Source organism: Callospermophilus lateralis, chromosome 4 (assembly GCF_048772815.1).
Source record: "Callospermophilus lateralis isolate mCalLat2 chromosome 4, mCalLat2.hap1, whole genome shotgun sequence".
Classification (NCBI taxonomy): Eukaryota; Metazoa; Chordata; class Mammalia; order Rodentia; family Sciuridae; genus Callospermophilus; species Callospermophilus lateralis.
In genome coordinates, this window is record NC_135308.1 from 158048055 (window position 1) to 158101899 (window position 53845).

The window sequence follows — 53845 nt, forward strand, 5'->3', positions numbered from 1 at the left end:
ACTCCTAGGCCTCGAAGCGTTTGAGTGGCTTGTTGTAATGGCCAATGTTTTGGCCATTCCTGACTAGATATGATGCTAAGGTCTGCACCTGTGTCCAGTAGCCCATTAAAGTCGTATCCTTGAATATTTAGTTTTAGCATGGGGCGAGAATCTAAATTTAAAGACAGCATAGCCCAATCTACACCTGTGGAGCCCAATCCCCTGGTACCTCTTTCTACAGTACGACTAGAAAATTTATCATGTAGGCTGGGTATTATTAGTAACTGTGCTATTCTATCCCCTGGTGAGATAACTGATATGCCTCTTGGAGAACTAGCTATAATTTTTATTTCACCTTCATAATCGGGATCAATTACCCCGGGACTTATCATAAGTCCTTTTAGTGTGGAAGAACTGCGTCCCAATAATAAGCCTACCGTTCCTTGGGGAAGAGGTCCTTTTACTCCTGTGGGAATAATTTGAATTCCCATCTCTGGAGTTAGTACTGCTCTTGCGGAGGCGCAGATGTCCAGCCCTGCGCTCCCTCTAGTTTGTCTGATGAGGGATTTAATGGATAATGTGTCCTGGGCACTACCTTGATGGTGCTGTTGGGTTCCTCCATTGCCCCGTATATTTGTGGTTTTGGGCCCCGGAGCATTGGGCCCTCCAGTCCGTTTTTTGGCAATGGAGCCTGATGCCTTTCTCCACGATATCGTGGGTAAACACTTGATCCTTGTCCGTTTTTTGATAACGGAGTGCCCTCTATGGTAGTTTGAGAACGGCATTCATTAGCCCAATGTCTCCCTCTACGGCATCGTGGGCAAATACCTGGTATTCTATTTCTTTGATACCTAGCTTTGTTAAACCCTCCTCCTATGGGACAATTCCTTTTAAAATGTCCTGTCTGATCACAATTGTAGCATGTTTTTGGCCTGGCATCTAAAGCCTGTTGTACTGCTGCTAAGACTTGTCCTTGTTCATTAATGTCTCTACATAATTTAATATATGTGTTTAAATCTTCATGTTTCCATGGTCTAATGACCTCTCTGCAGCAACGATTTGCTTGGTCATAAGCCAGTTGTTTTATAAATGGCATTGCTTGTTCTACATCTCCAAATATCCTAGAAGCTGTCTGAATAAGCCTATCTACAAATTCAGCGTAAGGTTCGTTAGTTCCTTGTATTACCTTAGATAACTGTCCTTGTAAATCTCCATGCCCCTGTAAAGTTTTCCATGCCCTAACTGCATCTGCAGCAATTTGTGCGTATACACCAGGATCATATTCAATTTGTTGCCGTTGACCCTCATAAGGTCCCTTTCCTAACAACATCTCCAGATTTCTTTGAGGGTAACCGGCTGCTGTATTTCGCCTAGCTGTCTCCATGCAGAATTCCTCATTGGCAACCTTCCATAACAAATATTGTCCTCCATTTAGCACAGATCGACACATGTTAGCCCAATCTGCTGGTGTCATGTCTAAGTTGGTAATAGATTCAACCATGCTTATGGTGAAGGGTGCTTGCGGGCCATAGGTTGTTACAGCCTCTTTTAATTGCTTTACTGTTTTGAAATCTAGAGCGCGATGAATTCGTTGCCCTCCTGCCTGCTCAAGTACAGGGCATGCTAGTCTTTGGGATCTTGCCTTAGGATTTTGTGCATTAACTACAGGAATTGAGGGCCGCTCAGCTCTTACGCCCTCTGGTGATAGAACGGAGTTAGTAGCAGCCTCCTGTTGTAACTCCCCAACTGATGGTCGTTTTTCCTCTAAGCTTTCTTTCTTCAAATTTTCCTCTGTCTGACTAGCTGGAGAGACCTTCTCTTTTGCTTGACCTGACATGTTTTCTACCACAGTTTGGACCTCTAACAATTTACTTAACAGTTTTTCGGTTTGTTTTTTACTAGTTTCTAATCTACTATAAAGGTAACGCAACCCAGTTAGGTAGCATAAAACAAACCCGAAACAGAATGAAACAAAAACGGAGCAAAGAATAGTTGTATCAATTTTCTCTTTCTCCGGGCCAAACAACTTCAAGCCTTGAGCCAACCATTTTTCCCAGTTTGCCTGAGAAAATTCTAGGGATAGGCAGCTTGAAACAAAAACAAAATAAATCAAAAGAAGAACACATTGTTTTTTGAAATGGTCACCCATTCTGTCGCCTTCCCTCAGGGGCGAGCAATTTTACTCACCTCCAAGCTTCAGGCGCTCCCCGTACAGGGCCACCAGTTGCCGCTGTCTGGCTGGGCACAAGATCACGAGCCACTCAAACAGGAACAAACTTTATTTGAAAGAACCGCCAATAACACGTCCGCCCGGGAAGCTTCCCGATCCACCCACGCGGCGTTCTGCCGGTTCCTTCCCGGAACTCTAGCGCCAGCGCCTCCCCGGAATTCCCTCCTACTGCACTTTCCCAACCAATGGGAACTCTCCAGGAGTCCCGCAGCAGGAGTCCGGTATCCATATGAATGTAATTTTTAACATAATCATATCATCTCAATGGCTAGCTGGCATCACCTTTCAATCAAAAATGCCATGCATCATATTAATTGGCTGTGGCTCCCAGCACTTTCTCACCTACTGCTTAGGATGAGTGGCCAAGGCCAGCCAGCATTAGATCTTGGGTTAATCCTTCTTTTCACCTACCAGTAAAATTCTAAGGTTTTTCTGATGTTTGAAACAAAAACTTAAGACATTAAAATTGGTGCATTTTGGATGACATTTTGGATTGGGGCTTTCCACAGCTGACGACAGTAGGGGAAAAAAATCTGAAGGAAACTACCTTAACAGACCCTAGATCTTGGCATAGCTGTTCACTAGAAGAGAGAGAGAGAGAGAGAGAGAGAGAGAGTGTGTGTGTGTGTGTGTGTGTGTACGCGTGCATGCTTTTTGGCTTATCTTTTCGCTACTGGCCTTTGTTTTTGTTTGTATAGTTGCCCTCTCAGCAGAGGCAATGAATGGAAAATTCTCCCTAAGGTCAGCGTTTTATTTATTTATTTATTTCAGTGGTACTGGGGATTGAACCCAGGGACGCTCTGTCACTAAATTGCATCCCCAGTCCTTTATTTATTTATTTATTTTTAAATGAGACAGGGGCTCCTTAAATTAATTGCCAAGGCTGGCCTCGAACTTGCAATTTGCTTTAACAGACCTTAGATCTTGACATAACTGTTCACCAGAAATGAAATGTGGCAGGTGTTTTGGCTTATATTTTTCTGCTTGCCTTTTTGTTCGTGTAAACTGCTCTCTACGCAGAGGCAGTGAATGCAGAATTTTCCTGAAGGTCTGCGTGTCCTCCCACCACCCCCCACACCCCGCCCTTTGGGTGGTACTAGGAATTGAACCTACAGGCGCTCAACCGCTGAGCCAAATCCCAGGACTTTTTTTTTTTTTCCCCATCTTTGTTTTGAGACAGGGTCCCGCTAAATTGCTGAGGCTGGCCTCGAACTTGCTTCAGTCTCCCGAATCGCTGAAATGATAAGCGAACGCCGCGGTGCCCAGCAAGGTCAGCGTTGAATTAATTGCCTTACTCCGGCTACTACAGTATTACAACTCTTGGGATATACAGCATCGATTCTACTATTAAATTGCCTGGAGCTTGCCAGCACGTCAGAATCCGCGTTCCAGCGACCGCCTCAGTTACTGGATAGAGTGGGAGGCTCGTTTTGCAGTTTACTATCTGTGAGAGGCAGCCGGAGCGCGGGACCTACGGAGGACTGGATTGGGTCTGGTCCCTGTCTATCACTGGAAAGCTCTTTGCTGCGACTGTTTTGCAGTAAGATTTGGGAGCTGAGCCCCGCCTCTGGAAAGCAGGAGTGAAGGGGCGGTGCGCGGGAAATGCTCTTTGAATTTCTCTCCTCATTGGTTGGCTGCCGAATCAGTCATACCCTGTACTGCTTCTGTTGGCGGGAAGGCTCCAGGCAGGTAGTGTGGACACCGTGCTGTTCCCTCCCGGGCGCCTGACGTCCCAGACATTTGTTGTTGGGGTTTTGGTCTCATTAATTATTCATTAGGTACTTGAAAGGGCTGTAGCGATTGGTGGCTGCGAGGCCTGGTCGATTGTGTCTTAGCTAGAGATACGTGTCACTCTCTGCGCCGCGGGAGAGGCTTCGCATAAATTATTCCGATGAGGTGGGGGCGGGGCCACGCATAGATTAGTCAAATAAGCCGGGGAGGGAGGGCAGCCGGCTGCGAATTAGCCTAAGTTATTAAAGATGGCGGCGGAGCGGAGTCGCTCCCCGATGGACTCGCCGGTGCCGGCCTCTATGTTTGCCCCCGAGCCCAGCTCCCCGGGGGCGGCCAGGGCCGCGGCGGCCGCCGCCCGCCTCCACGGCGGCTTCGAGTCGGACTGCAGCGAGGACGGCGAGGCGCTCAACGGTGAGCCGGAGCTGGACCTCACCAGCAAGGTAGGCCCGGGCGGCGGCGGCGGGCGCTGAGGGGACCGTGGAGGGCCGAGCCGTCTCCGAGGCGACGACGGGCAGCCGGCCGTCCAGTCGCGGGGCGGCAGGGACGCGGGGAGGGGCCGGAGCCCGCCACCTGCCGGTCCCTGGGACGTGCGCGGGCCGGGGCCATTCCCGGTCCCTGGAAGCCACCTCGGTTCCCCGGCTGCGCGGACCTGGCCTCCCGCGCTTGGGGCTCCCGCCGAGATGGCAGCCCCCGGCTCCGCCACGTGGAACGCGGTGCCCCGAAGCCCCGACGCCTGAAGCGCTCTGCGCGACGCGGGTCCCCGCGCGGCGCCGCCAACCCCTCTTCTCGCACCTGTGAGGGGACCCCGAACCCAGGGTGGCCCCGTCCCCGGAACGTCCGGGACGCTGAGGGTCCAGGTGGCTCGGGCAGGGGGCGGGTGCGCAGACAGGTAGCCCGGGGGGAGGCAGGGGTGGCCCCCGCTCCCTTCCTGGTCTCGCTCCTTTCCTGGTCTCGGTAGAGGAAACTGAAAGTAGCCGCTCAGGCAGGGAGAGGAATGTCCACTTTCGAGTCCACTCAAAACAAAATGGAAAGATGGGCTTGACCCAGAATCTCGCCATCTGGGAGTGGATCCTCATCTTGTATGAGTGGAATAATGGAGGGCGTTTTAAATAGTGTTTTCTGAGTTGTTGAGAAGATAGGCAGGAATTAAGGGCTCACCATCTGCTTAGCATTGTGGAAAATAAAGTGTTAGATGTGACTGTTGTTTCTAAGGTGCTTAGCATCGCTAAAAGAATGCCAACTTGGGAATCAAACGGGGCTGGCTTCCCTTTCCTGCTCTGCCATTGGAAAGGCTCTGTGACCTTGGGAGAGTTTCTTAACCTCTCCATGTTGTGGCTACCTCATCTTAAGAAAGTACAGATACATTGCACAAATTTAAAGTGTATGTTAAGATGTCTAGTATAGTGTTGGATCCATACTAGAGACTCAGTGACTGTGTCCCATAATTCCCTGTGCAGCTTAAATAGCAGCTGATGGAAGATAGAACACCAACACACTTCCTACCAGTTGTAGGATAGTTACAGTAGAGATTTTTATCAATCCTTGAAAATGTTTGTGACTTTGGCATAGCTTACAGTGGCAAAAGTGCTTGAAACTTGGCCCTAAACTAGAGAAAACTTTCCCTTCAGCCCAAAGAAGCAATTTTTCAACTGCTCCTTCTTCTTCTAGTCTCAGTTGAGCACTTGGAAACCAGCTAGTTTTTGTTTGTTACAGTAGTCCCCTATGGTATCTCTAATGCCATAATGAGGGTGGCCAAGCTCTGGGAGAGATAGAGAGAATGTATCGGGCAGTGTGACCCAGGTACCATTCAGGTTACAATTACAACCTCTGATGAGTCAACTCAGGAAGTTGTAAGATAGGCACCTGACTCAAAACTGGACAAGTTGGGTGTCATTAGACAGTCGAGGTGCTGAAGAAACCTGAAAACACAGTAGGAAGTTGCCAAGAAGATATTACCTTATTTCCTGACCAGCTTATTTAAAGTTCATGGTTAGGGAAGTGTCACTTCATTTCTGAAGTAGCTGGGGAAAGTCTCATGATTTTGAAGTTGAAAAGCTATATGTATGTAAATATTGATGATATTGAAAAGAAAAAAACACAATGTGGAGGAGAAAAGGGTTGGGTTGAATAGATTTGAGTCCTGAAAAGATGACACTAGACATCTGTTTCATTACTACAATTGACTATGAAGATTTGAGGCTCTAAGAGTTTACAAAGGGAGAAACAATTAGTGAACAGTGGTGGCTGAGTTTCCTGCAAGTTTTTTGTTTTTTTTTTTAGAAATGACCAAGTAGAGAAAACTTTGTTATGACCATTTATTGAGCTGTGAACTAGATGCTTTACATGTTATTATATTTGGTCTTTACAGTGGTCTTAAGATACAAGGTAGTATTATTTCTATTTTAGAGATTGAAAAAAACTGAGATTCAGGAGGTTAAATTCTTTGTCCAAGGTCACATAGGAATGGTTTCAGAATGAAGTCTGACATGTCTATTGATGAATGGCCTCCCCAAATAAGAGTTGATACTTTAATGTTACTGACAGAAATTTGCACAGTGGTGGTGCTGATACTCACCTTAGTGGTGGGGGTGTTCTGTTGATGAAAATGAGTATTGTAAGCAATTTTCACTGTTGTTTCCCAAATAATCAAGATATCTAAGATACGACAAGGTGGACAGAATTATTTTGCCATTTTGGGAGTCATTGGCCTCTGGGTGGAGGGCAGTATGAGATCTCTATCCTTGATTTCCAGATGCAAACTGCAGGTAGGAGGCTGGCATCTAGGTGTAGAGCATTGTATCCAGGATGGGCCTGGATACATTATTAAGGGACCCAACTCTCAGTTGGTTGGGTCCTGCCACTCCTGGGGAGCAGAAAGAGACAGGTGCCATGCCCTCTGTACAGTTTCTGATGGTTCCAAGCTGTGGCTCAGAGTCATTGTAGTACATCATCTGGGTCATATAATGCTATCCAAGGAGACAGGGCATGTGGGGAGTGTGTAGCTATTTTCTATTAGGATACTGTGGGGTTCAGTCAGGGTCTTTGGTTAGGCTGTTTGTCGATTGGCTTTGGCTGTGGTGCTCTCTAGCAAGTGTGGTCCTAAGGCTGTTGGTTTCTCTTCTAGCTGGTTCTAGTGAGCCCTACATCAGAGCAGTATGACAGCCTACTTCGGCAGATGTGGGAGAGGATGGACGAGGGATGCGGAGAGACCATATATGTCATTGGGCAGGGATCAGGTGAGCAGTTTTCCTTTCATTTATTTTTCAACAATTATTTAGAGCACATTTTCCCTCTTTGTTAACTGCTCATGTGTCTTGGTTGCATTGATGCTTTAGTAGCTGCAAAACTGTTAGGAGGGCAATTCCCACTTTAGTGGTCACATCGTACTTGGCTCTAAAGATTCCCTTTCCAAGCGTTCTACAGATGCTTCCTTTGTACCTCAGTACTCCCACTTGCATAAGAGAAAATGAAACACAAAGCAAGGAAACTTCTGGTCTAAGGTAGTGGAGCAAGTCATGGTTAGGTCTAGAATTAAGCCTGTCCGGGGCAGCATCAGATCTTCCCCCTCCAAACCCTGTTTGTGGATCCCATTGCTATCCATTTCTTGCTAAGCTGAGAACCTCTGTGATTCTTCTTGATGTCAGTGAGGAAATGCCCAATATTCCCTGCCTTGGCCTAGATCATTGACCATTCATTTCGATAGCTATAATAACAGAGGTCCCTTCTCTCCCCACTAGATCCTGTCAGACAGTAAGCTTGTCTTACTTAATTCATTCTGGTTATTGTCCTTCAACCTGCTTATTCATTGAAACGAGGTCTCTGTTCTAGAGGAAGTCAGCCCCCATTACAGAATTCCAGATTGTATTGTGGGTTTTTATTTTCCTGGTCACTCCCAGTTTATACCCTCAATACAAGGCCTACTTACCTTCATCTTCACTATGACATCTTTCCTGAAATGATAGCTGCTGTTGTTGAGGATTTTGAATTCAACCTGTACCAGCACTTGTCTCTGTTATCTGCAGGATGTCCAGAATGGGCCTAGATACATTATTAAGGGAACAGTTCCCTTGACTCAATGTAGGCTTTGTAAAGGCAGGTGATAATTTTTTTATAGTCTGAGTTTCAGATTGAGATCTCAAAATCATTCTTTAACTATTTGACATATCTATCAAATATCTTCTAAGGCTTGATACTGTTACAAAACTCTTTTGGATACTTAAAATCTGTTCCCTGGGTTGGGGATGTAGCTCAGTGCTAGAGTGCTTGCTTAGCTTGTGCAAGTACCTGGGCTTGATCCCCAGAACTGCAGAGGAAAAAAACCAAAAATCTTGTTCCTGCCCCAAGGAGCAAAGATGGTATGTACACAAAATACCTTTGGTATAAAGCAGTGTTCTGAAATGCTACAAGAGTGACTAAAAGAAAAATTTGATCTTCAAATACCGCAGTGCCTTATTTTGAAACGTCTCTCCTATCTTTTCTTTCCTTTCCATTTTTTACTGCCACCTCCCCAGTTGTGGGTCTTATCACCAAGGAGGCATGGTCAGAAAGATAGGCAACCAACAGGATGCATATCAAGAGATGGAGGGAGTTGGGCAGCGTTGTCTAATTCTATGTAGGCAGCTGATCATGCCAGGTTCAGAAAAGGCCATTTAACTTGGTGACTAAGAAATCATTGATAGCCTTTTGAAAGCTTGTCAGATGCACTACTCAAAGATCACTTCATGCTTATGGAATTTCAGAAACCACACAAAGGTCAATTTGACAAGTATTGGGATTGGTCTTCGAAGACCTAGATTCTTAAGACCCCCTCTTTCCTCTTGTCCTTTAATGTGGACTCTGAATTTCACCAGGCCTTGACAGTTCACAACTAAGTAACCCTCCCATGGCAAAGTGTGAGAAGATGTCAATCATCAGCCTGAGCATCATCCTTGCATCGATCAGTTGGATGCTATTAGATTCATAGTGACTCCTTCCTGCTGGAATTCTTTAGAGGCAGAAGGAGTTAGAACTAGTTAAACAAGTTGAACATCAGAGGACTAAGCCAGATGAATGGCCTCCAGGCGTCGGTCAGCTTCATCATCTCTTCTTGGGTGTTCTAGGTGCTTCACCTGTTTATCACATCCTTCCTCTGTTAAGTGGGGGTAATGACACCTTCCCTACCCAACCTCCAAGAAATTTTATATGGATAGATTAGACATTAAAAAATTCTAATGAAGCTGGGCTTGGGTGACACCTGTAATCCTAATCACTCAGGAGGCCAAGGCACAGGATTGCAAGTTCAAGGCCAGCCTTGGCAATTTAGCAAGACCTTGTGTCAAAATTTAAAAAGGGCTAGGTGGGGTGGCATACACCTGTAATCCCAATGGCTTGGGAGGCTGAGACAGGAGAATCATGAGTTCAAAGCTAGCATTACCAATGACGAGCTGCTAAGTAACTCAGTGAGACCCTGTCTCTAAATAAAATACAAAATAGGGCTGGAGATGTGGCTCAGTGGTAGAGATTCCCCAGGGTTCAATCCAGTATATACCCGCCAAAAAAAAAAAAAAAAGAAAGAAAAAATTTCTAATCGAGTTTGGGTTCTCTTAAAATATGAATAATAATTTTCCTTCTCTTAAAATATGAATAATAATAAAACCTATCACATGGTGAAATAGTGAGGATTAAGTGAGAATAATTATTAGTAGTTACAGTAGTAATATTTTCAAGATCCTATGCTATTGATTTTTTTTTTTTTTAAGCTTGCCCTAAAGGCAATTATTTATTTATTTATTTATTTATTAGTTTTCGGCGGACACAACATCTTTGTTTGTATGTGGTGCTGAGGATCGAACCCGGGCCGCACGCATGCCAGGCAAGCGCGCTACCGCTTGAGCCACATCCCCCGCCCCTATGCTATTGATTGACTATGAGATTTCTTTCAAAAACAACTTTGTGGAGCAGGGTTTGTAGCTCAGTGGTAGAGAACTCTTCTAGCTTGTGCAAGGCCCTAGGTTCGATTGGCATTGTAAGAAACAAACAAAAAAACTTATTTGCTTATCAGATACTAAGTCTGACAAAAGAGCCTTGTGCTGTACTGAGAGTACAAGGGATATAGACGTGTTGTAGGTGTTCGTGGGCAGTCTAGAAAGGCCACACAGAGGAGCTGCCCCTTGAGAATGAGCAGGAATTGTCCAGGTAAAGGGAAGAGTGACAAGTGGGCAAAGGTACCACATGCCCTGAGGCCTGGAGGCACCAGAGACCACTGTTCAGTGGACCAGAAATAATCCAGTGAGGTCGGAGTCGATGGTGTGAGGTCAGGAGGGGAGGCCACACAGGTAGGCAGGGCCCAGTCCTGAGGATTCTTTAATGCCATGCCGAAGAGGTTACTCTCCCAAAAGTCTGGAAAGCACTGCAGCACATTGAGCAGAAGAATACTTACAGGAAAGGTCAATAAGCTGGCAGGACAGAAATCTGATTAGGGTCGGGCATGGCTGAGTAAGTGGCCTTTAGTAATTGGTCCTCTGTGGCTTTTCTCCTTGGCCTTTGTCTCCACTTCAGGGTGGGGAATGTGATGCATGCTGGAGAAGAGTAATGTGACCTACTGAAAGCCCTGATGGACAAGGTGACATTGGTGGTGGTTCCTGGTATAAAGCAGGACCTGAAAGCACTACTATTAATTATATGGAGGCAGGGAAAGCTGGATAGAATTGGAGTCCAGTGAGAATGGCAGAGTTCAGCAGCCTCCCCTTAGTAACACTTGCTCTAAGCCCTTCTCTAACCCAGAAGGGATTCTGGGCTCACTTGCCCATGCATTTAGAAATTCTTTGTCACAGCTGTGCTCTCTTGGTTTATTCGTTTTACATTTTACAGACATTTGAAGACTTGACAAATGTTTGTAAAATGTAAAATGAATACCGCTTGTGGGGCATCAGAGAATGGTTGAGATGTGATCCCCATCCTTAAGATGCATGGGGAGGGGAAGGTGTGTCTTAAGACAGCACTGCACAGGGTAGTACACTGCAAATGCTATAGAGAAGACAGCTGTTTGTGGGGCCTCTGAGCAGACTGGTTCAAATCTTGCAGAAGGAGGTGTACTGATTTAACTCTCTGGGAAAGAAAATCCACGAGCAAAGACATAGAGCTGGACACACGGGAACCCATGAGAACTGGTGACTGGGCTACTTGCACTGGGACAGAGCTTGCAGGGTAGAAGAGGAGGGGGTATAAAATAAGTTGGGGAGGCTCTTAGGGAATTAGGATGAAATGCTGCTGGGTCTGGAAAGCCAGAGATTTTAATCTGGAAGTGACAATCTCAGAGCTGTGGTTTATTTAGCTTAAATGTGTGGGTCTATGCAGGATGGAAGGAAGGAATAGAGTCCCATTTGCTAAGATAAGTTGGAGTCTATTGTGGTGATTTGGGTAAAATAAGGGCTGGAATCAGGCTGGTGGCAGTGGATTGGCCAAAGGGTAAGCAGAGGATGAAAGCCAAGATAAAGAACTTGGATCAACTGGCCTGGACTGATGAGTGTTAAACTTGGCTGACTAGAAGGATGGTATTTTCATCATTAGAACAGGGGAAAAAAAAAAAAAAGAAAGAAAGAACAGGGAAAGCTGGGGTGGGGGATGGGGTGGGGGGGTGATGTTACAGCCTGTAATCCCAGCAACTCGGGAGGCTGAGGCAGGAGGATCACAAGTTCAAGGACAGCCTCAGCCACTTAGCAACTTAGTGAGATCATGTCTCAAAATTTACAAAAATTTAAAAAGGACTTGGGCTGGGGATGTGGCTCAAGCGGTAGCGCGCTCGCCTGGCATGCGTGCGGCCGGGGTTCGATTCTCAGCACCACATAACAAACAAAGATGTTGTGTCCGCCGAAAACTAAAAAATAAATATTAAAAAAAAATAAAAAAATAAAAAAAAAATAAAAAGGACTGGCAGTGTAGTTTACTGGTTAAAACATTCTTGGGTTCAATCTCAGTAGCAAAAAAAAAGAAAAAAAAAGGAGCAAAAATACTTACTTCCTGGGTCTATAGTGAAGACCCCAAGCTTTATGAATGCTGATTATTTTATTGTTATTTTTTAAAGTGTGATATTTGGGCTGGGGTTGTAGCCAGTAATAGAGCACTGGCCTAGCATGTATGAGACACCTGGTTCAATTCTCAGCACCACATTAAAATAAAGATATTATGTCCATCTAAAACTAAAAATATTAAATAAATAAATAATAAAATATGATATTTGCCAGGCATAGTGAGTGGCATATGCCTGTGATTCTTGGGAGACTGATGCAAGAAGATTGCAAGTTTGATGCCAACCTGGGCAATTTAGTGAGACCCTGTCCTCAAAATGAAAGAGTTGTGCATGTAGTTCAGTGGTAGGCCATCCTGGGTTGAAGCCTCAGTCCTGCAAATAAATAAATAAAAGAGGAGGGTAGCTGGAGCTTGAGTTTGGACTTCAGACTTCTAGGAGTTATCTTCCAGACCATTGGAAATGCAGTATGGAGCTCAGGGAAGCAGCAGTGCTAGAAATGAGTGTTTTAAAGTGATGACTGAAGCCATAGAATGAGAAAAGACTGACATTCAGGGGACGGAAGCAGGGGAGAAAGGGTAGGGGGGACATCAAAAGAGGTCAGGGGATTGGCAGGCAGGGAGAGAGGGACATCCTTCCAGAAGGACAGGCAGTGAGTGCTCTAGGTGTCAAGAGAAGGGCATGGGGTATTGAAGAGCTGGAAAGCCATTGAAGACATTTGAAAACTGCAGTTCTTCAGGAAGGGTTGATTCAGAGGAAGTGGGGACAGTCAGCAAGGGTTGACTACTATTTTCAGCTGTTTGGTGGTCAAAGGAAGAATGGGAGATGATAACTCAGGAGATGGACAAGGGTAAGGGAAACGGGTGATTTTCCTTTTCTTAGTTTAGGGGTCAGAAGCTAGTTTGTAGGGGACAAGGGCACAGGGTGGAGGAGGGAAGGAGACAGGAGCATGCTTGGTGCAGCAAGAATTTTTTTCAGTGGTGAAAGAGAAGCTGCCCTACTAAAGGGTTCTCAGCCATGCAACACTTGATGTGTTGGCTCTGCCCTCCCTCCTGACCAACTGAGGCAGTGATGGTGGGAATTAAAACCAACTACAGCTGTTGTCACATAGGTGCTCAGTGACAAGTGGTTGATTGGCCTATCCCTGCTATCTGCCTCCCCTCCTCCCCCTCCTCTGTCTGTTCCAGCTGTTTGCCACACATTTTGCTCAGTTAAAAATCTATATCTACAACGATCCCTAAATCTCTCCCGTTTCCCCATCTTCCTGTCCTCATCACTTGCCTTGATTGTTAGAATTTCTTCCTTACTATGCTCCCCTTTCTGGACCCTCACTTGCTGCCCAGGAGATCTTCTAACCTACCTTGATTTGATCATGTTACTCCCCTGCCTGACCCCCAGGTTCCCTGTGATCTGGTACAAAAGTTTGTGGACGTCTGCTGTATCAGCTTCTTCCTCTCATGTGTTCTGCCATCCTGTGTCCCTGTCCTGTTCCCTAACGTGTAGCAACTTCCTGGTCCCTGAGCGTGCCATGACATACCATGCTCCATGCTTTGCTCCTCTGGCAGAACATCCTTCCTCTTTTCTGTGTGGGCTCATTTCCCAGCCTTGGAGACCCAGCTTGGGGTTGGCACCTGCAGAGCTGCCCTCTGCTTCCTAGGCTGGGCTTGACTTCTCTCTGTCCAGCTCTTCTGCACAGCACTGAAGTATATCACCATTAATTAATTTCCTGTCTGTTTCTCCTGCAGGCCTGTGAGCTCACTAAGGGCACATGTATTCCCAGCACCCAGCAGGGGGCTTGGCATAAATCCTAGGAGAGTCTCAGTGATTGTCTTGAATGAGTTACCTACTGCTCTGCTTGGTGGGAGAGCCCTGGGCACTGTCACACCTTAACTCTTTGTGTGCCTGAGTTTTCTCTGGGGTAGGGTACGTGTCCTCCCAGTGCTTGGCGGGGCCTTTGTTAGGTGTGCTAGACTGGCTAGCTGGTTAGCAGGCTGCTTGGTCAGGACTCCCTCTCCTGCTGATGTCTGGACTCTTGTCTCCAGATGGGTCTGAGTATGGGCTGAGTGAAGCTGACATGGAGGCCTCCTACGCTACCGTGAAGAGCATGGCAGAACAGATAGAAGCTGATGTCATCCTCCTGCGGGAGCGTCAGGAAGCTGGTGGCCGTGTGCGTGATTATCTGGTCCGAAAACGAGTAGGAGACAATGACTTCCTGGAGGTCAGGTGAGGAGGCCTCAATACAGTGCAGAGGTCCACCTTGCAAGACCTTGGGGGCTAGGACTTTGCATAGAACAGTGATGGAGCCTGTGACACTTGATGTGTTGGCTCTGCCCATTCCCTCCTGTCCTTTCCTGAGGCAAGGAAAGAATGCCCAGTGTCATGAGAGCTCTACCTGATTTCTGTACTTCCCATCCCTAAATATTTCCATGTGGGGAGAGTGGGCGGGGCCCAGCCATGCCTCCTGTAGCTGCTCTGTCAGAGATGCTAGAAACCCAAGTTGCAGGGAGAGCATTTTGTGCCTCTGGTAGCTTTGGGGCGCTTCCCAGTGGTAGAAGTTTGGGGAAATAGCTGTTAAGGGAGCCCAGGACCTTCTGAACAACTTTCTACTCCCTGAATATAGCTCATGCCTATCCAGGAACAGGAAAAGCTCTGACCCCTAGGGGCATGGGGCAAGTCTGGGCTCAGGGATCAAGTTTCTGGGCTCTGAGTTTTCTCTTCACTGATTATCGCATGCTGTGTGGGTTTGTGTACACAGGGTAGCAGTCGTGGGCAACGTGGATGCCGGCAAAAGCACACTCCTGGGGGTCCTGACACATGGGGAACTGGACAATGGCCGTGGCTTTGCCCGCCAGAAGCTTTTCCGCCACAAACATGAGATTGAATCTGGTCGCACCAGCAGTGTGGGCAATGACATTCTGGGTTTTGACAGTGAAGGCAATGTGGTGAACAAGCCTGACAGCCACGGTGGCAGCCTGGAGTGGACAAAGATCTGTGAGAAATCCACTAAGGTGATCACGTTCATTGACTTGGCTGGCCATGAGAAGTACCTGAAGACCACTGTGTTTGGCATGACTGGCCACTTGCCTGACTTCTGCATGCTCATGGTAAGTGTGATGTGCTCAGGAGGGGCTTCTGGGGTGCTGGGGGTCATGTGCAAGAGTTTAGAAGGCCTGTTGATTTGGGGCTCTGATGCTGGGTAAGGTTGGTAAGTTTGGCAAGCTCTATAGTCTTTTCAAGGGGTGGACCTTGATCTCCTCTATGTTAGATCAGGAGGGGTCTTCTTAGTTAAGAAATGGTATCATTTGATGTCTCTTATTTTTTAGAGAGGCATAGGGGTCTCCTGAGCTTTCTTGATTGCCTTCAGTAATGTTTTCTTCAGAGCATGGGATACTTTGAGTAGGTGTTCTGGGTGGCTCCCTCAGAGAGGGGAGGCTTAGGCAGGGTAGAGGGGAGTGCCTCACATGAGGAGGCAGAGCAGCAGCCGGGAGGGCCTAAAAGGGAGGAGTGTGTGCCTGACACTGTGCTCGCCGCCCAGTGACAGGCTATCCTGGGCTCCCAGAGAGCTTAGTATGGCATGATTGATTTTTGAGCAACTCATTATGTAGATTCACTGAAAAGGAGAGGGAGCAGAGGACCCTGAGTTGGATCTCTTTACCGTGCTGTGTGTATGTCCCGTGAGCTTCCTCCCTGGATGGGGTGGAGGTGCTGAGGACTGCAACCTGTGCCCAGCTTTGGTCTTCACAGAGGGAGTGGGAGGAATGCGTGTGAGCACACAAGCAAGCAAGATTCCCTTTGGCAAGTCCTTCCAGAGTCCTTCCCCATTCCCAGTTCCTCAGCTGTGTGTGTTAATAAGTGTGGTAAACACAAGCATCTGCTCCTGGCAAGCTTGTTCAAGTTGCCCCACAAACACAGGTTCTCAGGCCAACTCCACAAACTGGAGAGGAGTAGAGAGGTGGAGCATGTTGTGTGAACACTAGTCGGCTCTGTGCCTGAGGTTCTTGGGATCTCAACGTGATTTCAGCTCTCATTTCTTTGAACATTGCAAAGGATCATCACCAACTCTCTTGACTGGGTAAGAAAAGCTGCTAGAGGAAGAGATCCCAGTGGAAGATCCATAGAGCATATTTGAGGCAGCTGCTATTAAGGCGTGTATAAAAACCAGTTTAGAATAAGCACTGGAGCCAGGCCTGGTGGTGAATGCCTGTAATCCCAGCTACACAGGAGTTTGAGGGAGGATTGCAAATTCTCAAGGCCAGCGGGGCCACTTAGCAAGACCTTGACTCAAAAAATAGAAAGGGCTTGGGGTATAGAGCACCCCTAGGTTCAATGCCTACCCTCACACACACACACACACAAAAAAAAAAAAAAAAAAAATTACTAGGACTGGGATGTTACTCAGAGGTAAGTGCAAGACCCTGGGTTTGATGTCTAGCACCACAAAAAAACCCACATTTTTGTTTTTGTTTAAAAATTTTTAAAAAATAGCTTTTTAAAAAACAACATATATATTCTATTAGGGGCTGGGGATGTGGCTCAAGCGTAGCATGCTCGCCTGGCATGCAGAGGGTGCTGGGTTTGATCCTCAGCACCACATAAAAGTAAAGATGTTGTGTCCACCGAAAACTAAAAAATAAATATTAAAAAATTCTCTCTCTCTCTCTCTCTCTCTCTCTCTCTCTCTCAAAAAAAATTCTATTAGTTGTTGATGGACCTTTATTTATTTATATGTGGTGCTGAGAATCGAACCCAGTGCCTCACACATGCTAGGCAAGCGCTTTACCACTGAGCCACAACCCTAGCCCCTTTTTTGTTTTTTGTTTTGTTTTTTGAGAGAGAGAGAGAGAGAGAATTTTAATATTTAGTTTTCGGTGGACACAACATCTTTGTTTGTATGTGGTGCTGAGGATCGAACCCGGGCCGCACGCATGCCAGGCGAGCGCGCTACTGCTTAAGCCACATCCCCAGCCCCCTAGCCCCTCTTTTTAAAATTTTTGATGACCATGTAATAATTGTACAAATTTATGGAGGTATAGTAGTGTGGTGTTTCTTTTTATAGGGGGCCAGGTATCAGGGATTGAACTCAGGGATACTTGACCACTGAGCCACATCCCCAGCCCTATTTTTATTTAGAGACAGGGACTCACTGAGTTGCTTAGTACCTCGCTGTTGCTGAGGCTGGCTTTGAACTTGTGATTCCCCTGTCTCAGCCTCCTGAGCTGCTGGGATTATAGGCGTACGCCAACATGCCCGACGTAGTATGGTATTTCAATACATGTGTAAAATGTGTACCCATGAAATCAGATAATTAGCATTTCCTTCTCCTTACCATTTCCTCCTCTTTTGTGGTGCTAAGGATTAAATGCAGGGCTTTGCAGAGGTGAGGCAAACATTCCACCCCTGAGCTATATCCCCAGCCCTCATCATTTCTTTGTTTGGAGACTTCAACTTCCTCTTTTAATTCTTCATAAAATAAAAATAAGCTTTTCTAACTAAGCTACAGAAAGACAGTGGATGGAGTTATTTTCACCCCAGATGGAATGTTCATGTCTGGCTTTTAGGCCGTGTTTCAAATATTAAAACTTCTATAGAGAACAGTGAAATACTTCATAACAGTTCAATGGCAATGGTTTCTAAGGGGAAAGAAAAACACTTAAAATATATCAATAATAGAGTGATAGAATACTTCCTAATCCAGCTTGAGAAGAACAAAGTCTGAGTTGGATTGCAAAGGGGATGGGACAATCAGGAAGAAGACTTGGAAGTGTCCTGATAAAGGGGAAAGGAACAGTCAGGCCCCGTGCAGCAGTGGGTGGCGACATCCCCTCAAGCAGGGGTATTTTACCAGGGCCTGGTAGAGAGAACACCTGGGAGTGTGCAAAGCACCAAGCAGACACATCATGGCAGCTGCTCTCCTAATTTTGTTTCAGTGAGTAATACGTTTATGTGGTACAAAAGTTAAGGGCACCAAAATGCTTATGGTGACAAGTCTCCAGGTTGGAGGTGCAGCTCAGTGGCAGAGTGCTTGCCCAGTATGTGTGAGGCTGTGAGAGGATGGGAGGAGTCTCTTCCTCCTCTTTCCACTTTCCTACCAGAAGCAACCAGTGTTTCTAGTTCTTTTGTGAACTTGCCAGAGACACTTTATATTTATATCAGCAAATATGTATATATTCTCTCCCTCTAATTTGAAACATTGAGCAAAGTTGAAAGAGCAGTATAATGAATATTATAAACCCACCATTTAGATTCAATAATAATTAATGTGATAGATACATATGGGTACATGTAATTTTTTTTTTCCTTTTTTGAACTTAATCATTTGAAAGTATCTTGAAGACAGTGACTCTTTACCCCAAATACTTGAGCATATAGCTTATAAAAGTATGGGTAATCTACTGTAACTGTAACCAAGAAAAACAGAGGGCTGGAGATGTTAAGCCAGATCCAATTTGAGGACTCTAGACAGTTGTTTCCCCAGACTCCAAGAGTTTTCTGTTTAAGTGTTTACAAGTCTCAGGTTTGGGTTGCCCACAGTTGCCTCCAATCTTGTTTGTATTTATATTACCTCACATGTTCCCCAAATGGCTTACCTTACAGCCGCTTTTTTCAAATATGGATCCAACTCCTTTACCTCTATTTTTTCTCAGTACTGGGGATCAAACCCAGGGCCTGGTGTATGTTAGGCAGGTGTTCTACCACCGAGCTATATCCCCAGCCCTTTTTAGTTTTAGAGACAGGTCTCTCTAAGTTGCCCAGGCTAGCTTCAAACTTGAGATCTTCCCGCCTTAACCTCTTGAGTAACATGTGCCTCTCTGCCTGCAATGCCTCTTTTTCTTTTGCAATGCTGGGGATGAAGCCCAGGGCCTTGCATCTGCAAGGCAAGTGCTGTACCACTGAGACATCCCCATCCTGCTCACCTCTTTTTATGGTGGGATACTGTATACACATTGTTTTCATCTACCTGCTTAGGAACATATCTTGGGGATTAGGCTGGGGTTGTGGCTCAGCTGTAGAGCACTTGCCTAGCGTGTGCCAGGCCCTGGGTTCAGTCCTCAGAACCACATATAAATAAATAAATAAATAAAATAAAAGTATCATGTCCAACTACAACTAAAAAAAATTTTTAAAAAAGAAGATAAAAGTTTCTTCTTTCTTTTGTACATGGCCTAATTTATTTAAACTAACCAGTTTTTATGGTGATTTTGGAAAATGTTTTATTGTTACTGGAAGGAATAGAAATAGCTGTCGTTGCGCAAGCGGCTGTGTGCTGGACCCTTTGTATGTTAAGGCATCTAAAGCTCAAGTGATCTACCAAAGTGGAGGTTGTTTATCCTCTTTATTTTGCAGATGGGGGAAAAAGAGGGCTGGAGATGTTAAGCCAGATCCAATTTGAGGACTCTAGATAGTTGTTTCCCCAGCCTCCAAGAGTTTTCTGTTTAAGTGTTTACAAGTCTCAGGTTTGGGTTGCCCACAGTGCTGAAACAGGGTTGAAGAGATCTGTGCCCAGCCCAGCTTTCACTGATAGCCTTCTTTGAGCCCCCGTGCCCACCCAGGGCATCTTCTGCCTCCCTTGTCCTGATAGTTTCTTTCTGCGTTGGGGCAGGTGGGCAGCAATGCTGGCATTGTGGGAATGACCAAGGAGCATCTGGGCTTGGCATTGGCACTCAATGTACCCGTCTTTGTGGTAGTCACCAAGATTGACATGTGTCCTGCCAACATCCTACAAGGTAAGTGAAGTCTCCTCCAGCTGGTGGTAGCCTCTCTGTTGGAGACTGTCACCAACTGTACCTCTGCTACCAGGACTTCAGCCCAGAATCTGTTTCCTTATATTGTGCTCAGACCTTAACCTGAATTTCTATCAGTCCAGAACCTTTTGCTTATTCCTCCTCTGTTTAGCTCTTGATCTGAGCACAACCTAGATTTTTCCTCTGTTCTTTGTCACTTTTGGTTCCAGTTGCAGAATTCTTTTTTTTTTTTTTTTTTTGTGTGTGTGTGTGTGTGTGTGGTGCTGGGGATTGAACCCATGGCCTTGTGCACGCGAAGCCAGCACTCTACCAACTAAGCTAAATCCCCAACCCCAAAATTCTTAAGGTCCCCAATCTGGCTCCTTTTTTCATAAGACCTTGGCAGCAGGTATTGGGCTCTGCCATCAGTGCTGAATATATATGGAGGAATCTGAACAGAGGGCCTGGTGGCTTTTTACCACCAAAGTGTCCAACCAGGTTTGCAGGATGAGTTCTCTGTGCACCTTTTCCTCACTTACAAATTTTAGAAAGATAAGTAGACTCTGTCTTGTTAGAAAGCCTCTTAATAATGGACTCTGCAGAATTCTGAATGACCAGGAGATCCTTTGGTCAGATGAGATTTTTTTTTCCAGGAAGCAGAACATTCTGGGGAGAACATTGTCTTTCTTGGGGTTTCCTGAATCACTTGTCTGCAGAATGTGGATCTTCTAAGAGACTGGAGAAATCTGCCAGGTTTTTAGACTCAGTCTAGAAGAGACTCCATCTGTGCCCTTTCTACACAAGTAAAAATGTACCCACCCAAAGTTTTGATCCTTCTTTTTGCAACTTCAGGCATGTGGCACTTAACACTGGTTCATCTGTCTGTCTGTCTCCTTGCATCAGTAATGATGGACCTTTCTGCCCTGGAAGCCTGGCCAAAGAGATGGGTATATCCCTTAATTTTGTTCCATTTTACTCTTTAAGAAACCCTGAAGCTATTGCAGCGCCTGCTGAAGTCACCAGGCTGCCGGAAGATCCCTGTGCTGGTGCAGAGCAAGGATGACGTGATTGTTACTGCCTCCAACTTCAGCTCTGAGAGGTAATGGGTGGGGAGTGTGTGTCTGCAGGGCCATAGGGAGCAGCAGGCCTGAAATGGCAGTCTGTCCAGGCATAAGGTCTCATGGACACTTGTTATTCAGAGATGGGAGGAAACAGAAGGTTGCTGTATAGCTCCCATGGCCAGTGTGGCTCAGATTCTGAAATGTTGGCCTCGATGAGGTTGAAATCCCAGCTGAGACTTCATTAAGAACAATATTAGCTTCCCCACAGAATTCTTGTGAGTGTTGGAAGTGATGTATATGTAAGACACTTTAGCTCTGGGTCTGGCTTGGTGTATGATATTTATTCATTTTTGCAATACTGGGGATTAGACCCAGTGTTACTCTACCTCTGAGCTATATCCTACCCCTTTTATTTTTTATTTGAGATGGGATCTTACCAGATTGCCACAGCTGGCCTCAAACTTGTGATCCTCCTGCCTTAGCCTCCCAAGTCTCTAGAATTACAGCTCCAGCCCTCCACTTTTGATGTGGGGTACCAGGGGCTGAACTCAGGGGCACTCGACCACTGAGCCACATCCTCAGCCCTGTTTTGTAATTTACTTAGAGACAGGGTCTCACTGAGTTGCCTAGTGCCTCGCTTTTTGCTGAGGCTGGTTTTGAACTTGCAATCTTATCTCAGCTTCCTGAGCCACTGGGATTACAGGCATATGCCACTGCCTCCAGTGTTCCAGCTCTTTTTTAAAAAATTTTCTTTTGAGACATGTTCTCAATAAGTTGCCCAGGCTGGCCTTGAATTTGTTAGCCTCCTGCCTCAGCATCCTGAGGAGTTGGGATTACGCCTGCCCACCATGCCCAGCTTTCTTTTTTATACTGTTTCTCAAAAGCTCTCTAATCACAGATTGGTTTTTGGCAATTCCTCCTTAATGTATCCTTTCATTCCATAAATATTTATTGGAGCCAGGCACAGTGGTACACATGTCTTTAATCCCATCTACTCGGGAAGCTGAGGTAGGTGGGTCTTAAACAGCTTAGTAAGAATCTGTCTCAAAATAAAAAAAGGGCTGGGGACATAGCTCAATGGTACGGGGCCCCTTGGATTTGATCCCCAGTGCTACAGGGCAAAAAAACAAAACCCTATTTATTAGATGTTTATTCTCAGGCTCTTCATCCAGACATTAAGGATTCAGAGATGGTTGAGCGTGATCCTCAAAGCGTTCAGCTTCTTGGTTGGAGATACTTTCTTGGTAACAGTGAACTTGGTTAACTCAGTCCAGAGCCTTGGGCCTTCTTGGGAGCCATCTGTCTCCTGGCTTGGTCTATATAAAGGACCCTGAGCAGCCTGGGTTTTTTCCTTTTCCTCCAGCCTGGTGCTGTCTTCAGTGTCACCATTTGGCCAGTAGAGGGGGCACATTTCAGGGAACCCAGCTCCACCCCATTCATTTTGTTTTTTTCTAGTCTGTGCAGACACTATTGCAGGAGCTTTGGGGAATATGTAATTCATGATCTCAGGGAGCTTAATTTTCCCTGAATAGGAGATAGCAGCCATTTAGATGACTACGATGGGAAATCAGATGTCATCATGAATGACAGACACCAAAAGCTCTCTCAGAGCCTCGGGAAGTTGAAGAGTGTCTGTCCAGGAAGGGTTTCAAGGAGGAAGTGGTATTTGAAATGAACTCTGGAGGATGTGAAGAGTCTGGTAAATTGATAAGAGGGCAGGAACTCGGGAAGGAGGGTCAGAGTGAGCATATCTGTGGGACCAGGAAGCAGCCAGCTTTAGAAGAAGGGGTGGTCCTATGGTCTGGCTGTAATATAGGATCCTGGGTGAAGTGAATCTGCAGAGGTGGCAACAAGCCTGAGCATGAAGGGCTGTGAGTGCTGGGAGAAGGTGCTTGGCTGTGTCCCCTGTTAAGAGTTAGGGATTTTAAGCAAGCACGTATGCTGGAGGAAGAAGCGGCAGGTGTGAGGTTCCAACATGGGGCCGCAGTGGGCAGGAGGAGATAGGTTTCGGAGACAAAATGAGTCAGAAAAGGCCTTGGGGCAGCAGTGGCTAGGAGTTACTAGACTGAGGGTAGAAGGGTTGAGCCCCTGGAGGCGGATGAGGCAGAGGTGGCCATTAGTCGGCAAGGCAGGAGCTGCCACCTGAGCTCCGTGTCCCTTCTTCCTTCTCCTCCCCCTCCACTTAGGATGTGCCCGATATTCCAGATCTCCAACGTTACAGGTGAGAACCTGGATCTCCTGAAGATGTTCCTCAACCTCCTGTCCCCTCGCACCAGCTACAGGGAGGAGGAGCCTGCTGAGTTCCAGATTGATGACACTTACTCTGTTCCGGTGAGCGGCCTCAGGTGGACTGGGCAGGAGGGTGGCTGGTGGGCATTTCCTCCAGGGGCATCAGGGAATGGTTCTGTGATGGGGATGAACTCACTAGGCTGGGTCTTTCCTTGGCAGGGTGTGGGGACAGTGGTGTCAGGGACAACACTGAGGGGTCTGATTAAGCTGAATGACACGCTGTTGCTGGGCCCAGATCCCCTGGGCAACTTCCTCTCCATTGCTGTCAAGTCGATTCATCGCAAGCGCATGCCTGTCAAGGAGGTGCGGGGGGGCCAGACAGCCTCCTTCGCACTGAAGAAGGTGAGTGTGGGTAGTTCCAAAATCTCCCCATGGGCTGTGTCACAGATAAGCCAGGTGCTTACCTCCCATGTCTGCTCTGCAAGGTGGGGATTACCAACCTTATTTTCATAGATGAAGAAACTGAGGCTCAGACCCCAATGACTTGCCCAAGATACAAACCCAGTAAAATCCAGAACCAGGACTTGATCCCAGATCTGCCTGCCTCTTGGTCCTCCTGGTGCCTGAGCAGGTACCCCAAGCTAATGATGAAGTCAGACAGGAGCGTCCCTAGGCCAGAACCTCTTCCCCTTTTGTGTTCTGACTCCTGGGATTTGGAGTGCGTGCCAGCTCTGGGGTCACCTACTTTTCCCACCAATCAAATTAACCAGAAAGATTGCCCCTTTGCCTTTTCTCTCCAGTGGTCAAGTCATGCTCACTCTCTTCCTTTCACCTAAATGCTTGCTTGCCCTTTCTCCTCACCTTCCTCCCAGGCCGCTAACTGAAATGCCAGCTCCTGCATGGAGCCTTTCTTGACCCGACAGAACGATGCTTAGCTTCCCATATGGCAGTAAGCCTGCCCTGTGCTGTCCCCCCAGAAGGTGGTGAAGGGCAGGGCTGGGTGGGTGAATCTATACTTAGACTCCTGATTCTCTAAGACTGGGTACTAGAACCCGAGACCCCATCATCCCTGAGATCTGTGGTTCTTCCTTTCTTTCAGATCAAGCGCTCATCCATCCGGAAGGGCATGGTGATGGTTTCCCCACGCTTGAATCCCCAAGCCTCCTGGGAATTTGAGGCCGAGATTCTTGTACTTCACCACCCTACCACGATTAGCCCACGCTACCAGGCCATGGGTAGGTGTCTGATGCTCTGCCAGCCTAGGAGGCCCCACTCCAGCTCCCCACAAAGGGTGTTCTGCTGACCCAGGCCCCATTATTCTAGCTCTAACAGGTTTCCATCCTGTCCTAAGAAGCCATTCCCTTAGTCCTACCTTTGAGCCACCTACCTCACTTATCAGGTCCTGCAGAGGCTCACTGAAGTCCCTCCATGGGGACTTTGGGGCTTCCAGGCCTGTCTGTGAGGACCTTATGTTCCTCCCTAAGTGCATGACTGCTGAGTGCTGCTGCTGTGCCCAATGGTGTTACTGAGGTGTTAGGACCACAGAGGCACCAGCAAGGGCCCATCCCTCCAGGCGCTCACAGTCCTAGAATCCCAGGAGCTTGCGTCCCTGGCTTTGCAGGCCTAGGTGGGGGCAGGTGGTCTAACCACAGGGAAGGTGAGAAGAGTGTGGGTGAGGGAGGCGGAGCTGGCCTCTAGCCTGCCCTGGTGCACTCAGCTTCCAGGCATCCGATGCCCTTGACTCAGCCCCACCCTGCATGCTGAGCTCAGGTGTGTCTCATGCCTTCACTTACTGCCTCCCTGGCCTGAGGCCCCAGGGTGCCTCCAACCTGTCCTGACCTCCTGCCTCCCTTGGCAGTGCATTGTGGGAGCATCAGGCAGACAGCCACCATTCTGAGCATGGACAAGGACTGCCTGCGCACTGGGGACAAGGCCACTGTCCACTTCCGTTTCATTAAGACTCCTGAGTACCTACACATAGACCAGCGGCTGGTGTTCCGGGAAGGCCGTACCAAGGCTGTGGGCACCATCACCAAGGTATGCCTGAGGCAGACCTGGCCTGCCACTCCAGCTTAGTGAGCACCACAAGATCCTTTTTTTTTTGGACACAACACTTTGGTTTTTACTTATTTATTTTTATATGGTGCTGAGGATCAAACCCAGGGCCTCACACATGCTACGTGAGCGCTCTACAGCTGATTCACAGCCCCAGCCCCCACAGGATCCCCACAGGAACCCTGGTTGCTCCCATAGGAGGTGTGCCTGGCTTCCCATCCCAAGCTTTAGTGATGACATTGGAGAAGAGGAGCTGGCCTTGGGGCATGATGTTCTCCTGTGGGCAGCAGTGGGCAGAGTATCTCTTGGCCTGGTTGGGGCTATACCTGAGGGACAAGGGCAGCAAGTCCTGTTGGAGTGAGTGCTGAACAGCTCAGGGTACATGGGTGTGCAGTCCCTTGGGGCAGGAGCTGTTCGTGTATCTCAGAGCCCACCTTTTGCCCTCTGCAGACCTTATCCATGGCCATGGACATTTGATGAAGAGTTTGACCCCTGTTTATTCAGAGGAAGAAGTGGTCTCCACAAATCCAAGACCTTGGAATCAGCCACAGACTAGCCCTTCCTCCCAAATGGCCTTCCTCAGGCCCTCCATTTCCTTAAAGGCCTGCTTGCCTCTGGGGCTATCTGAGAGAGTTTGGCAGAGACTATAGCATACATGTAGTACTCTCTGGAACTTAGTAGGCTTCTTCCCTGCTATTTTTGAGATTGAACTTGGGCCACAGGGGAAGCTTCTGTGTTGGGGTGGTAGCTTTTACAATTTCTGATAGGCTGCAAATATTTCCAGCTGATAAGGAATCCACTTGGCCTCTTTGGGAGGCTTGAAGTTAAAACTTGGCCCAGAGCAGACTGACTAGGCTAGATTCCAGCCAAGGAGCTGATTGAGTACTAGGTGGTAAAGAGGTTCAGGAAGTTCTCTTCAGGAATGACAGCTGGTCTGGGAGCTTTCTGGGTGCACAGAGGCAGGAGATGACGTGACAGTCCTGAGGTCATAGTAGTCCATAGTAGAATAAGGATGGGAAGATCTGTCGACTCCACCTCCTGGCATGGTCCTTCTATCATCTGCCTTGTTTGGGACCAGCCAAGCTAGCCAAGCCATGAGAAGTCCCTTAGAATGGAGCAGGGACAGGGACACAGGGCAGGCTGCTAAACCTATGCTGCCTTTCAGCTCTGGCCTCACCCTCATTCCCACGTCTCTCACAGCTCCTCCAGACCACCAACAACTCACCAATGAACTCTAAGCCCCAGCAGATTAAAATGCAGTCAACAAAAAAAGGACCTCTGACCAAACGAGAAGAAGGGGGCCCATCTGGTGGGCTGGCAGTAGGGGCAGCCCTGCCTGGAGATGAGGCTTCCTCTCTAGCCACGGGGCAGCCAGCCGCATCCAGCAGTCTCCAGCCACAGGTGAGCAGGCCTCTTGTGGCCTTGAGCAGGGTGGCAGAAAAGGGTGTGGCTGATTGGGTAGAGGGGGATCACAGGAGAGGCCTTGCATGGAGAGGAGCACTTCCTCAGCTCCTGGCACGTGGGTAACATCAAAGTTGTTTTCCAAACTGAGAGACATGGCTGGCCCACAGAAAGCCAATTTAATTGGTCCTGACTAGCATTTGGTTTTAATGAAATAGAGTGGACCGAGGGCAGGGTTTAGGTTCATTGTAAGAGTGAATATTATTTGTGTGAGTGATGTGTGTGTGCAGCAGTCCAGCAAGTTTGAGGAATGCTGCCTTAGAGGTCCTCCTTTGTCTCTTGCCAGAGTGAGGAGAGGTGGCCTTGGATGTTCTGTGTAGCAGGTGCTGGCACCTGCTTGTGGCTGCCTCTTCAGAAGCTGTGTGTGCCACCAGGATGGGCACCCTTGTGCACCTCTCTAGTGTCTTTCTCCTCTGACCAGCAAAGGAGGCTTCTCTTGGGTCTGTGTGCCCCCCATGCTTTCACACTCCCCGTTCCTCATTGAGCCTCTCTTATTCCTTCTTTTCTGTCCCTGTCCACCTGTCACCACCTCAGCAGTGGTAAATGTCCACTCGTGTTTGACTGTTTCTCTAAATAGCTCCATTTTACAGACAGGAGGTCCTGTGCATGGTCACCTCATAAACTCCTGGCTAGGCTGGGGCTAGGCTCCCTGGCCTGCCTGCTGCCCCTCTGCTGCCCTGCTCCTGAGGGACCAGTGCTTCTCAAATTCTTCTTCTCTCTTTCAGCCCAAGCCCGGCAGTGGGGGTCGGCGACGAGGGGGCCAGCGCCACAAGGTGAAGTCCCAGGGGGCCTGTGTGACTCCTGCCAGCGGCTGCTGAATCTTCCCTGGCTCATTCCTACCACCAGGGGATTCTCACTCTCTGGCCACTGCTCACCAGCTGGGCACAGCAGCTCTGATCGCCACCCGCCCACCCCAGGCCCCAGCCAGAGCCTCCTTGCTGCCCACCCCTGTTTTCCAGGGGTTGTAATTTATAAGCTGAGGAAGGCGGCCAGGCTTCCTGAGGACTGACCGTCTCCTGCCCCTCCCTGCCTCCTTCCTCACTCATGCGTCTTTTGTACATCTGGCCCTTAGTTTTTATTCTTTTTGTTATATCTCTCTCTCAGTGATTGTGTGTGAGTGTGTGTGAGTGTGCGTGTGTGTGTTTTGCAGGAGTGAGGCCCACCAGGGCCCTGTCAGTCTCTCCCCTTTTCTCCTCCGTGGCTGGCCACCAGCCTTCAGGAGCTGGCTACCTGACTAACCATCTGTCCCTCCATCCATGTGTCTGTCTTGGTGAGAGCCTCAGAGCCTTTAGGGAATGGCAGGAGCTCACGGAGCCACCGCAGCCTCAGCACACTGCTCCTCTGGGCACTGGCAGCCTCTCCACCAGACTGACCTCAGGGCAGGGGCTTCTGGGATTTGGTGTCTTCCATTGCCAGAGCAGGGCATCCTCAATCCTGGGGATTTTAACAGGGAGAAAGTAGTGGCTTCCCTTTTCAGTCCCTCTTTTTCCCCCTTAAGCCCTCAAACAGGTAATGACAAAAACTCTTCAGTCATAACTGTGACGTGTGGAAGGAATGGCGACTGGACTGTAGGACTCTCCCCTAACTCTGGCCCTTGCCGTGGATCCAAAGACCTAGTGGCTTCCCCTTGGAGACAATCCTGTGCTTGCCTGGGCTGGCCCGGCTATTCCTGGCTTGTGCCAGTCTGCCCGGTCTGGAGGGTCTCTTGCCCACGAGCCACCTCCTGCTTGGACTTTGGCCTTTGGACACTGGTACAAGGCTGGGTCTGGACCTGCTCAGGATCCCATTTTCTAGCGCCGCCTGTTGTTGGGGAAAGGGGCATTGCTGTGAGTGGGACAAGGACTGGAACTCCTCCGTCCCACCGTGTCTACCCAGAAGGGCAGTTCCTGGAGCACAGCAGTGAAGGGCTTGAGCCCCAGGGTTTGAACCCCAGTTAGGGCACAGGGAGGGCATGTGGGGCAGTGAGAAGGACTGTCAGGCCCAGCACAGAGCATTTAGCCCTTGCGAAGCATTGGGAAGTAAGGCTGCCCAGACCAGACAGTGTCATGGCTCCGTCCTGCCAGGACTGAGCTGTTCTGTAGCCCTTCATTTAGGGTAAGAGGGACAAGGGGTCTTTTCTAGCCAGGGCAGACACCCGGTGGGCTAGGTCCTTCAGCCTTGCCTCTTTCCTGTCCCCAGTCCTCTCCTGTCCTTTCCTCCCTCCTAGCTGTTTCTAGTTACCACTGCCCCATGGCCCTGGACTGACCAGACCAGCATTCACAATAAAAGTTTGTTCCAACTTGACTGTGTCCTGTTCCTTGTCTGGCCCTTGTGTGGAGATGCTGCCACAGGGACACTGTGGATCTGCCTGCTCCTCAGTGCCTGGTGGCAGCCCAGCAGGGCTGGCCACCAAGAACCCTGCTTCCCTCTAGGCAGGTGAGGCTCCTAAGCCAACTCTGTCACACGGGATGTTTCCACCCTTGTTTTGTTTCCTCATCTGCAAGCAGCAGATCTTGCATCAGGGGCTGTGTGGGTTGAGTGCCTGCGTGAGGCCTGGCGCCTTGGGCAGCTGGAGAGAAGCATGGCATTGGGGTGTCTGCTGAGTGGCCAGGACTGCCAGGTGGGTTCACATGCACATGGCCGTGGACATACACGCTACCATCTCTGAGGTAAGCATTGTTAGCTCTGGTTTCCTAGTTGAGGAAACAAGCTGGTGGGGGTGGGCACGGTGGATGTTGAGTACGGCCTGCACCAGCGACTGCCCTGCCGCTCTCCCCACTGGCTGCCTGGCTTGTCCTTGGGCTCTTGCCATCTGTGTGTTGCTGCTTCCCATCAGCTTTGCTGGCTCCGGCCTAGTGCCTTCTTGATGAGGCTCTGGGGTGGGCTGGGCAGGGCAGGGCTCTAGCCATGGCCAAACTTCCTTTTTTTAACCTCTTTGCCCCTATAAGCAGTGGTGGATGCCAAAGCCATTCTGTGTGCTCAGGAGCTCTATCTATGACCCTGGCCCCTGCCTTCACTTGGGAGGGTGGCTCTGGTCCCCAGTCCCACACCTGCCAGCAGGGAGTTAACTGAATTCAGTGTTTACTGTCATTGACAGGTCTCTTCAGGTCTTAGCCTTCCCATGTGTCCCTTTGAAACAGAACACCAGCCCATTTGTAGTTGATGAAGAATAAAGTTGTTGATCCATTGATCTCAAATCAGTGGCCTGACCCTTCTGTACTTGAGCAGGTATTTGTGGGATCTTTACCAGGAGCAAGGTCCTAGGATGGCATGTGGATGGAGATGGCTAGATGACCACTTTGTATATGGGTCCACCTGCTCACTGACTCCCTAGAGGTGAAGCAGCAGGAGCCTATCCCAGCGGGACAGACAGGAAAGGCCTCTTCTGAATGGAGTATTAGTGACAGCTCCTGAAGTAATTTTTTTTTTCTCCTGACAGCCCTTGAGCCCAGAAACACTGGAGAGGATCTTGCCTTGTGTCCCAACCCTCTCACAACTGGGTTTTGATCAAATGCCCTGGGTTTCCAGATTTCAGGAATAGGCCTTCGGGGACACTGATGTGACTAAGAATTCATTGCCCCATTTCCCCAAGAGCAGTTGCCTGTGCGGCAGCCAGAGAAGAGCCAAGTTCTGCTGATCCTGGCATCCTTTTATTTATTTATTTTTGCATAGCCATAAATTAGAATCTGAAGATAAAAAATTAAAAACCAACAGTGCAGCATCTGTGACAGGAGAGCGCAGAACGAGACTTGGTTGTCTCGGGGCAGGGGCAGGGCTGTGCAGGGGCCACTATTTCATCGTCACCTGAGCCTCAGAGCCAAGTCAGGTCCTGCCCCCTCCCCACAGGCCAGGACCAAGCCCCTCTGAGAACCACCCAGTGCCCCACAGAACGGGGCTAGGAATCAAGCCCTTAGCTTTGAAGTTAAAAAACAGACCTTGAAAAATATATACATTATACAGCAGGGCCGTGGGTCTAAAGCCCCTCTCCTCATTGCAGACAGCCCTCCTCCCACCTCACACCCTGAATGGCACTGTTGGGTCATATGGCACTGTCAAGGTCATTACCACTGGACAAGGAGGTCTCCTGTCCCCTCCCTCCGAGGTAACCCCAAATGCTAATGACCCCAAAGGTAGATCTAGGCCCCTGCAGCTGGAGAATGTGGGAAGCTTGCTCTGGGACACAGGCGGGCCCTAGCAGGAACAGGGGGCAGAGCAGGCTTTGCCCTGGCATCAGGAGAGAAAAAGCCGCGGTTGCCCCCAGCACAGGGGACTCCAACAGGCTGGCACAGGCAGCAGCCTTAAGAAGTGCACAGGAGCAGTCCCCGCCAGGGTATAAGGATCCCCGCGGGCCAATCCGTGACACTAGCCTCGTGGGAGCACAGCAGTTGGATACTGAGCAACTCCTCCCCCTGGTCAGTCGGGGCCCACCATCGCCTCCCACCTGCTTTACCCCCACCAGGAGCTCTCTGGGTGGTGGCCCTGCTTCCTGCCTCCCCCCCACCCCCCGGTATGCTATGTATACCCCATGGTGCCAGCCCAGTCTGGAGAAGGAAGGGTGCTGGAAGCACTGGAACCTGCTGGCCACCGTGGGCTGCCCGCTGCTTGGCAAAACCCTGCACATTCTTTGTCATCTCCCCAGGGCCAGGGCTCTTCTTTCTTGCTCCTAGAAGTCAGAGCGCTGATCAAGCTTGTGGGGTTGGAGGTGGGATGCTGCACAGGCACTCCTAGAGTAGGGGTGCATGTGGGAGGGGCAAGCCTCCCAGATGGCTGGCAGCAGGCATGAGAAGTTTCACAGGGCTAGTGAGCAGGCTCCCCGTGCACCCGGAAGCGGTAGATGCAGGTGTACTCCGGATGGCCCCAGTTGGTAAGGATCCGCAGCTCCACCACCTGGTATGTGGCCATTTTAGTAGCCTGGGTAGAGAAGAAGGGTTGATGGTGTCAGAGAGTCCGTTGAGATCTCACTGACAAAGGGTAAGTGGGGGACATGATCACCCTTAGGACCAGAGACCCCTCCCTTCCCATGAGTCTCTGGCTTCTTATGTGCCTGTCTTCAGCCTCCTGGCACAGAGTTTGCAGCCCAAGGGCCAAGGGCCAAGGGCCAAGGGCACCAAGATTCTACACTGGCCATCAACTGACCCATGTGAGCTGCACTAAGCCCTGCCCTCAGACCACATATAAGTGGTCTTGGTGCTGAGAAAGAGCACAGTTCAGTCAAGAGCTGGACGAGCTCTTCTGCAGTTGCTTTGTCACTTTAACAGCAGCTAGAGCTCCCCTCGTGGAGGCCCTGGTGCATGATGGTGTGGGCCTTCTCAAGTGCCTGTCAGCCTGTCCTTTGTGCTTCAAAGCCACAATGTTTGAGGCAGCATTTGCAGCATATCTCGCCTGCCTGATGCCACAGGTGTGGTGCCTTCTGCCTATCCTCTCCCCTGGCCTCTCCTGTACCCTGAGAAACCCAGCCCCTGCAAAGACCCCATCATCATCCCCAAACTGATGACAGCCATCTCACTTCTAGTCCTTCAACAGCAACTGGGAAAACAGTAGGCAAACCCACTCCCCACTCTGCATTAGCCCCTCTGGGTACCAGCTCCTAGACCCTTAATGCTGGTAACCCGTAAATTGTCCCCTGCTCTGCCTCTGCCCCCTGTTCTCCCCCAGCCTGAGCTCTGGGGCCTTCCCACTGCCTCATCCTCACCCCCACACCCTGTGCAGACCTGATCAGTCCTGGCATGTTCCCCACCACCACTTCCTGAATTAGATCCCTGGCCCAGGCTGGCCTTCCTTGGAGTCACTATTTAGACCTTAACAAAAATGCACATCATACTGTTACCTACAGCAATGCCATCCTCACCCACCCCCTGGCCCTGAGGGCCTCTCTGAGGCCATTCTTTCTGCCTCTTACCCCTCTCTCCCCTCTCACAATCCCTCACCCACCTAATTCTTCACTTTTCTTGAATTCACTGGATGGTGTGTTTGAACTCGGGTCCCTGGGAACCATCAGCCCTAAGAAATCAGACTGCTGGGTGGAGGCTGGAGTGTTCCTAAGGGTCCTAGGAGATCTGATGCCCACTTGAGTTTAAGACACCTGTCTGAGCCTAGCTGGCCATGCCCTGCTCTCTCCTAGAATGCCTTCAGTTGTCTTTCCTGGCAACCCAATCTTTCTTTCATAAACTTGCCTCATTAGTGCCCGTTTCAGGAAGCTTCCCAGACGTGCCCTTCCAGAGGGAACCCTCCCCTATGCCATCTACAAAGTTGGTCTTCTCCACTTCTGCTGCCTGATCTGAGGAGGGCAGAACAGGGACTGCATCTCTCTCTGAACTCTGTGCCTGGCAGAGTAAGTGCCAGGGAGACATCTGCTGTACCCACTAGTTCATGGATCTGTACCTGGAAGTAGAAGGTCTGAATGGGCTCCCCATCCTGGTCATAGGTGAATGTGCCCAGAAGCGTCCCCTCCTGCTGCAGATCTTCATCAAACCCCTGCAAGAGGGTGACAGGAGGGAGGGGAGAGGGAGGGAGTGAGAGTGTGACTCCCTCCCACTCTGCAGGTCAGACAGGATCCCCCAGGAGCTGCAAGAGGTCTGGACACTGGAAATGGCTACCACAGGACTTCTCTGTAACCAGCGATGATCACTTAATAGCACATGCAGTGGTTTCTTGGCCTAGCCTGAGATAACTGGGACTGACGTGCTGTCCCTGGCTACACTTCTTCAAAGTCCACTCCCTGCCTCCCAGCCAGTGACCCCGGCTAGCAGATACCCACAGGACACTCCTACAACCCTTCCAGCCCCACACCGGTGGATACTCACGAAGATGGCGAAGTCCTTGGGGGCACTGGAGATGGTGCTATTGGGTGACAGTGCCTTGGGTACATGCTCTAAGGTAACAGCTGTGGGGCGAATGCGTGCAGAGAGGCGGACCACGGCAAAGCCCTGGGGCCCCTGGAAGGCCCAGCAGTTACCAGGGTGCACATCTGGCTGCAGTGGAGAGAAGCTAAATCAGTATGAGGCCCCAAGTCTAATTTGGCTGACTGGAGAAGGGGGCCATGTCCCAACGTGCCCTGAGCCCTGTTGCCTACCTGAAGAATGACACGGGGTGACTGGGAGTGGTACCACAGGGGGATGCCGAAGAGGCTGAGAAGGGCTGTCTTGGTCTCATAGGTCTCAGAGCATCGGGTGCTGATGACACTGGCCCCTGAAACAAGAAAGAAGGACAGGGTGTCTGCAGGGGAAGACCCAGATGACCAGCTCAGGCTGCCAGCCACAGGAGCCCTGGCATGAAGGCTGGAGCCGCCAGGAGAGGCTGCCACTGCCTGTATCCTCACTGAGGACAGGGCAGGTGTCCAGGCCCAGCCTTTGCCCTAGCCCAGACCCAGGGAGCAGCTGAGATACCGCTGCCTGGGCCATCCCTGCCTTGGTGAAGAGTCTGGGTTGGGTGACATGTGCTGATTTGGGGCCCAGCTATTGTGGGTGGGGACCATGACAAGGCACGTGGAGGAGGTGGCGCACACACCTCCTGATTCCAGGGCGTAGTCCACCATCCCAATGCGGTCCTCGCTGTAGCGCTGCAGGGCCTGCTTCACGATCCGGTGCACCTGCTAAAGCACGGCCCAGGACACAGTCACCATGGGAAGGAGATGAGCCTGCCCCGTCCTGCTGCCATAGGCTGGGCACTGTGGACTGACCCTCTAGGCTTGTGCCATGCTGGCACCCAGGCAGGTATGGGTGCCACCTCCACCCACCTCCACTAGGCCCAAGGCAAACGTCAGAGTTTCCTCATGTCACTTAGGTCCTGGAAATGAGGAGCTAGGGTCTGAGACCTCCCAGTCCTCCAGCTCCCAGTGAGAACAACAGCGTGTCTGTGGGGTGCCTGCTCCTCACCTCCTCTGTGACCCCGACCACTCCTTCCTTCTGCAGTGTCAGTCCCAGGGAGGCCACAGCTTCCCGGGCTGATTTGCCCTGCATCTCTGCCACGTGGGAGAGGATCTTGTTCTCCAGCTCCCGCAGCTCCATCTCCATCTCCTCTCTCTGGAGGAGGCCAGCGCGGGTGCCTCCACCTCGGAGAAGGAACTGACTGACCCAGGCAGGGAACTGAGATTCCACCTAGGGACAAAACATGGTGTTACTAAGAGGCTTGCAGGAGTAGCAGAGGCTGCTGTGGCAAAGCCAGGCCAGGCGGGGTGGTAGTTAGCTGGGGAGCAGGGCTGGGCGGGAGGGAGGCCCTTGGAGGAAAGGCTGATGAACCACAATCCCTGGGCATCCAGGAGAAGCAGGCACTCCTGCCAGGCAGGCCCAGGCCTGTGCTGAGTCCAGCTCTGCAGTGGTACCCTGGAGATAACAGGCTGGGACAGGAGGCTCCTGCTGTGTAGACCCCAGGGCAGATGGACTCAGAGCAAAGGGTGCTTGGCAGGGCCCTCAGATGGTTCCAACTCACGTCGTCGCGTGCAGCCTGAATCTTCTGGGGCAGCAGGCCCACTTCATCTGCCACAACGCTCTGCTTCATGGACAGAGCTGCCAGCTCCTGCCTCAGGCTGGCTAACTGGGCCTCCAGCCGCCCCAGCTCCTTCATCGCCTTCTCCTGGAAGGCCTCCTGGGTCATCCTAGTCCCAGAGAGAGGAAGAAAGAGGAACCCTTGGTTGGCTTCTGTCATATAGTGGTGCCCACTAAGCAAGGCCTGCTCTTAGAGAGTGGCTTGTAGGACACAGCCCAGAAGCCAGAGGGTGGCATCCCTGTCCCAGAGCTAATTCAGATCTGATCTCATGACCCACTCTGGTGCAGCCTCTCGCCTCGCCAACTGTGGACGGTGGGCTGTGAGGCGGCAGCCTGCACGAGGCAGAAAGGACGCTGGCTACAGGCAGCCCACACACCTTGGTCCTGCTGCAAAGGCACCTCCCACCATGAGCAGCCCCTACTAAGCACCGCCCCTCAGACAGGCTGCACACAGGGGTCCTGACCTGGGGCTGGGCAGGAGGGGAGCAGATGGCTGGGACTTTACCTTTGCCACTCTGACCTCAGCTGCTGGATGTGAGCCTCCGATTCCTGAGGGACACAAGAAACAGTGAGCTCAGAGAGGAGCGTCGCCTCTACTGGGCACCTACTTGACCATATCTCTGCCCCAGGGTTCCTCACAGCAAAGGTCAAACTGGCCACTTGGCCAGAGTCCTGAGAGTCTCGCCCCACATCTGATGCACCCTCCTATTTCCACGTCCCCATTCCCTCGGCATGGGCACAGCCAGGGACAGCCGTCCTGGTCCTGAGCGTGCTCCCCGTGGAGGGGTGAGTTCCGCTCACACAGGGAAGGCGTGCTTCCCACGCACACCCAGCAGTGTCCCTGCAAGGACCAGGGGTCCCAAGTGTCTCTCAGATCAAAAAGAGCTGTGGAACTGGGTCAGGACCCCAGCAGAGGCCCACGTGCCCTGGCCCACCAACCTGGGAGGCCTGGACAATCTTCTTGAAGAGGTCTTCTGAGTCTTGGTGATGTTCTGCTCTCAGAGTGACCAGTTCTTCCTGTCAGACACGAGGGGAGGACTGAAGATTTGACAGCAGCGCTGGAGGGGCGCTTGCCACTAGGAGGTGTTCTAACCGGGATTCGAACCAGGGCTCTGGTTCCCGGGCTTCGGCTCTTGGCCATAGGCCACCGTGCTTCTCTGAAACAGGCAAGAGTCCCGCCTGATCTCTATGGCACACCACACCTGTGGCGTCAGGCACCGGGCCACGCTCCACATCACACCCCTCACAGCTTGGGGGAAGAGAAGACAGGCATCTGCATTTTTCTCTTTAAAGCAATATTTTAAAATATGTTTTGCTGTCCTGGGAATGGAATCTGGGGCGCCCCCTCACTGAGCTACACCCCCAGCCTTTTGAACTATTTACTTTGAGACAGGGTCTCCCCAGGGGCTGGTGCTCCAGGTGCCTCCACCAGGACAGTTTCTATTTGTGACTGAGGCTTAGACAGAGAAGCTGCCAAGTGGCAGAGCTGGCTGACCCTATCAGTGCTCATTCTCTCACCCTGCAGGGTCCCCTCCACCCCTAACGCCCACGGTCCCGAGTTCCCACCCTTGGGCAGCTCTGCTCCCCACCTGGAGGAGAGTGGCAGTATCCCTGCGGATGTCCTCCTTCAGGGCGGCCTCTCGGCGGCTCACCAGCCCCTCCAGGAGTGCCAGGGCGTCCTCGTGGCTCAGGCCACTGCTGCCCCCCTGGCCAGTGGTACCCTGCCGCAGCTCCAGGCGCTCCAGCCTTATGGCCTCCTTCTGCCAGTTGGAGGAAAATTCAGCAGCAAGAGCTTCCAGGCGCCGCTCCAGGGAGTGCACCTGGGACAGGATGCGCTGCTCCACCTGGTGGGGCAGGGCAGCAACAGAGGTGAGGGACCCAGGAGCACCCCACAAGGACACTTCCTGAACACGCCACTGTGAGCCAGCAGAGAGGGAAGAGAGCCCCAGGAAGACTGTGACTAAGCTCAGGCCGGGACTGTGGCTGGGGTACATGCCAGGGAGAGGCAGGTGTTCCCAGATGGGAAGGCGGGGGTCCCCAGGGCGGGCCCCAGGGAGAGCTGTAAGAATCAGAGCCCAAGGAGGTGCAGGGGGGCAGGGGAGGGGACTGGAGAATAGGGTTGGTCCAAATAAAGGATGGGAAGCTGTAGTAGGTGTCAGTGTGGGTGGGGTGGCCTGAGTGACCTGCTGGGCCCACTGCCCTGTCCCCTCCGCCAGGCAGGTGTGTAGGTGGGAGAGACGAGCACTGAAAGCTCCAGCCACAGCGGTGCTCAGCTCCACCCCTTCCCTAGCTACTAGGGAGTGAGCCCTTCCCTTCTCCTCTTTAGCTGGGTGCCCCACTGGGAAGCTGAAGGCGGAGTAATGGTCATTTGGACCAGAGGGTGGCATTTGATAGTGTGTCACAAATTTTGAGAATATTGTTGACAAAACAAAATCTTTGCAAGAGAGATTATGAAATGCAATCTGTCAAACATCAGTTAAATGGCAAGAGGCTCACAGATGGGTGGAAGGGCTTCTGAGTTTTAGAAGTTCCATCTCACATAGCAGCGTGTTCACAGGCCTCAAAAAACCAATAAAAGCAGAGCTCTCCCTGTCTGCCTGGCCCTGGCTGCCCCATCCGGCCCCATCTGCTGTCTTTATTCAAATATAAGCAAAGGTGAAGCTGTGTTCAAGCTTCACTTCCCCTTTTTGCAGAAAAGGTGATCTTTGATAATTAAAAAGGAAGTCATAGATGACAGAATATGTCATCATTTTATAAATTAATAAATTATGTTGAGGAAAGCAGTGTCCATGGATATATATGATTAAAATGTGATATAAAATAAAGTCAGCGAGGTGTAAGCAAAGTTTAAGTAACTATAGTGGGGATTGTGTTGTTTTGTTTTGGTACTAGAGACTGAACCTGCAGCTCAACTACTGAGCTACATCTCAGCCCTTTTCATTTTGGGACAGGGTCTCACTGAGTTGCCCAGGCTGGCCTTAAACTTGGGATCCTGGGGCTGGGGGTGTAGCTCAGTTGGTAGAGTGTTTGCCTCGCTTGCACAAGGCCCTGGGTTCAATCCCCAGCATCACATAAAAAAAAAAAAAAAAAACAACGACAAGGGCTGGGGATGTGGCTCAAGCGGTAGCGCGCTCGCCTGGCATGCATGCGGCCCGGGTTCGATCCTCAGCACCACATACAAACAAAGATGTTGTGTCCGCTGATAACTAAAAAAAAAATAAATATTAAAATTTTCTCTCTCTCTCTCCCTCTCTCACTCTCTCTTAAAAAAAAACAAACAAAAAAAAAAACTTGGGATCCTCCTGCCTCAGCCTCCTATCACTGGGACTGTGGGCAGGCGCCACAGCAACCAATGGGGACAGAGAATCCTAAGCAACCCATGCTCATACCATGTTCTGGCTGCACATCCTCCTGTCCCCGTTGACTGACTGCAGACTGAGGGCACAGCCTGGGCCTGTCCATCTTCATACACTGGCAATTATAAAACTGGCAACAAACCCTCACTTCTCCCGGGGCCTGCCCTCTACAGCGCACCCTGCCGCTTCTCCCTCGAGAGGTCTTCCTCTTCTGTCTCCTTGAATCTGGACTGTCCCTGAGCTCTGCATCACCAAAAGAATGGAAGTGACAGTGTGTGGCCTCCGGCAGGTCCCTGCAGTCTGGCCAGCATCCTTGGAACCCTGCCCAGCTACTGAGAGAGCAAGCCTGGGACAGCCAGCAAGGTGACCGAAGTGCATCGGGATGGCCTTCCCCGCAAGGGCCGAGGCCAGTCAGTCGCCGGTTGCACACCAGTCTGCTGCCGCTCCTTTGAGCAGGCAACACGGTGGCATTGTATTGAAAAGGAATAAGGCAGGTGGCAATTTGCTGGTCACTTTTCCTTCTGTTTTCTGTCCTTAGGCTGCAACTACATTTTGGACACTTTTGAGTCATACTGGTGTGCAGGCCACCCCACCCTAACACCTGTGCCCCAGACAGCAGGGAAAGGGGGGTCAGAACACAGAGGGGCGTGGGGCGAGGTCAAGTGCAGAGGCAGGTGGGGGAGGTCTGCGCAGCCCTGCACTCACCTGGAACTGTGGGGAAGAGCCTCTGGAGTCCCACACCTCAGGCTGCTTCCTGCTGTCCTTCGCTGCCCACCAGGAAACCACAGCCGGATGGAACGTCTGCAGCCCGTAGGGGTAGAAATACCAAGCACCTGGCACAGGGCGAAGACGGTCACCCAGGCTGGGGCCAGCAGCAAGAGGCGGCCTCACCTTGGGCATGGTGACCTGTGTTACTCGAGGGAGCCCTGCTCTGCTAGAGGCTGCACTTCCTCCTCGAGCCTCAGCATGAGGCTCATCCTCATCTTCGCGGCCTCCTCGGAGGTCCTTCATCTATTCTGTCGATGGCAAAACTCAAAATGGCTCTGGCCAGTTAGGGAGGATCCAGGGTAGAACCCGACAGTGGTTCTGGGCCTGGCCCAACAGCCTCATCACCCAGGAGCCTTCAAACACCCAGCACCTGGCTGCCCCCTCCAGGGGGAGTTAGCTGGCTTTTAGGGCCCTGTGAGGGTGTGTTTGAGAAGCTCCCCAGGTGACCGGGCTGTCAGGCTGGGCACCACGACACTAGGAGGACAGCAGGCATCAGCTGCTCGCACAGCTGCAGCCACAAAAACACTTGCTGACTTTGGGGGTGGTCTCTCTGTGACATGTTGACTCCTGAGTAGTGGGGGCTGGGTGGGGAGTGTAAGCCTGAAGAAGTCAGTGGCTGAGAAGCCTCCGTCCTGGTCACTCCATGCTGGCAGCTCAGTCATCAGCTGCGAGCAGCTGAGAGGAAGCACATGACCTCTGGGCTTGAAGTCCCAGGTGGACATGTGTCACTCAGACATGCGCCTCTCTCCACCTGCATCTCCACGTGACAGGGAGATGGTGTCTGGGGAAAGGTTCTCCAGGTAAAGCGGTACGCAATTACCAAGGACCATGGTTATTTTTAGGGTAATGCCCAGGCCCCACTGGGTATGCACAAGCTGTTCTTGCAACAGGAAGCAAAGAGAAAACATGGTGGGAAAATGTTCTGCCTGATATTAATAAAAGAAATACAAGTTGAATAAATGCTAAACCTATCAAACCAACTCTAAAAAATATTTAGAAGTTGACACAGTCATTAAGAGTGAGTCTCGGGCTGGGGCTGGGGCTCAGTGGTGGAGAGCTCGCCTCAGTGGAGGGCGCTGGGTTCGATCCTCAGCACCACATAAGAATAAAGGTGTTGTTTCCATCCACAACTAAAAAAAAGTGAGTCTCAGATCACATAGGTAAGTCCCGTGAAATCAGGAAACTCGGGTAAAATTGCCCACACAAAATGCAACATGAATGGGACAGTCCCATGGCCAAGACTGGAACCTGCAGAGTCCCAGGTAAGTGACCAAGTGGCTACACCATAGTGTACTGCTTTGTTCTTACCTTCAGGACAGCTAAAGCCCTAGCCTGGTCTTGTGAGAAGGGTCTGCTTGCATGGCTCTGTCCTGCCCCGGACAGGAGGAGCAGTGACTGCTAATAATAAAAGCCCGGGCTCCTGATGCACCCAAGCACAGCTGTCCTGGGTGTGTTCTGCCAAGGGCGATGTTCTCAAGGCACCCTGAACTGCCATGTGGCTGTCCCAATTTAGCGCAAGATCAGTAGACTGGGCCTCTTCCCTTTGCCTGGGACACCCCACGAAGGGGCAGCACAGGTCAGTGGAGGACATGGTAGAGGCCGGGTGAGAAGGGTCTCAGGCCCAGAGCTCTGCCCAGTCCCTGCCTAGCACACTGGCCGCTAGCCCAGCATCTGCCATGCTCTGCCCCGCCCCTCTGGCACTTCCCACCCTGACTCACCATAGGTCAGGCCTGTCAGGAGCAGCAGCAGCAGCAGGAACCAGAGGAAAGTCCTCAGGGAGGAGAAGCGCCTGGGCGGTGGGCAGGCAGACGGAGGGAAGCATGAGGAGCGGGCCTCCGACCCCCAGGCAGCCCCGGAGGCTTTCTGAACCCTGAACTAGGGTTGAGGTGAGCAACCCGAGAGCTTCTCATGGGGTCAGGTCAGACTGGACACCAGCCTTATCCACTGGTCATGAAGTGATGAGGACAATTTTGACTCTAGGAATCTTATGGATGTTACCAACAATAAATAGTGTGGGCTCTGAGACATCTATAAACATTTTTGTAAAGAGAGACCCTGTAAGCAAGCAAATATAGAAAATAATATGTAACTCCCTATACAAAAATATTTTCTTCTAGAACAAGGAACCTTTATTGGTGACATGCACCAATCCTTGGCCCTCTTCTTGGCATTGCTGGCTGCCTGCCCTGACCTGATCATGGACAGAAGGATCCTGATTCTGGTCCGATTTTCTTTCCTCTGCCAAGGGGGACAAGTTCCCAAACCGTGGTCCTGCTGGTCTGGCAACTTGAGGGAGGACCCACAGCATCCTCAGGCACCATCTCTTTGTGGCTTCTGAACACAAGCAGGCAAACCTGTCTGGACTGTCAGAGGCCCCAAAGGGAAGCTGGACTATCTGGGAACCTCATGGCTGAGCTAGCGCCTCAAGGCATCACCAGCACAAGCCTTCTCAGAGACTTACTCGTGCATTTAACAAATACATCAGAATTGGCTGGAGGGGTGGCACTTAGTAGGACGTGTCCAGGATACAAGAATCTGTGTTTTACAGTTTTGTCCCGAAGGAACAAAACCTGCCTCTGCGCACCACCCATTTCTGGCAGTCCTGGGCTCTGGGAGGCACTTCCTGCTCCCAGATGAAAGCTACAGGTAAACTGGGGGATTGCCACGCCCGGGTTAAGATGGGGCATTGCTCCTTCAGTCCCAGGGCATTCTGATTCACTGTCAAGGCTGGAGACTCACTCACCTGGTTAAAACGAAGACATCGAGGAGGGACGCAGCTGTCGTCAGGCGGTACCAGGTGGTGCCAACCCACCAGTAGAGAAGTCCGAAGATCCGGCCTGAAAAAGCAGCTATGGAGCCTAAGACTGAGGCCGTGTGCGGCACTTCACCCTTTCTGTCTGTGGTCCCCTGCCGCCCCCGCACCCCATATTAGTGCACCCTCTTCTGCTTTGCTGCTGCTCCACACCCCCTGTCCCCGGGTCTTTTGGCCCCTAGTAACTATCCTAGAATGACCTGTCTCTGTCAGGCCTGGTGCCCAGCATGAAGTCACTGCTGTGGAGAGCAGGAGGCACTGAGCACACTCAGCCAGCACCCACCTGGAAAAGTGACCACTGTCCAGACAAAGGAGCCAGCCTGAGAGATAGCACTCCTCACCCGAGACCCCGAACTATGCTGGTCTGTGTCCAAGTAGCCTGCAGGGGAACACGGGAGAAAACCAGCTCAGCTCCTGGGCACTTTTTTTTCCCTTTGGTGCCAGGGATTGAACCCAGGGGCACTTAACCACTGAGCCACATCCCCAGCCCTTTTTAAATATTTTATTTAGAGACAGAATCTTGCTAAGTAAGTTGCTCAGGGCCTTGCTAAATTGCTGAGGCTGGCTTTAAACTCACAATTCTCTGGCCCCAGCCTCCTGAGCTTCTGGGATTACAGGAATGCACCATCTTGCCCAGCTCCTGGGTCCTTTTAAGAGCCTCCTCTGGGGATATGGAGCCTGACCATCTACTTGAGCCATCTCCTTCACATCCCCAGAGCGTCACACGGGCCTGCTCACAGTAGGTGGGGAAATGCTTGTGGGAGGAGTGGCATGGGAGGCTTCTGACATTTCTCTCCCACCAGAGCTTTCTGATTGGCGGCCTCTCCTCACCCACAATCCCTCACTCTGTTGTTCAGAACTAGACAAAAGGGACCACTCGTGCATCTAACAAATATTATAAGTACCCACTATGTGCAGGACTCACACTGAACTGCTGAAATGGGCAAAACACAGAGCCGTTGGCCTTGGGTTGCTCACACACCAGTGGGGGTGGGACAAAGTGCATGGCCCAGCGCATGAGGGGCCACCCCAGACAGGTTCAGGGAGTGCTGGGTGCAGGAGGGATGCCCCACACCACACCCTCTCGTGCTGTCAGGGTGTCCCCTGCCCAGCTTCCCTTGGAGGCCCCACCTACCCACAAAATCGTCCTCAGAGGAGTAGCCGGAGGAGGAGCCCAGGAAGTCCTCAGAGACCTTGCTCTCTGCCAGCCCGTTGACTTGGCTGCTCTCGGTGCCTCCGGTGCCTCTCCTCCTCCTCACCCTCAGGTCCCCACCTGGCCAGGGAGGAATGGGCTCTTCTAGGCCTCGCAGTGCCTTAGCACGTTGGGTTGCGCAGAGGGTGCTTCAACAAGAGTGTCCCATGAGGGGACACTAGGGGGGAGCTGGGAGGAAGCAAAGCCCCAGGAGGAAGGTTTGGGACACTCACTCCAGTAGGGCTCACTGTGCAGGTGGTCGTCAAGGAGGGCACTCCTGGCCAGGGAGGCCGCCCGGGGGCTGCCAATGTAGGACTCCCGGACCACGGACTCGCTGTAGTAGGAGGTGTGGGCGTCAGAGGAGGGGCCCAGCTGTGGTGCTGGGGACAGGCGCTTCATGTTGCTGGATTTCCTCTTCATGGTCCTGGGGACAGCCATGAGGGGAAAGCAGGGAGCAGGATGGTGAGCCCAGCCAGGAACTCCAGACGAAGCCACAGCCCTGGGGCCTCCTCTCCCCGGGGTCAGCCTTGTTCCGGGGCAGCCGACTCATGCGGGTGTTGTCTTTTCCTTCCGTCTTTGTCACCTGGTATTTTTTTGGCAGTGGGGGCTAGAACCTGGGCCTACATGTTGGGTAAGCACTCTACCATGGAGCCACCACACTCCCAACCCTAGGTACTGTCTTTGCTCCTGTTCTCTCTAAATTTCACAGGAGACAGGCAAGTGCATCAGTGAGAATGGAGCCAGATCTCTAACTTCAAAGTCAGTTTTTTCCCCCCGAGCTTCTTAATGCAACAGCCCGCCCCAAACCCGACAGGCCCAGCCTGGCCTCCTAGAGCAGCCCAGAGCCTCGGGGCCTGAGTTGCCAGGCAGCTGCTGAGGCCCTGCAGGTGGTGAGACGCGTGGGTGTGGGTGCGAGAAGGATGGCCAGCCTGCCACACCCTTCCAGGGTGGAGGGGTGCTGTAAGCCCTGCCTGCACTTTTGGGGTTTCCGGCCTGACTTATGCTTGAAGCTGCCTCTCCCCACTTCCTGTTACTAGCCAGCGGGGCAGCAGTACCTCTCACATGGGTGGAGAGGGCAGAACCCCTGACCACACGTGGGCATCTGCCACCCTGAAGGTTGCAGCAGGAAGAGCTGCCTGCTCTGGGGGCCGTGCCCTGGACAGGGCCGTGCAGCCCCTTGCGCCCTACCTGAGAGGACCGTCCCTAAACAGGGCACTCCGGCTCCCTGCCACCGAGCTCCCTCCACTGCTGCTGCTGCCATCGTCATCGCCCTGGGAGTAGCGAGTGAGGCGCTGACTTCGTCGGGACATGGCGAGGGGGGATGTGCCTGTCCCCTGAAGAAGTCTTGGGAAAGAAAGGATGGCACGTGAGGCTCAGGCTGTCCCTGGGGGAGGAGAAACAGGTACTGTCTCACCACGAAGGACACAGCCTCCTGCATTCAGGCGAAGGCCCTGCAGTGTGGCCAAGACACAGTGGTCACTGTGCCCTGCCTCGGGGCTCCCTGGGCCGTCCTGGGGCCTCCACCGTAACTTCCACAGGGCTTTCTGCCTTTATGCGGTTTGCCTTGACGCTCGGCAGCACACAGCCAGAACTGGGCCTCCTCAGCCTCCGATATGCAGCAGAGAACTTGGCACAGGGCAGGCACCAGCCAGGTGCTGGGGCTCCCTGGGGCTTCCAGCCCAGCTGCCCACAGCACTGTCCTCTCCCTAGAGCGGGTCTGGCTTCAGGCTCACTGATTCCCTCCAGAGGGGGCTCCCCCTTAGCCACACTATTGAGTCCCTGGTCATTCCTGACTCCAAAAAGCCCTCTCCAGTAGAGCCTCCCACATTGTGACTGCTTCCGCTCCACCTCACCAGGCATGACATGCCCCTCTTCCTGATGCGACATGATAAGATTTTTTGAAAAATGCCTCCTCAGCACCAGTCTCCCTTTGTGATCCCACAAGGGAGGTGGGTATCATCACTCCCACCTATCAAGGGGGGAACCTGGGACGCTAAGATGATGGGTAACTTGCCCCAGTCACCCAGCTTACAAGTGACAGAGAAGATCTGAGCTCAGACCTGACAGGTCATAGGGCCTGGGTCTTTCTACTCCACCAAAAAGTTTGCAGGTTGTTTTAAAAATGTTTTGTGTCTTCCAACTATAATCTTCTATAGCCCCACATACACTCAGAACAGGCTGTAAACTGCATGATTACACAACAAATATTCAAACTAACAACACAGGGGGAAGTGGCACCACAGGATGGCATTACATTCAGTCCCAGTTTTCGGGCCATGTGAGGCTGAAAGCAAGGCTCAGAAGCTGATAATGAGGACAAAAGAGGTCAAAGTGGCAAGGCTGGCCAGAGGGCATTCCACCACATGAGCAAGATTAAGGCTCTCAGCTCTGGACACCCAGATTCCAAATCTTGGATTACTGAAGTGAGGAGTTCCAACATAGCCTCTTGGCAGGCAGGACGACAAAGTAACTGTTAATATCCCAAACCCACTGGAGAGCTCATGGTACTTGTGACATTTTGTCACTTCTGATGTTCCTGGTTCACACCAAAATCACTAGTTCTCTGGGCCACATGTGGGCATACACTAACACACCCCAACTCTGACTATGTAAACCAGAAGATCAGGTCTGTCCAGTTAGGACCTCCTCTTTTGAAAAATAAGCAGCTTCCTATCTGGGCTAATGGGCATTTTCCCAGATGGGATGCCCATCTGGCACCATCCCTGGCTTTGGCTGGTGTTGGTAAAGTAACCAACTGGTAGTAGCCAAAGCAGGAAGCTGGCCTGGGTCCTGGGCTGTATTCCACTCCTTATAAGGTAGTTCCACCCCACAGTGCCCTCCCCCACCTGACAGCTCACAGGGGCTCCTCCTCTTAACCCCTGCTCTGCTGCAGGGTGAAGCCTCCAGCTCAGGGGCAGACACAAAGCCACATGTTTATACAGTACCCAGACTCCGCTTGGCAAGAATCTGCACATTCTGACTGCCAGGCAAGGGGCACGCTAAAAGCTAAAAGCTGCAAGTCTTTCCTGCCATCACAGAACACTCTAGCCTTCAGTTTGGATTTCACAAGATAGAAAAGGTCAAGACCCCATCCTCCCAAAGGAGAGGTGAGCCTCTAGGAGTCCAAATCTTTTACATATCAACACTCCCCTCATATACAACCAGTTAAGAAGCCCTCAAATAAAACTCCATTCCACACTTCTGAGCAGAATTACATTCTTTTCTCAGTTCTGCCCCATCACAAATGTAAAAGGCAATATCCATCCGATCTTGAGATTTAACCTAGATTTGGGACATCTTGCACCTGACGTTTTCACTCCTCTGCTTATTCACACTCCGTTTCCACTGGGACGTGCAAGGCGCTCCGGGCGCTCACTGTCCTCTCCCTTCACGCCCCACACGCCCAACCCGCATCAGGGAAGAAGGTGGGCTTACTGAAGTCACACCCCGCCCCGCCCCGCCCCGCCCCCGCCCCCGGCCCCCCACACTGGCTGTTTTGTTTTGTTTTTGTTTTAGAACTGAGCACTACCCGCCTCCTTCCTATTCCCAGAGTTCTGACAGGCGTCACAGGCCGGGAACTGCCAGTCCCTGGACCTGGCCTCTCTGGCACTTCCCTGGGCCGGTTTGGGGCAGCCGGGTCTCTGCTCTCCTCCTCCCGGGAGCCTGCGCGGGGAAGTCCCGCCCGGAGACACCGCCCTCCCGGCTGACCAGTGGGGCGGCCAGCCCTGGGGGCGGGGGCCGGCGGGGCAGGATGAGTCAGGGCGCTGGCCTTGGCTCCACGCCGGCCCTGCCCGACCAGCCCAGGGGCGTGCGCCCGGCGGGGTTGGAGCCTGGCCCAGCTCGGCCCCGAGAGGAAGAAGCAGGCCTGGCAGCTCTGCCCGGGCGGGAGCGACCCGACCGTGGCTCGGCGGTCTGCCCTGCCCAGGGCCGAGGGGAGGCGGACCCACCACCCTGGTTACCTGCTGCCGCGGTTGCTCTGTACCGGGCCGCGGGCGTCCGAGGCCCGTCGCGCCGCCGGGGCGCGCCCCTTTCCTGCGTCGGGATCTCGCGGGCAGCGCCCCGCGCAGGTCCGACACAGCGGCGGGGCCCCGGGCTTCGGCGGGTACGGAGCAGTGTCGCGGGACCAGACGGTGACGGGCGGACAAGCGGACAATGCGGCCGGCGGAGGGCCGCGCTGCGCGAGTGGGGCCGGGCGGCGCGCGCGTGGCCGAGTGTGTATGTGTGCGCCCGTCAGTCAACGCTGACAGGCCGAAGCTCATTGGCCAGACTCCGCCGGCCGTCTCCTCCCACCGTCACCACCCATTGGCCGGTTTGAACACAAAGGCCCCGGCTCTCCCCGCCCTCCGCGTGGGCCGGCCTCTCTGCGCGCTCAGCCCCCCAGTTCGCGCGTGGGAGGCACCGGCAGGTGCAAACGAGGCCTCGGGAGCCAGCGGCAGGAGCCCGCTCTGGGGCTGGGGCTTACCCGGGTGTCTGTGGAAGGAAGTCGCGGTCTGGTGGCCCAGAATGCCAGAGATCGCCCCGAGTGCGCCTCACTCCACGAACACCTCCCTGTCTGCGGTGCCAGGGCCCTAGGGACGTTAGGTTTGGAGAGGCACAGGCCCGGGAAGATGGCCCGCGGGAATGGTGGGGGCTGAAGACCCTGGCTCCGGGCCCGCCCTGGGAGCTGGCGCTGTTAGCTCAGAGCAGGTTCCGTGTAAAGATCGTCAGGGAAGGCTTGCTAAACGCCCGGGCACTTGAGTAATTGTCTTCTTCGCCAGCTATTTCTACACCCATTTTAACGCCAGCTATTTCTACACCCATTTTAAAGACAAGGAAATAGGTTAATAGAGGTATTGAGTTTCTTGCATAAAACTACACAGAAAGAAGCAAATTTGAGACTAGAAGATCCCTCCACGTCCAAGCCCATTTTATTGTTTTGGTTTTCCGTTTCAGCGTTGGCTTTGGGATCCCAGGCCTAGCAGGAGGCTCCCCATCTTTCAGAGCCCCAGATTTTCACAGCAGCTTTTCTGTTTTAAGGAAGGAGCTTGCCACGGTTGGTGCCCCAGAGGGCAGAGCTGGTGCCTGTTCCACCTTTCTCCAACCTGGAATGAGTGCTTGATACTGAATGAGCAACAGTGCCCTCTGATTCCAGGGGTCTTTCCTCTTGGGTCCCACCTGCCAGCTCTGCAGATACCACAAGTGTACAACTGGGGACAGACACTTCCTGTACAAGCTTTTTTTAAAAAAATATATATCTTTATTTTATTTATTTATTTTTATGTGGTGCTGAGGGTGGAACCCAGGGCCTCCCACGTGCTAGGTGAGCGCTCTGCCACTGAGCCACAACCCCAGCCCCTATACAAGCCTTTTTAAGATGAAACTGAGTGCTGCTATTTCCCTTTTTTTGAAATGCAGAGAGGAAACAAGACAGATGACCAAATCATGGATGTTGGTGCAGGAAGGTGCTGGGGTAGGGAACAGAGGAAACTGAGGGTCTCCTGCTGAGTTGGCTCCAGCCCAACTCTGGATAAGAGCAGCCCCCTTTCTGGGCTTCCATTGTCCCACCTGAAAAGGGTGGTGTCATCTGCCCTTAGGGTATCTTAGGACAATGCCATTGTTGCTCCTGGGCTTAGACCTGGAGCTTGCTGAGGATCAGGGCTGGCTGCTTTCTGATTATGTACTGAACAGCAGATTAAAGGGAGAACTCAATATATTAATATTCTGTAAACTGAAAATGTTATAGTAATTTCATTTCATGTATTGATAGTCTTTCCTCCTTTTAATTATTTTGTATTTAATATTTCTACTATAAATTTTTTGTTTTGTATTTCTGGGTAGTTATTGCTAATCTAGAGGAAAAGCTATTCTTTATTACACTTATATCAAAGTATATTACTTAAGTAAATTTTTACGCTTTTAAGTTATATAACAACATTAATAACAGCAAAAGTACAGTTTCACTTCTTTTCTAAGCTTTTCTTGTAATTTTCCTGCTAATTTTTTATCAAATAAAAAATGTTAAGTCAATGATAAGTACTCAGAGTAATAATAGCCATTGTTATTCACTTAATATTATATAATAATCAATGTTATTCACTTAATACTTACTTAATATTCTTTAGTTGTTCATCAGGGCTGGTATGTTATTTCTAGAATTTGGAGTAGCCTTTTATGCCGCAGTCTCTGGCTGGGCACAAATCACGAGTCTCCACACAGCTTGTAGATTCAAACAGCAATTCTTTATTCCCGAACTCACACCAGCCGTCTACAAACACGTTCTGGGGAAATCCACGTTCTCTGCCCAAATCCACACTCTGCCCAAATCCTCTACTCCTGGGCTTCTGTCTCCCAAAATATACTGTCTGACCCTAAGAACTCAAGAGGAACTCAGCAGCAGGATACGCCCTATTCTAAAGGGGGAACACCCTAATCTCCTATTATGCTAAACCGCCCTATTCTAAAGGGGGAACACCCTAATCTCCTATTATGCTAAACCGGGGACACCCTAAACACGGATCTGCCCTGGTCCTTGAGCAAGGTCACCTTTCAAGAGTCCTTCCACTAGACAGCATGGGAGTACGCTGGCAAGGAAATTGTCATACCTACTTGGCTGATGGCTCCCAGCACTTTTATTTCCTTTATGTAATTTCTTTAGACCCCTGATTATTGCAGCATCCTTACTTTTAATCCATGTTAAGTGTTATCAAGTGCATTTAAAATGAAAAGTGATTTTTGTTTATTCTGAATGTCTATTATCATGTAGTGGATTATTAAGTTACTGATGTTGAAGCGGACTACATTTCTTAAATAAACTCCACCTGGAACTAATAGATTAAAAAAAAAATTTAAAAGTAAGTGAGAACTCAGATTAGCCACGGCATCCAAGTAGGAGAGGGGCCCTCTCAACTCCCCATCACCAAGGTGGTCCCCAGTGCTTTCCTCCCATGTTCCAGTGGAGCCTCCACATTTCTACCCCTCCACTGCAGAACCTGCTCCCCTCTATACCAACGGCCTGGGCAGAGTGAACTGCTCCCCAGAGGGTCCTGGTTTGTGAATGCCAGGCTCTGGCCACAGGCCTCTGAAGCTGTGCTGCCTCTGTGAACCTTCAGTATGTGGAATAGTGGTCCTCACAGATTATTAGGTACTAATCCTGGAATCTGTGACTGTCACCTGAATGGAAAGTCTTTGCAGATGAGATTAAGGTTTGAAGGGAGAGATTACCCTGGATGATCAGGGTGGGTCCTAATGCAATTCCAAACATTCTTTTTATAGGGACACGGAGAAGAGGGCACGTTGTTTATGACCTTATGCTACCTATTTCCAATTCTGGTCTCTAGAACTGTGCGAGAATACATTTCTGTTGCTTTAAGTCACCAAGTTTGTGGAGATTTGTTACAGCAAATCTCCTACAGAAGACAAATGGCCCTTGGAAAATTCTTGGCTTGGCATTCAAGGTTCTCATAATTGTGCCAGGACCTTTCCCTTGTCCTGACCATCCTCACTTGACACTCCCATTGGACTTCCTGCAGGACACCACTCTTGACTCCTGACCCCTCCCGCCTCATGAGTTGAACCACAAAGCAAAAAAAAAAGACCACCAACTCTAATTTTAAATCAAATGAAAGCAAGGTTGTACTGTGTACACAAAAGCAGGACAACGACTGTCTCTCCCAAAGCTGGGCTAGAGATCAGCCCCAGCTCTCCAGGTAAAAGGTTTTATAGCATGAAAAGTTACAAAGGGGCGGGGGGGGGGGGTGTCTTGGGAATGTTCAGCTAACAGGATTCTGGCAAGCATAATACAAAGGCAGATAGCAGGTTAATGATCTACATGGTGTAACATTTTAAGGTAGGGAGTAAATTGAGATTCCAACTTCAGAATTTTGAGGTGCCGCTGAGGTTTTAGGGAGGGTTGTTATCTGGTCAGGGAGAGCCAGGCATGGGTGAGTTTGGAGCACGGGCAGGAATTTCAAACAAGTTTAATTATCAGGTTGTCAGGACAAATAGAAATCTTAGTATTTTATAATAAAACAGAAATGAACTTTTCATTACTTTGTGACGAGATGGCTCCCAATATGAAGATGGAATTAGGCTGGGTTCATCACATGCCTCCCCTCTTCTGCAAACTCAGTGTCTCTTCCCTTCCAGGCTCTTCTCTCTGTGGCCCTTTTCCTCTCCCATTTGCTCTGTTCTTGCTCCATTTTTCTCTCATCATGATTCCATAAACCGTGGTGGGGAGGGGACAGCTTTGCCCCAACCAGAGCAGGGAATCAGTGACAACTGTGCTCCTCAGAGCAGAACCACGTGATAACTTGCCAGGTTGCCAGGCATTAGACCTCTCTGGCCCCTTCCTTCATTAAAACAAAACAAAACAAAAACAAAAAGAACAAAAGGACAGAATTAGGGACTGGGGGTGTAGCTCAGTAGTAGAGCAGGTGCTCAGCATGCACAGGACCTTGGGTTCCATCTCAGTACCAAAAAATAAATATATAATTTAAAGTTATATTGCTACAAAGATGGCTATACCCTAAACTTGATTCTTTAAAAAGTATTTATTTTTTAGTCGTAGGTGGACACAATATCTTTATTTCATTTTTATGTGGTGCTGAGAATCGAACACGTGTGCTAGCGAGCGCACTACCACTGAGCCACAACCCTAGTTCCATTATATTTAATATTTCTCTTTTTTTTAACTGAGGATTGGACCCAGGGCTCTTGCATACCAAGCCAGTGCTCTACCACTGAGCTACATCCCCAGTCCATTTTTAAAATTTTACTTGGAGCCCATGGAGCCTGCTGGGAATAGGACTTTCAGAAGGCAACCTGTCAGCAGGCATCAAGGCCAAGTTAGCTGGCTGTGAGAGTGGTCTCTGGAGCCAAAGGAACACACACAGCCCCCCTTAAAGTTGAAGGCATTGATGTCAGAGATAGAACTCATTCTGCCTGGGCACAGATGTGTCTCACCAGAGACCTGTGCTGATGAGATGAGCTGGGTTCAAAAGAGTGGCCGCAGCATTAAGCTAAGAAAAGAAAGCACAGGACACAGAAGTAGCTCTCATATCGAGGGTGGGATGGCTCTGTGACCTGGAGGATCAGCTTCCACGCTGGAAGGTGCTAGAAAAGAGTGCGTGCACCCGGACTCTCTTTATTTTTCCAGGGGGGACACACAAAGGAGTTTTGATAGAATGATCTTCGCCAAATAAGGCAGGTGATAAGGTTTCAAAGGGGGTTGTCCAATTCCACTGGGTAACGCCCAAGACCAGAGCTGAAGCATACTTCTTCAGCCCAGTGAAGGTGAAGGCCACTGGCTTCGCACAGCGCTGTGGTGCCAGGCGGACAGCCCCTTTACTCAGGGCTGAGGGGGTGCTTTGCTCGTGGGCAGGCGGCCTCCCACAGTTGTGCTTCTGTGTACAAAGCAAAAAACCACACAGTGACTCCTGGTGGCAAGCCCAACCCCGAGTAATCTGGGGAAAGGTGACTCGTGTCCATGGAAACAGTGGACAGTTCAAGCCCCATTCGGAAGCAACTTTCCTAAGGCCATGCGATGCAGAGTCCGTGTCATGCTGTCCCTTCAAGGATTTCAATTAATGCCAAAGAAATTAAAATGGATTTGTCTCTTGGGAAAAATATTTGTCTGTCGGTTTTGAGATAGGGTCTCTCAGCTGCCCGGGCTCATCTTGCACTCCAGGTCGTCCTGACTCAGGCTCCCAAGTTGCTTGGGATTACAGGTGTGTGCCATGCTGGTTCTCCGGGTGTACAAGAAAACAAGATGACAATATCTCGTGGGCCCCTAAAGCTCAGGTGCCATGCCCAGGAGGAAGGTTGGCAGTGGCCCCAATCGCTCCCACTCCACCACTGACTGCACGGGGCCACCCAAGCACCCCGGCTCCTGTTAGGACAGTGCGAGGCAGACTGTAGGGCAGAGAGAAGAGCCTGGGGGAGCAGACGCCGAGCGTGCGGACCAGGAGGGACAAGGGGTAGAGGGTGGGAGGTGGGTCTGAGTGTCCACAGGAAGTCTGATGGGGGTGTCAGTGAGGATGGTCAGGAGAGAGGGAGGGCCCTGGCACAATCACAGGCACAGCAAGGAGGTCCCACTCCATGGAGGCTGTGAATGCACTTGAGGACAAGGAACCCCAGCCCTGATGTAGGCCAAGTGCACCACTTGCTCACACTGTGACTGTGGGTGAGTTACTTAACCTCTCTGAGCCGTTTTCCTTATTCATAAAATGCAACTAATAATCACAGCTGTCCTATCTGCCACACCAATTGGCTCTGTGATCTTGGACAAGTCAACCAGATTCTCTGGCCTGCATTTTCTCAGGTGTGAGTTCAAGTGAGGAAAGGGACATAGACGTCCAATTACTGCCCACCTACACGCATGGTCTTGGGTGCAAAGAGGGAGATGAGGCTCCTGGTCTGTTCTGGACCCATAGTCAAGGTCAAGTGGATTCTCTGTGCTTCTGGAGACCAGGGCCTCCCTGTTACCCCTCTGTGGCAATGTTCCTCTCTGCCTCCCCCAGGGACACATGGCAGGTCCACAGTAGGTGCCTGGCATGCTGTGAGAGTCTCCAGCCACCTCCTGCAACCAGAGTCACCTCCATTCCCCTCCCGGTTCTCAGCGTCAGTCAGCAGCCAGGATGTTGGCGTCTGTCATTTAGCCATCACAGGCAGGCCCTGGCGGGGTGGGGACTTTCATGTCAGGCTCCCTGGCAGCAGCTATTAGTGGGCGGTAACCTCAGAGGAGCTTGGTGGCCCCCCGCTCCCAGGGGCTGTTCCTCTGCCTCCCCAGGGTGGATGTGGGCTTGCT

General features: G+C 51.0%; 2 protein-coding genes and 1 non-coding gene across 8 annotated transcripts; 2 read left to right on the forward strand and 1 right to left on the reverse strand.

Annotated features, from left to right (window-relative positions):
• Positions 1-4178: 4178 nt before the first annotated feature.
• Gtpbp1 (GTP binding protein 1) lies at positions 4179-28755 on the forward strand. Of its 3 annotated transcripts, XM_076855171.2 has the most exons (13): positions 4179-4380; positions 7065-7176; positions 13988-14168; positions 14701-15049; positions 19546-19669; positions 20651-20765; positions 22914-23058; positions 23176-23358; positions 24056-24191; positions 24815-24993; positions 26212-26412; positions 27198-27245; positions 27971-28755. In XM_076855171.2, exons 1-13 carry the CDS (start codon positions 4189-4191, stop codon positions 27983-27985), a joined length of 1980 nt encoding a protein of 659 aa, XP_076711286.1. In that variant the 5' UTR covers positions 4179-4188; the 3' UTR covers positions 27986-28755. The 3 variants fall into 3 exon arrangements, with proteins under 3 accessions (XP_076711286.1, XP_076711284.1, XP_076711287.1); XM_076855169.2 differs by having other exon boundaries at positions 27198-28755; XM_076855172.2 differs by lacking the exons at positions 26212-26412; positions 27198-27245; positions 27971-28755 and adding an exon at positions 25462-26202.
• Positions 28756-30079: 1324 nt separating this feature from the next.
• Sun2 (Sad1 and UNC84 domain containing 2) lies at positions 30080-47603 on the reverse strand. 4 transcript variants are annotated; one of them, XM_076855176.2, is made up of 18 exons: positions 47525-47603; positions 44251-44406; positions 43296-43486; positions 43006-43143; positions 42154-42249; positions 41802-41895; positions 40777-40847; positions 38996-39123; positions 36524-36778; positions 35874-35951; positions 35440-35483; positions 34879-35044; positions 34326-34547; positions 33958-34042; positions 33524-33639; positions 33255-33422; positions 32833-32925; positions 30080-31362 (listed from the first exon to the last, which is right to left on the reverse strand). In XM_076855176.2, exons 2-18 carry the CDS (start codon positions 44370-44372, stop codon positions 31249-31251), a joined length of 2181 nt encoding a protein of 726 aa, XP_076711291.2. In that variant the 5' UTR covers positions 44373-44406; positions 47525-47603; the 3' UTR covers positions 30080-31248. The 4 variants fall into 4 exon arrangements, with proteins under 4 accessions (XP_076711291.2, XP_076711290.2, XP_076711289.2 ...); XM_076855175.2 differs by having other exon boundaries at positions 44251-44446; positions 47525-47602; XM_076855174.2 differs by lacking the exon at positions 47525-47603 and adding an exon at positions 47022-47293.
• On the forward strand, positions 37934-38007 carry Trnaa-cgc (transfer RNA alanine (anticodon CGC)). The gene has a single exon. It is a non-coding gene; the product is annotated as a tRNA-Ala (tRNA).
• Positions 47604-53845: the final 6242 nt, after the last annotated feature.

What these genes read in the sequence shown, in the direction of transcription:
- Sun2 (XM_076855176.2), bottom strand. Translation starts at nt 44,372, where the DNA reads ATGTCCCGACGAAGTCAGCGCCTCACTCGCTACTCCCAGGGCGATGAC. An exon ending in TTTAGGGACGGTCCTCTCAG is followed by an intron (nt 43,487 to 44,250) that starts GTAGGGCGCAAG and finishes GGCTGTCCCCAG; the next exon opens with GACCATGAAGAGGAAATCCA. An exon ending in CACCCCGTGTCATTCTTCAG is followed by an intron (nt 33,423 to 33,523) that starts GTAGGCAACAGG and finishes TCTCCACTGCAG; the next exon opens with CCAGATGTGCACCCTGGTAA.
- Gtpbp1 (XM_076855169.2), top strand. Translation starts at nt 4,189, where the DNA reads ATGGCGGCGGAGCGGAGTCGCTCCCCGATGGACTCGCCGGTGCCGGCC. An exon ending in TCCTGCCAACATCCTACAAG is followed by an intron (nt 19,670 to 20,650) that starts GTAAGTGAAGTC and finishes TTACTCTTTAAG; the next exon opens with AAACCCTGAAGCTATTGCAG. An exon ending in CCAGCAGTCTCCAGCCACAG is followed by an intron (nt 26,413 to 27,197) that starts GTGAGCAGGCCT and finishes TCTCTCTTTCAG; the next exon opens with CCCAAGCCCGGCAGTGGGGG.